A 69,854-nucleotide genomic window follows, 5' to 3' on the forward strand; every position below is an offset into this window, starting at 1 on the left:
CCCCCCAACAGCCACTGCTCTTATGTCCACTGCCGGCCGGGCCCGTGGCAGGTGGGAGATGTGTTGTCTCAATGAAACGCTGGCACGCAGAGAGGGGGAGGGTCCAGCCCAAGGGGTCGCTGGCAGGGCTGAGGCAGCACTGGGGCGCCCTCGACCTGAGAGGAGACCAGCTTGTGGGTCGGTCGCAAGGGTGGGGTCTTCCTCCCCAGGCCCCTGCCAGCCCCGCTCTGCACAGCTGGGTGCAACACCGGGCACGGAGTTGGGCACTGGGCACGGGGCCCCGCTGCTGTGGGGGGGGGGGCGCGGGCAGGCCTGTCCTCCTGAGGGGCTGGCAAGGGCAGCAGGACCTGCTGGCCTCAAGAGACCCTGGTCTTGGGAGCAGAGCAGCGCCTGCGGCTCCCGGGGCCGCCCTCTCTTTCCTGAAGCCTTTTTTGGTGGCTGAAACCCTAGACTGATCCCGGAGCCAGACAGGCGGGCGGACAAGCGCATTCTTTTCAGGGGAGGCCTCCTCCTCTTCGCTCCGGGAGCGGCGGGGCGGGGGGGATAGGGCAGGGCCTGCCCAGGCCTGACCCCAGACTGGGTTTCAGGCCGCGCAGCCGGGAGGGCTGGCTCCCCGGGGACCTGCAGGGGCGGGGGGAGGGGCTGGCCCAAGGAGCCCCAAGGCCCCTGGGTGTCCCGCTCCAGCACCGGCGGCAGGCACTTCTGCCGTCTCCGGGCAAATCCCCGCGTGTCCAGCCTCAGTTTCCCCAGTGACTGTCACCAGCACTGGAACCAGGATGAGAAAAAGGCTGCTTTTAGTTTTCAAACTCCATCAAAGGCCGTGTGCCTGAGGCGCGTCCCCCTGTGAGACTGGAGGGGGGGGGGATGCGGGGTGACACCCTACAACCGGCTTCTGTGGCCAGTCCACTCTCTTTTTAAAAAAAATTTTATTTATTGGTTTTAGAAAGTGAGGGAGAGGGAGAGAAATGTCACTTTGTTGTTCCGTTCATTTATGCATCATTGGTTTCTTCTTGTGTGTGCCCTGGCTGGGCTCGAACCGGCTGCCTTGGTGGGCCGGGACCACGCCCTAAGCGACTGAGCCACCCAGTCAGGCCCCCACCTTCTCTTTTTGAAAACGTGCTTGTGCCCCACCCCCTCACCCCAGGAACAGGGCTGGACGTGGGTCCCTGGACTGTGTGGGAAGGCGGGGGGCGGGAGGCAGCTTTCTCCCCTCGCTTCCCTCTGACCAGCAGGCTGACACCCTCCACCGGTTGTGGGTGGGGCAGGGGATCCTCTCAGGCACCATCCTGCCTGCCAAGTCACCTCGGAGGCAGCGTGCCTCTTGGGAAGGTGGCGCGGCCTTTGGAAGTCAACACCCGGGCCCCGGACACCCGGCTGTGTGAGCGCAGCCTCTGAGGGACGCCCACGGCGCCAGTGCCCCGGGCTCTCCCCTCGGGGACCTCGGGGGCGTGCCGAGGACCAGCCTCCCTGCGCACACACCGCCCTCTCCTGCCTGGCCCTCCCCACCCCCTCGAGGCTCCTGGGGGGCCGGCAGGGGCAGAGGGCCACGTCCAGAACCCGGCTGAGCATTTGGGGAGGGGCCAGGAGGGACGTGGGAGGGCCGGTGGCCGGTGACAGTGTGTCAGGGCTGCCGACTGCGGCCGCCGTGCCCGGACCCCGATGGGGGCCGTCAGGAGCCGCGCTGGGGCTTCCCGCAGGACACACCTGTGCCCCGCCACCCCCTGGGGCGGGGAGTGCTGCTCCCTCTGGCCCGCCTCTCGGGCCAGGACACCGAAGGGCCGGGAAGGGCTGTGCGCACACGCACAGGCCTGGAGTCGCCCAGCAAGGAACTGACCCAAGGGAGCCTCAGACACAACCTGGAGCGCAAGCAGGTTGCAGGGGGCGAGAGGCGTGGCAGGGGACAGCCGGCTGGGGGTGCTGGGGCGCCCCGGGAGGAAGGAGGTTCGCCCCTGAGGGGCTGCGGGTCCCACACCGTTCCCTGTCTGGGGCGAACGTCCCAAGTCCTGTCTGCACACGGCCCGGGGACTTTCTACATACACCACGAGCCGCCCGCCTTCCCCTGCCAAGCCGAGGGCAGGGATACAGGGCTGACTGACTCTGATTTCCAGGGATGTACACCCAAAGGGAGCCAGGGCGGAGGAGGAAGGGAAGTGTGCTGGACTGAGGCGCTGGACAGCCCAGCCAGGCCATGGTGCACCAGGTTTCCATGACAACTGGGACCTGGGCCTCTCGACCACAGGCCACCTCCCTTGTGGTGGGAGATGGCCTCTAACAGACCTGGGCGTGACAGCCTCCGGCCCCCGCTGAAGGAGCCACCTTGCCGGGTCCTCCCTGGCCAGCCCGTGTGCCCACCCCAGGCCTCCAGACGTGCGTCGGAGCCTCGGAGGAGGGAGGAGGGAAGCAGGCAGGACCGCCCGCCGCAGCTGCCACCAGCACGGTCCTTGGGGTCAGTCCCCGGGCTCGCCAGACGCCACACTCAAGAAGGCACTGTTCCCCAGGTGAACTGAGCAGATGTTTATTGAGCACCTAAGTGCAAGGCACTGTGCTAGGTGCCGTGGGAATACAAAGAATGAACACAGACGGTCCCTGCCCGCGAGGAGCTCACAGTCTAGAAAGGGAGGTGAGAGGCAGTACAATCGGCTGCAGTGACGCCACAGAGCGGCGTTCGCCAGGAGCGGGACACGGCGCGGCGGGTCCCCGCACGCTGCGGGCTGCGTCTGGCCCGGAGCTTCAGGCTAGCAAGGGTTGCCAGCGGGCCCTGGGCCTGGGGAAGGGGTGTCGCTAGCAGAGCAAAGGGGAGTACAGGGGTGGGGGACAGGAGCCGCAGGAGCCGAGCACGTGTGTGGCCGCGATGAGCGGGCAGGGCGCTGTACAAAGCGGGCAGATGAGCGTGGCTCCCCCGCGGGCAGCGAGGAGATCAGGCTCAGGGGCGTCTGAACGGGGGTACTCTGGTCTCAAGCCACTGAAGGCCGTGGACTGCAAAGAGGGCATTTCTGGAATGGACTGAGCAGTGCTGTGGTGTCCGGGAGGCCGCGAGAGCAGGGCGGACAGGCGGGCAAGAGCAGCCAGGCAGATGCAGGCCGAGGGCCTGGAGGCGAGTCTAGGGTGTCCCAGGGCTCCAGGGAGAGCTCGGAACGTGCTCCGAAGGGCCAAGAGGGACAGTCGGAATTAGGGAGACGTGTTGGTTCCTACAGGCAGCACTGGTTTCTCAGAACACGGTCTGTGGACTGCCTGCAGGGCACCGGACTTGGGCCTCCCTCCGGAGCTGCCGAGCAAAGACCTCTGCGATGCCCAGGAGCCCGCGCTTTTCGTGGGAGCCGCCCCCACCCCACGAGCCCCGTGGCTGGTCCCGAGAGCGAGGACACCTGTCAAGAAAGAGGAAGGTGCTGCGGACTGGCCTCCAGCTCAGAGGAAAAGGAAGAGCGGCCAGCAGGAAACCTCAGGTCACAGCGAAAGAAGGTGAGTGGTGTCAAGTGCATGGTCACCGCAGGTGGACACTGAGGATGGGCAGAGGGTGCCCTCTGTGAAGACTGGGCACCGACGGCCGCCCCCACGCAGTGGGCGGGGCTGACCTTGCAGGCAGAGGCGCGAGGCACGGGGTGAGGGCCAGTGGCAGTGAACAGAGACGGTTCCTAGAGGGAATCAGGTTATTTGGTTTTAACCTAAAAGGTCTGAAACGCACAGGGAATAGCGAGGCGGCAGACAATGAAGAAGTGGCAAGAGTCAGAGGAACTGAACAGAGTGGGCAGGAGATACAGGAGCAGAGGCCGGGTGGCGAGACCACGGAAGGGCCGCGGGGGCGGGGGCGGGCGCCTGGAGCGCCCAGGTTTCCAGACGCAGACCAGACTGCCCTGTGGCTGCGGCCTGAGCAAGACAGACCCCTTCTCCTCTCGCGGACACCAAGGGCTGCAAGGGCTGGGACCCCGGCGGCACAGCCAGGACACGGGCGAGCCTGCCAGGCCCGGCTCCGTGGTCACTCAGGAAGGCCAAGATGCCCCCTTATGGCTCTTCTGGCCGACAGCCCCTGGGGTCTCAAACCCAGGCTAACAAGGGCCAGATGCTCTCCTCCCAGAGGGAGAGGCCTGGGCCTGGGGAGAAGGCGGGCCCAGATTCGGCTGGCGGACAGCGGCCCAACCCTGCACCTGCCTCCCGGGACGGCCACGAGCTACGGGGCACAGAGCCACCATGCACGAGAGCCTGAAGGGGCGCAGCCCAGGACGAACCCGCGGTAGGTGCACCACGGAGAAATAATCCTGGAGCCCAACAAGGGTCGAGGAGAGGCTAAGCGCAAAACCATTTGAAAATGGAGGTTTTAAGTACGAAATTCAACTAAACTTGATGAACTGCAGAAAAACCCGTGAGTCACGCTTCCTGTTATAATTTATCAAGGTCAGCAGGTGAAGCTTTTCGGTGCCCCTCTCACTTGGCCGTGGTGCTCTCCTCCCCCCGTGGGGCGGGCAGAGCTCCCGTGGACGGTTCTTGACTCCAAGGTCACGGGTCTGAGCCGGTCTGGCCCCACGGGCTCCAGAGGAGGCCCAGCCCTGCAGGCGGACCTGTGGCTGTGCCAGGGTGCCTGGGGCGTCCGCCGGGGTCCTTCTCTGACGCAGAAGAGAAGTTCTGCACTGGCACCTGGACCCTGAAGGTCACGGTCACAACAAGACAGCCCCAGACCTCACAGGTGGCTGTGCCGGGCTTGGGTCCCTTCCTCACCCTCCTCAAGCCTCCCCCGCACCCCGCCATCCCACGGCTGGGCCACCTGGGCAGCGGCCCTGAAGCAACAGCCGACAACCAGTCCCACGCAGCACGCGCCCTGAAGGCCTATGAGAAGGAACGATGGGAGAGAGAATCCAGCCCCCTGGAGGGAGAGCCCCGGGGGTGGGGGGCAAAGAGGTCTGCAGAGCAGGGTTCTGGGGCGGGGGAGACAGGCCCACAGGGCGGGCAGGACACAGACTGCGAGAGGCCTGGCGAGAGGGGGGTAGAAAATACAAAGCCCTTTGAAAGTCCAGGGATCAGTGAGGATGCTCAGAACTACCTGCCCAGGAGGACTTCACAGCATAGAGCCCGGGCAACACGGAGAGCACAGCACTAAGGTACCACCCCCCGGAGGCGCACAGGGGCAGCGCGGGGGGCACCGGAGAGACAGACGCGGGGAGAATCAAGACAGGGGCTCTGGGTCCACGGAAGCTGCGAACACTACTGTTGGCTGGGGTGACTTTGGAAATAGCCGTTTTTTGGCAAAGCTGCACAACGTTCCCGTCGGTCGCCCCCCCATGGCTGTGGACACAGGTGACCACAGTAAGGGGCTGTCTCCGCGATGTCCTCACTTCCCACGTTATCTTCGGAGGCTGCGAGGTGACTTCTAGAGTCAGGTGGGGGGGGTGCGGCTCGGCCCCTCCTGCAGGGGTGGGGCCGGGAGAAGGGCTGTGCTTCTCCAGCTCCCAAAGGCCCCACGTCAGCCCCACTGTGCCCTGTCATTAACAACGCTGGGCACGAGGTGCCCTCTAGTGGCTCCCCGGAGGCCACACTCAGCAACGGCTCCGATGGAGACCCACGGGAGCACAGGCGGCTCCAAGGGAGGCCAGTCCCGGGAGGGCGGAGGCGGCGGGGGCAGGGGCGCACACACTTCCTGCTAGTGGATGGGATGTAGTCATCGCAAGAAAATATACTTTAAGAGGTCCTGCTTTCCCTAAGGAAAGCAGCTCTTATTATTATTTTTTTTATTTAGAAAGGCTAATCATATCCATTTGTCAATATCTTCAGCTTTAAGGAAAATAGTTTAAAAAACATAAAAATGTCAATACACTCAAGAGTAACTGCTATTAAACAGTTCTGAACAGGCAGAAAATGTAGACTTTCCTTTTACAGAAAATGTTAAGTCTGTAATAGCAGCATAATTTATATATAGAAAAAGCTGGCTTTGAAAACCCAGATTTTTTATACACAAAACACCTGTTTTTCTTCTGTACAAGACAACAGCGACCCCACCGGGAGATGGGTTTCTTCACATTGTGGCGCCCCCGCCGCCCCGCGGACCCCGCCGGCGCCCTCAGTCCAGCACCATGGCCGAGAGCGCGTTCAGGTCCTTCATGTAGGGGTGGGCCGCCAGGATCTGGTCGATCTTCAGCCGCTGCTCCGAGTCCGGGAAGATCCTGAGCAGGGCCTCGCGCAGCTCGCCGGTCTCGGCGGTGGACCGCTGGGCCGGGCCGGGCACGCCTTGCGGGAGGCCGGGCCCCGGGGAGAAGCGGGGCTGTGGAGGCAGCCAGTGGCCCGGTGGGGGGCCCTGCGCCCGTGCCGGGGGCTGGTGGCCGGCGCCGGCTGCCTGGGCGCCCGGGCCCCTGAAGTTGGGGTCGAACAGGCCCATGCTCGGCAAGGCGGTGAGCAGGGGCTGCATGTCTCTGTGAAAGGAAGCGAGGCCGGGTGAGTGGGGCGGTAAGGCCAGCGGGGACCTGGGCACTGCCCAGGCAGCATCTCCAGACGAGCGGGGACAGGGAATGGCAGCTCCTCACCTGCCCGCCCGCCCGCCCGCCGCCGGGACACCCCGGCGCCCCTGCATCACCTGGGCACCCCCAACAGGCAGGGGGGCAGCGCCCTGCTCTCCCAGAGGTCTGATTCTGTGGGGGGCTCTGTGGGGGGCCCTGCAGGCAGCCGGAGGCCCCCGCCGATTCAGGTGCTGCCCCTTGGGGCGGGGGCGGGGGGCTGCGCTCCCTCACCAGTGCCGAGCGCCCCGTCAGGAGCCGCTGGGCGAGTGGCAAGGCAGGGCGCTCAGGTCTGACCCACGGGCCTGAGGCTCCTCCGCAGGCCTCGGGTCTCAAGGCCCAGCAGCGGATTTCAAGGTAGGACGTCTGGAGGAGGAACAAGGCAGGGCCTTGTGGGGCACTAGGGCCTCATCCATGTAACAACCCGAAGGCTCCAAAGGGAGATGATTCACGAGACCAGGGAGGGGAAACTGCACTGGTGTCTTCCGCGTGACGCCTCCCAACCCCAGTCCAAGCCTGGAGCCCAGAAAGGCTCTCCCCTTGTGCCTGGGAACGACCCACTGAACTGTCCTCCTGCCCCAGAAGGCTGGGGGGGCGGCCGTCCCCCTCGCGCCCCGCCCCGCGCTGCGGCAGACACTCTGAAGTGCCGCCCCTGTTAGTTTAAAGGAGAGACCAGGCCTGTGGCTGGGTCACAGGGCCCGCCGCCCAGGCACACACCTGAGGATTCTGGGAACAGGAACAACACTGGCAATGAGTCAAAAACAAAACAAAAACCCAAACAACAAACCTAAACCACAACAAAGAAAACCGAAAGTTTCAAGTCAACGTCAGGCACTGGCAGACATTAGCCTCTCCCGTCGGTGGTGGGAGACCCAGGCGGCCCCGCGCACCGCGCGCCTCGGGGGCGCCGACACGAGCGTGGAAAGACGCCCAGGCACACACAGCGGCCTAAGCGGCCCGGCTGCTCGGGGCTGGCAGGGCCTGCTCTGTCCTCTCAGACCCGCGGGAAAGGCCTGGCCCCGCCCAGTCCTGGATCAGAGCTGAAGGAGCAAAACCGGAAGGGCCACGCGGGAGGGTCTTGGGCTCTGGCGTGCCTGCCTGACTCGTTTCCACAGACACAGCACCAGCACTAGGACTAAGGCTATTTTTTTAAAAAATAAAATGCCATTTTGAGTCTCCAGAGACAGCGCTTGCACACAAGCACGGAGAAGGGAAAGAAAGGCGCCGACACACGACCACCGGCAAGGGCGCTACCTGAGGGGGGCTTCCTTCCGGAGAAACTCTTCCAGCCGCGGCCCGCTTCTCCCCAGGGGGTCGTCGGGCACCATGAAGATGTCCCCCACGAAGGTGTACTGGAGCAGCCTGCGGAGAGAGGGGCGACAGGGCTGCAGCTGACGCTGGGCGCGGGGTGCGGCCCCCGGGCGGCAGCCGCTCCCGCCGCCATCCACCTGTAAAATCTCAGGGCTGCTTAAAGGCCCCCAGGGCCGAAGTGCACCCGACTAATCCCTTCACAGGCGCAAACACAGGAGGGGAAAGAGCGCCGGCTGGTTCCCACGCCCCGCGGCACAGCTTTCCGGCCGTTCTTCTGGGCCTGGGGAGCAGGCAGCTCCTTTCGACAGGACTTTCAGTGTCGCTCTGGAAAGCGAGCCCTACCGACTCAGCTGAGGACACGGCAGGTGTGCAACAAAGGCTTCGGTTCTCAGTTCTGAGAAGACGCGCCTCACAAGAAAACCCTGAGGTGGCCCGCGTTAAATTACAGGGGCGGGGGCGGGTGACAGCGGGACGGGCAGTCCACCCGGAGCTGTGGGCCAGCCGCAGGCTGGCTCCGCCTCACTGTGGGGGCTCCGGGCACCGTGCGGAGCGCCCAGATGCCACCGACGAAAGCAGTCGCCGTCCCTCCCGCGTGGGCTCTGCCCCGCCCGTCCCCCCGCATGTGTTCTTTTCCAGCAGCTTCCGTCTCTCTCCCCCAAACATGGTGTGTGCAAGCGCCGGACCCCAGGGCTGCGGGACCGCTGTCCCCACCCACCAGCCCTATGGCTGGCAGCGCAGGCTCGGCGTCCCTGGCCCTGGTCCTTTCCTGGGGAGCGGAAGCTCAATAAACCCTCTCCTTCAGCAGAGCTTTCGGCCATCACGACATGTCCACGGGCGAAGCCATGGAAGGCGGCCTTTAAAAAAGGACAACAGTACGATACGCGCAGAGGTGACATCTCAGGTCAGCAAGTCCGGGAAAAATGGGAGAAAATGCAAGTCCAAGTGCATGTCTGCTGCCCCGATCTGGGCCTCCGCCTTCTGCTGGTGGACCCTAGAAGCAGTGGCTCGCTGTGCAGACTTGTCCTAATGCATTAAACCTGCAGGTGCGCACAGACATGTGTCCAGTAAACGCCGACAAGGAGCCCAGGGCAAAGACCCAACAGAAACAACGCCTGGAAGACCGGAGGCTGGCTAGCTGTGCCCAGAGGTCGGCGGCCGAGTCTCGGCTCAGCTACTAACAACACGTGGGTCAAAACACGATAGTAATTAACTCTTACCCGGGCACTTTGAGCAAAATGTCATTTTTGTATAACCCCCTAATGCTTAGCAAGATAGAAATACCAGACATGGGGCAGCAGTGGAGCCCACCAGAGGTGCTGGCCTGCAAACCGAAAGGTCACTGGTTTGATTCTTGGTCAGGGCACGTGCCTGGGTTGCGTGCGGGTCGTGTTCCCCGAGGGGCGCCAGTCCGCACCCAGCCACCAGCACGCTCGCTGGCACTCTTAGGCACCCCCCCCGCCACGGCTGCGTTCGCCTGTCAGTCACCGGTCACCTGGTGCTTTGTCTTGGAGGCCTGCGCCCCCGGACCCTGAGGGCGCCATCGCCTACCACAGACCGAGAGCCATGCATGCTCAACTCCTGCCTTTATTTTAGATGATGTTCAAACCTGTTTTCAATACAGATGGTTAAACTATGATGGTCAAAGGCTCAAGCAAAAGCATCGCCGTTAAAAAGCAGGAATGCCCCCCTCCTCCTGTGAGGTGAAGCGCGGTCGCACACGGACTTCGGCCACGTCCTTTTCCTGCAGTCACGGTTGCTATTAAACCCAGCTGCAGTAATACTGTGGTTTATATGAAACATGTACCTGGTCACGCAGACGTCCAAAACACAGCTCTCATGTGGATTTGGTCTTCACCCACAACTCCTGGCTCACAGCTTTGGAAGCCCTCAGAGCATCCCAGGCATGGTGAGCAGGAGGTGTGTTTTGTAGGGGTGACAGGTAACTTTCGGAAGCACCCAGGGGTGGACGCTGGTTGTCAGGACACCCGCCCACCCAATCTGGACATTGGCCCTATGAGCCCTACACACCTCCACCTCCCAGAGGGAGGGGTCGGGGTTTAATCCATCAGCCTGCTCATGATGCCCCCACAGGCCCCACGGCACGGGGTCCCCTGAGCTTCTGGACCGGGGGCCATGGGATGGTGCCTTGAGTTTGGGGCTCCCCGGAGGGGCACGGAGCCCCGCCCCTTCCCGCACGCTGCCCTGCGCCTCTCGTCCTCCTGGCTGTTCCCGAGCCCTGTGCTTTTACAACACATGGTGAGCTAACGCCCTGGCTGGGGTGGCTCAGTGGACTGGGTGCTGGCCTGCAAACCGAAAGGTCACTGGTTTGATTCTTGGTCAGGGCACGTGCCTGGGTTGCGTGCGGGTCGTGTTCCCAGGAGGGGGCACACAAGAGGCAACCAGTCAATGTGTCTCTCCCTCCCTCCCTCCTCCGCCTCTAAAGATAAAATCCGAGTTTTGTGGGCCCCCCCAAGGAGGGCTGTGGGCACCTCCAGGCTCTCACTCGTGGGCCAGCAGCACCGGGGACGACGCAAACATGTGACAGGTGCTGATTCTGAGCTGGGGGGAGGGGGGGCCCTGTGGGGGGCTTGGCTGGCAAGAAGCCGGGCTGGTGCCTGGGGTCTGGGTGTGTGTTTGGGGGAGAGTGGGGGGCCTTAGCTGTGGGACCCGATGCTCCCTCTGGGCAGAAGGCGCCCTGACGGGACTGCGCCCTGGACACCGTGCTGCTGGCGGAGAACTGAGTGCTGCTGCGCGGCCCACCTCACGCGGCCACCGGGGAGCCGGACCGGGAGCCCACGTAGCTCCCAGCTGGGCGAATCGCGGGAGCCCGGCGACCTGCTGAGGCCCCCTCAGCGCCAGGAGGCCGCTTCTGCTGCGCTGGCAGCCGGCAGGGTCGCCGGCGCCACGAAGGCACGACCCTCCTGACAGGGGCGCCGGCCTCTGGGCGGGCGGCCGGCGGCACCGCGGCGCCCACCCCACGCCCACGGACTGGCACACTCTGGTTTCCATCTTGCTTTCTGCAGGGCCAAGGCGGACCCAAAACAAACGAGACGCAGGCACAACCCGACAGCGAACAGTGAAATAGTTCTACCAAGGACAAAGAGGAAAACATTACCTTTTTGTAATAATCTCTCTCCAGGAGACTGACTCAGTCACAAACTCTCTGAAGTTATCGTTGGTCACAATGATGCCGCCTGTTTTGTCCGCTAAGTGCAGCAGAAACCTGCGGAAACAGAGCAGAGCTTAAAGCGGGCAGGCGGACGGCCCGGCTCAGCTCAGGGGGCTGCACTGGGAGGGAACGCAGCGCATCCCCCCGCCCCCTGGAAACCGGGCAACTCAACCAGGCCGGGAGGCGGGCATGTCCAGCCCTGTCGACTGCAGACCAGCCGGAAATGCCGATACTCTGAAATGGCTAGCATGGTTATAATGAAGATCTGGTTCTCATACCACGTTTATACATTTTTCTAGAAAAAGCATCTCATCAGTCAACAGTGGTGGTGAGATGGCACACAAGGGCCTGAGCGTGGGGGGTGGGGGAGCCGGAGCCGGTGCTGTTCTCGGCTGTCAGGCCCTGTGCTCCGGCGCGGAGACCAGCTGCCGGGCCCAGCCAGTCCTGCAGGTCCCTTTCCCGCAGGCTCACCTCTCCTGCTCTGACTTAAGAAGAGACTCCCGTTCTGTCTGGCCCATGTTACACATTTACTCAAATCCAAGTTATGGGATGATACGTGCCCTGCCGGGCATGGCTCAGTGGACTGAGCGCCGGCCTACGAACTGAATGGTCGTTGCCTAAGGGGTTGCTGGTTCGATTCCCAGTCAGGGCACAGGCCTGGTCCCCAGTAGGGGGCGCGTGAAAGGCAACCACACATTGATGTTTCTCTCCCTTTCTTCCTCCCTCACTTCTCTCTAAAAATAAAAACAAAACCTTTAAAAAAAAAAAAGATACATGGTGATAAAAAAAACAAAAACGGTAAGAATTAAACAGTGCAAAGGGTTCTGTTTCAGTGCTGGAGATTATCCATGTTCAAACCCTCTGAGAGATTTGGGAGGATAATGTGATGTTTTGTTTTTGTTTTTGTTTTAATCCTCACGTGAGGATATGTCTATTGATTTTAGTGAGAGGAAGTGGGGGCAGCGGGGGCAGCGGGGGGCGGGTGGTGGTGAGGGAGACAGATGGATGTCAGAAACAGCGACTGGTTGCCGCTCATACACGCCCCGACTGAGAATTGAACCCACAACCTTCTGGTGTACCAAACGACGCTCCAACCAGCTGGGCCACCCAGCCAGGGCAACAGTGGGAGTTTTGTCCCTTAGGATGATGGCACTTATCTACGGCAATGCAGACAAGATGATGAAACAATAAACTAAGTGACTCGCTAGAATTAAAGGCACAAACAACTACTAGCTTACTAGTAGCACTGCGTATTTAAAGGAGATTACAAAACAAAACAAGCTTCCTCAGTTTCATAGATCTTAGGAAGCCTCGGGAAGTAAACATGACTTAGCATTTCGGATTTGTCAATGACTATTTTACAAACTATTTCTAACTGGCACGAGTTGGTAAGCGGCGACGTTCCCCCAGGGGAGTTGGGAGGACAGGCCGGGAGGCCTCTGCACGCACGGGCCGTGGATCCGGACGGGCACCCCGTCCGCTGCAAGCCCGGGGCCACAGGACTCGAGAACTCTGGCCGAGGGCTGGCACCCACCGCCGGATCTGCGGACGGTGGGGGCGCGAGCTGCAGCACAGAAGGGTCTGGGCCGAGAGCCCGCCCCGCCCCGCCCCCGAGCCTCCAGGGGTCCTCCCCAGGGTGGCAGGGTGCCCGCCGCCCGCCCCCCACCCCGGCCCTGGCTGGACGAATGTGGGCTGCCCTCCCCAGGCCCCCAACCCCTGCCAGGCCCTCTTCTCACAGGTCACCCATTTGCCTGCCATCCACTGGCTTGGGTCCCAAGCTCAGCGCAGTCTCCTGTGCGGGGCGCATTTTGGAGGGGGGGGGCACCGAGGCAAGCCCACTAGGGCTGTACATGGCCCAGCCAAGGGCAAACAAAGGGGTGACTGCAGGAGAGGAAAGGCCAGGCAGCCCCCACTTCAGTTCCTGCTGACGCAGCCCCAGAGGGAGCGCAGAACCGGCTTTCACGCCACTGGTTGTGCCTGGGCCCCGGGGGGGCGGGGAGGGGCGCGGGGGGGCGCTCAGGATGAGAAGTGTGTCTGCACTGTGCATCCCAGGGGCCCTGCCCTGCCTGCTGGACCTGCCTGGTGCTCAGCATAGCTCTGAGAAAGAAGCAAAGGGGACGGGCTCTGCCCTGGCACCTGCCGCAGTGCAGAGGGGACGTTGGGGCGTGGGCGCTGCCACAGCCATGAGCCAGGGGCGCCTGGGAGCCAAGGACATTGGGCCGGGGGACGTCACTTTCAGCATGTGCTGGGAAGGACTGTCATTTGATACCTGCTTTTACTTACGGATTCCCAGTTGTGTTTTACTTAAAAAGACCAAGAAATTCTAACTGAACAACTTACGTAAACTGCTCCCACGCCTGCACCGCAAAGGTCACTAAGCATACAGCCCTAATGACCGTGCACATGAAAGTTCTCACCCCCCCAATAAAGCGAGCCTTTCAGAGCGTGGGTCTAGATGCACGACGACTCGCCCCATGGAGCAGGCGCCTGGCCCCCCCACCCCACGCCCGCCTTAGGAAGGAAAACGGCCTTCATACCTGTCGTCATGAGAAGCAATTCTTTCTCCAAAGACCATCCGAGCAGGAGTTAAAGATAATATTCCAAGCTCCTGGAGCTGGGTTAAGAAGTGCTGTTCTGTTTGCGGAATAAGTTAAATACACATTCAGAAAAAGACTATTGGCTCCGCTGTTTTAAGTAAAAGAACGTTCCCCCAAACACGTCACTGGGAGAGTGGGGGCGGGGGGACACCCTCGTTCCCCTGACTCAGGGAGACTCACTGTGACTAACTCACTGGGGAAACAAAAATCAATCAAAGCATATACTAAGGCAAATGCAATGTAAAAACTGACTGGCCATTTTTGAACTTAAATAGGTTCAGCTCATTTGCTTCTTAACAAAAGTGAACCACAAACCTGTTTGTAATGAGTCCTACTATCTAGGACTTTTTGACGGCCACAGGGCAAGGAGTAGAGGACTAAGAGCGAGGGCCAAACGCCCTCGGGGCCCGGAAGGGTGCCGGAGAGGCAGAGGGAGGCCCTGGAAGGCCTGCTGGGTCCCCGCCAAGAGCCCGTCACAGCCTCCCTTTGGTGGATGCTGCGGCAGCTCAGCCAGCTTGCCAGCATATGCTGGTCTCCCAGGGCTGCGCCGTGATGGAGGAGAAAGGAGGGCCAGAGCCACATTTCAGAAACCCAGTCACGGGCAGAAGAGCAATGAAGTGCTCAGGGTCGGAGACCCCCACCTGCGTCCGCCACGAGGGCGCTCAGCCCCGATTTAAGCTCGACCGCCCAGCGCAGTGCTCTACTGCCCAGACACGCACCGCACAGCTGGCCCACCAGACTCTTCCAGGGGCTGTGCTGCGAAAAACAGCCACGACAGGACACGCAGGGTCTGCCTGGCCCCCCAGCACCTGCTGAGGGAAGCGCCCCCTGGGGGGCAGGGGCCAAGGCTGACCTCCCCTTCAGCGGGGGTGAACCCTGCTCTCCCCTCCCACCTCCCGGCTTACTGCTGCTGCTTCCGGTTCCCTCTGGGCACGGGGACTCTGCGGGGGGCCGCCGAAACAGCCCTTCGCTGGGCCTTCCCATTGCAGCCCGAGCGACAAGCCACATCGGGCTTCTCTGGGATGTTTCAGGGCTCCTAGTGAGGGGGCGCCTGTGTGTGCGGCCTGCAGGGCGGCCGTGCAGAGCAGTGTGACGCGCTAAAGTGAGTTGTATTAGCTATTGAGCAGACCGTTAAAATGACATTCTGTTTGAGGGTTCCAAACTTATCACGTGACCATTTTCAAAAATAATACTGGAGAAGCATGATGGGAAAAAATAAAATAAAATTTTTACAAAGAGAAAGAGGCAGACTGACTTGGGGTGGTGAACACGAAACCATGCACAGGTGATGTAGTATAGAATCATACCCCTGAACCCTGTGTAATTTTACCAACCCACGTTACCGCAGGAAACACAATTAAAAAAAAAAAAGGCAGAAACCCAGCTTAATGGAGAGAGAAAAGGTCCAAGGCTTTAAGAAAACGCTGTGCCACAGAGCGCGCCCTCCCGGCGCCCCCACTCAGGAGGGCGGGGCGGCCCTCCCTGCGCCCGGCGCTCTCCACGCTGCCCTGCGCTGTGGCGGCCGTCTGCCGGGAGCTCCCCGCCCGTGGCTGTGTGTTTAGAGCTGCCGCCCAGGCCGCGGGAAGGGGCGTGCTGCGATGACTAGCCAACTCCTTCCACGCCCCGTCAGAAACCCAGGGAACCAGAGAGCCTCACCTGTGACGTTGGGATCGCGCCGCGTCCTCCACTGCGGGACGAACACGGTGATGTTTCTGTTCCCGAGCTTCCAGAAGTACTCGACCGCGATGGCGATGCCCCGGCAGGAGAAGAACTTCTTCAGGCCGTGGCTGTAAGGAAGCGGTAGGGCCCGTTCAGGCGGGAGCGGGACGTGTCCCTGTGCCAACCGCCTGCCAGGGGCACGCTGCACTCCGGGTGCCACCTGTCTTCGGCACTTTTTATTTCTGCCTTTTAGAGGGAGAGCCCATCCTAGAGCTCCCTGCCTGGGCCTCTGAGAACATTCCGCGAACTCCGCTAGGAGACCTGCTGCTGAAGCCCAGGTGGCTGCGAGCTCCGCGGGCCAGCCCTGCCCGCTGCGGAGGGCTCCCTGCCCTTTGGGGCACCGCACGGCACAAGGGCTGCAGCGTCAGGGCGAGGCTGAGCGGACAGACTGAAGCCCTGGCAGGCCCCCCGTGGGGCAGGACGCAGGAGGTGGGGAGCAGACGCCGGCACAGGCGTCCTCTGCCTGGCTGTGGGCCCCCCCCCGAGCCGCGGTTCGCACCAACGGGTGGTGACCGGCCGTGGCAGAGGGGATAAAAATGCCCTCTGCCCCCAAGTCTGGTGACATGTTCCAAAAGAAACTAGGAAAAAATATTTAAATTTTATTCTCTGACAGTTAAGTAAAAGTGAAAGTTGAAGAAATGTTTCTGACAAGATTGAAGTTTTGCAAGTGGTAATCCGTTTGCTGACCCATGAGATGGGAAAGCAATCAGCCCTGGCACTCTGATGCTCCCATCGCAGACGGGCACAGCGTGCCCTCCCTGCTTCCACGGTCCCCTGTGCTCCGGGGACATGAACTCCTGCACCTCCAGATCTCTCCCCCTCCCAGCGCCTGAGGTCTCCCTGTCAGAACCGCTTGGTGGCGCTGTCCCTTGCTCTTGGAAGTCCTGCCCCTCGGGCTCGTGCGGCCCCAGCCACCCCCAGCTCCCGCAGGGCTGACCCTGAAACGCAGCCCCAGGCCTCAGACATACCCAGTGTCTGGCTTTGCGCCCCCTCCACGCCTGACCCACACCCCAGGTCATCATGCTCCCGACCTGGCCTGGGGGTCCAGCTTTCTTCTGGCGCGCAGGTACAGACACCTGCCCTGCTCCGCCCTCTGCAGCGCTCAGGCCCGCAGCCTCCCTCTGCGCACCAACCCCCCCAACTGCTACCCTGCGCCAGGCGCCTGAGGCACAGAACTCGGGGATGCACTGGACTGAGAGGCCCGCCAGGCAAGCAGGACAGCTCAGGAGAGACGGGGCAACTCGCCCAGGCTGCACTGCCAGAGGGCGAGGGAGCGGGCCTCGGACTCGGGCTTCCGCCCCCTGGGCCTGGGCCCTTCCGAGGATCCGAGGACCCCACGGGGTGCCGTCCCCAGTGATCTGTGTGCTCATGGAGGAGGATGGCATTGGACATGCAGCCAACATCTCGCATCCGGAAGAGCGACTCAGGAATGCCTCTAGAGGCTGGAGCCCACTGTGTCCTCAGTGAGCCACAAATGAGACTGCACAGGCGTGGGCGCGCCCCGGTTAACACGCAGCACACCCATTCCTGATGAAATAATTCAGTGGTTTGTTCATCCAGAAGCATTCAAACTATGGCAAGAACATAGCAATGCGCCCCCGCTGGTGTGGCTCACCGGCCTGCGAACCAGAAGTCACAGGTTTGATTCCCAGTCAGGGCGCATGCCTGGGTTGCAAGCCAGGTCCCCAGCTGGGGACACAGGAGAGGCGACCTATCGATGTATCTCTTGTTCACTGATGTTTCTCTCCCTCCTTCTCCCTCCCTTCCCCTCACTCTAAAAATAAATAAAATCTTTAAAAAAAGAAGAACGTAACAACTGACATTTGTTACAGTAAAATAGATCGGACATAGTTTTTGTAGATGGAAGGGGGTATTTTTTTTTTTTTTTTTAATCTTTAAAAACAATCATTCTAATGGCTTCGCAGCCAGGACAGACCTAGAGCTGATGTCAACCCCAAACGCCAGGCCCGGGGGACACAGAGCCGCCTTGGAAAGGACACGAAGCCCGGAAGAGAAGGGTGCTGCGCGGGCTGGCGAGGCACCTCCTCAGCCCCTTCCGCCAGCTCCCAGCGTGCACGCACCCTCTCTGCTGCTTAGCGCTTCCGTGATGCTGGGGCGGGGGGCCCGGGGTGCGGAGGGCCCAGGCCCATGCCGCCGGATGCCCAGGCAGAGGACGGAGGTGCAGGCAGAGAAGACTCTGCTGCCCCGGACCCTCACCCGCTTACAGGGGAAGCTCAGAGCTAGTTTCTAGAAACACTAGCTCTAAACTAATTTCCAAAAATGTTACCTTCAGTGGTAAGATCCAAAGACTTGTGCTACCCTGCAAAAATCTCTAGGGAAGAACATATTCATTCACCCAGAAAATACAGCCACAGAAGGAAATCAAGTGGAGCCAAACTGTCACCCTCAAAACATTCCAGAGGGTCCATCCTGCCGCAGCCCCGCCTCCTGCCCCAGCAGGGACGCACTCAGTGCCCACTGTCTCGGGGCCCCTGCGGCCCCACCGCTCGCTCTGATGCGGAGACGAAGCTCACCCTCACAGTGACTCCTCTCTAGACGCCTCTCTAACCTCCGAGGAGGCCCACACGGGTGCTCCTGGCCCCAAATGCAGAACGGACAGGCATCGGGCCCACGAGGGGCACCCATCTCCCGCCGTCCCGCAGCTGGACGCGAGCCCCGCAGCTGGACGCGAGCCCCGCGGCGGCAGGCTGTGTCCTGGATGACCGCGGGCAGCCGCCCAGAAGGAAGAGTGTCCGAGGCAGAAGGAAGGTGGCTGACAGATGACAGAGAGCGGGTAAAAGGTGATGACAATCACAGAGCTAGAAAGGGCAGTGTGGGGAAATAGCGAAAAACCCTTCTGAATGACCCAGGGAGAGGAATTTCCTCCTGTAGCTTCCACTTTAATAAGAATAGTCCTGGAACTCTGATACAGAAAGACTAGCATGAAAACTGGTTAAAACACACAGTTCTGGTAAAGTGAAGGGGCAAACCCCAACTCCACACAAGATCACCTACCCCGATCGGCCGGTGCTCGCGGGTTGCAGCTTCGGACCGACAGGGCTGAGGGCCGGCCGGCCACCCGCTGCAACGCCTAGCTACACACCGCCAACAATTTCCAGTTACTCATCATCTGACTCACTCTCGGTGACAACGGGGAAAAACCAAGCAGAGATATGTCCAGTCAGCAGTACTCTGCAGGGCATTCTGGAATTTCTCAAGGTGTGTGTCAGAACTGCAGATGCCGACACCAGCTGGCAAAGAAACAAAAGGCTTCGCAGAAACCCGGGATGGGTGGGCCCAAGCCGCCTTGCCTGGGGTGGGGTTCTGAGCCCTTGTTGCTTAAAGACCCAGATTTCCATGTTCACGACTTTCCCCGTGGGCGGGGGTAAGTGAGTAAGGCTCACCCATCAGGGCTCCTGCGGCTCCCTGGGGGTGTGCGGCCCCAGGGCCCAGCCTCGTGGTTGGGGGGCCCGGGGGGGTACAGGGGGAGGGAGAGCAGAAGCCCAGGTCTCACGCCTGTAATCCGGGGCGAGGTTTCTATGCCATTTTATGTTACATAAATTACAGATAATTTTTACCTCCCAAAATTGTTGCGAAGGTTATTATTGAAAAGACAAAGTACAGTACCTGACACATAAAGAGTTTCGGCTTTAAGATTCCAAATATTAGTTGAATTAAATATATGGCCCCAGTTGAAGTTTAACCTAAAATGACCATTGAAGTAGCCGTTGGAATTGCAAATCATACATGGAGGGTGAAATCATCTAAACCTGAAATCACCTAAAAAAGCTTGGTCTCCCACCACCTCCTCTTTACGGCCCTCATTCAACAGAGAGCCACTGGGTGCCGACCGCGGGCAGGCTCGGGGGCCCCAGGGGCGGTCCCGGGGGCAGGTCGGGGGCAGTCGCTCCTCGGGGGGCAGCCTGTCAGTCTCATTCCACATGGAAACAAGCAGTTTAGAGTGAGGATTAATTTTTTCCAACTTTAAAAAAATTTTGAGGTGTACTGAACATAACGAAAACCATCGTTTTTAAAGTGAACGATTCAGTGGCATTTAGTACATTCACTGGGTTGTACAACCGCCACTTGCATCTCGTTCCAAAACACTTCCTCAGTACAGAATAAAACCCTATGCCCATTAAGCAGTTTCTTTCCAGAGTAAGTTAATTTTAATGACTGATATTCTCAAATCAATCTATATCAAACTGTAAATCTGTCTTCTTTGTAAAAGTGGTGTTTTTAAACTTATACATCTGTGAAGTCAAAGAAAATTGACACCCTCTCAAAAGAATCAGTTTTCAAAACCACAAGGCCAGTCCGCATGTGGTCGTCCGGGCGCACCGATTCAGGTTTGCAGGACTCAGCACTGTGCCCGAGGGCGTGAGTTCACACACGGGCACACACGCGCGTGGGGCTGGGCGGAGGGCAGCTGGGGGAGGCGTCCGTCACGGACGGAGAGACCCCTCCAAACCCAAGCAGCCACCCAGCTGCGAAATACAGGTCCACTCCAGAAAGGCTTTTAAAACTGCGTCATTACCACCCTGACTCTACGTTAATTTGCATTTCTTATTCTGCGAACACCAATGTGGGAAATCTTCCCACATACAAAAAAATGAAAAAAGGACGGCGATTACTCACAATCACGGCCTGCACTTGACACCACCAGGCTCGGGCTGTGGCGGCTGCGCCGCATGCTGCAACGGGCTCGGATGCTGCGGGCCTTCCCCGAAGGGCTGCCTGGGCACAAGGGCGGCAAGCAGTGCTGCTGCTTGGAAATGAGGACAAGTGTCCACGTTTTTACTGCCACTCTTCAAACACCAACATATGAAATGCTGGCTCTTTCAGCAAAGGACAGCATGAATAATTCATTCAAAAAATAAAACTCAAAAAAATCCTTTCAAAAACAGGTACTAAAATAGTTGTGGGTGAAGCGGTGTGTCTGAGGTTGCCTTCACGGAGACACGGTGGATGGCGGCAGGTGGGGCGTGGAGGAAAACGGCCGCCGCACCGTCATGGGCAGACAGGCCGTGGGCGAGGAGGACCGAGGCTGGGCGGCTGGACGTGGGGTTCCCTGTGCTACTCTACCTTCTGGTGCAGCTATTTGAAAACACTAATAAAAAACTTAACAAAACAAAAAACAACAACTATATAAACACATGTATTTCAACAATAAAGCTTATTTTCAATCTCATCAAGCATCCCTATGAAATGAAGACGTTCACCGATCCGTTAGCGCCCCCAGCAAAGGCGCCACACACACGTTAGCAATCCAGGGAACCTTTCAGCTTCTCTCCTGCATCCCACGCTCAGGGGCCCTGCTTCCCGAAATTCAGGTCTTCTTCCAAGTCAATGGAATGACTGCCTCTGAAAACTGGGAGGGAGCCTTCACCTGGCAGTTGCTGGTATGATGAAGACATCCTTCAGGACAGGGCGAACGGCAACAGACAGCAGCAAGTGAGCAAGTGAGCTCAGCAGGCAGGCAGCTGCCCCAGGTCAGCGGCTGGTGCCCGGTGGGGTGGAGAGTCCGGCCGCCCTCCCACTCCTCTGAGCCGTGATGTCACACTGCTCCTCACAGAGGAAACCCAAGCTCCTAGCAGGGGCCTGACATCGGAACCCGGGTTCCGATGCTAAGGAAGGCCACGCAGAAATGGTCACTTAGCTGTTCTTACTAAAAACCAACATAGGAGCTTTTAGTAAGAGGAGAGGCCCACAAGGGAGCTCCAACGGGCGAGAGCCTCAGGAAGCAGCCCCCAGCGCCGCAGCGTGAGAGGCACAGTGCAGCCTTGGCCTGCGCACTCTGCTGGGCGCCCGCGCGCTGCAGCCAATGAGGCAGGAAGGTCGTCTTGCCCTCAGCTCCACCCTCACATCCCGAACCCAAGGGCATTCACGGTACTAGGAGCCTAATGATTTTCAAGTCTCTATACTGCTTATTACTAGGCAAAGCAACATGGGAGGACAAACTTCCTATCAGCTCCTGCCCCCAGAACGGAAGGTTCCCCAGGGAGGACCAAATGTACAACTCTTGAAGGTAGAACAACAAAGCTTTTCTAATCAACTGTTCCCTGCACCCCCCCCCCACCCCACCCCGTAAGCCTACAGATCAACTAAGCAGAGGCACAGGAAGTTCCTACAAACTCAGGCAATCCTGGGCGACCCTGGGACCAGGCCTAGGGCACCGTGCAAGACAGTACAATAGCGGGCAGAGTGGACTTACGTGATGGCCACATTGCTCCCGTCTATAACTATGTGCTTCAAATCCGTCCTTCCCGGTTCATTCTTTAACTCCAGCTTGTAGGGCACTTTCAGAGTATCTCGGAACCTTTGCACACCCGTGACCGAGGAGTCGATGTGATCGCAGGGCCCCACCAACCTCGCGTCAGCAGCCGAGGGGGACAGCGGGGGCCGCGGGACTGGTGGAGAAAGGGGCCGACAATTTGGCTTAGACTGGGGAGAGCCGCAGCACCCGGAACGGTTCTCACAGGCAGCCCTGAGAGCGTTTGGGAGCAAGGGCTCTCCTTGCTGCTGCACGCCATTTTCAGGAAAAATAGGGATCCTGGGCTGGTGACCCGCTGCTCCTCTAGAAACGAAGCTGACTTCTTTGGGACTTGAAGAGGAGACAGAGGGGGCGAGCCCATCCGTTTCAAGGTCCACGTTCCCCAGGTAGCTCTGGTGTGGGCCCCAGGGGTCTTGTTTCAGCTCCACGGGTGCTGCTCTGAAAGCGCTGATTTTGCAATTTGAGGTACATGGTTTTGATTCTACTTTGAATGGTAACTGAGGAGATTTTTTTACCATATTTTGCTGTGCGTGAGTTTGTGTTTTCTTTGGAGTAGAGTCCACTGCAAGCTCATTTATGCTGCTACAAACACCTTTATTTTTTGTTTTGTTGGTCTCTGGATACACAGTACCAGGTGAATACGCTCTGTCTTCTTGGAATCGTTTGTTTTCTTTTTCAATTTCCTCTAAGAGCAATAATGGCTCAGTAGATGGCCCATACTCCCAAATGACCTTTTCAACGATTTCTTGGGAATAGCCCATGGTTTTAAAGAAGTTGACCAGGATGTTGTGTTCCATCTCCTCAGTAGCGTCCTTTACATCCGGACTTGGAATGTCGGCCTCGGGAGACGAGTCAGACGGGTCGACGGCTCCGCTCCCAGCCGACGTCTTGTTACCGCGCAAGAGCGCCCCGTCTGGAACGTTTTCCAGAGAAAACTGCTTCTTGCTATGCCTTTCTTCAGAGTCAGAAGATCGCCTTTTGTGACAAACCCGGCCTTTGCAAAGTGCCTCTGCATCTGGGGTCAGGCCGTTGATTGGAACAAAAAGCACATCTTGCGCGCTAGAAAAGACGGTGTCCATTTGTTTTGCAAGCTCAGAAACAGGGGTCCCAGCTTTGTTCCTCGCCTCCTCCTGCAGGACTGTCCCGTCGGCAGCGGCGCCTGGCCCCAGGGCAGCGCCCCGTGGAGACTCTGCCTGCTCTGGGTCTCTGACGTCACCCGCATCCTCGTCACCCCCGGTGTCAAATAGGTCCCCCTCCCCCTGTGTGAGTGTCAGCAGTTCTTTCTTCAAGGAAGTGGGCAGAATCAACAAGTCCATTGTATAATTGTCTGCGTGGGCTTCAACAAACTGTTTAAATTCCCTTTTCACCTCCGATTCTTTCTGACTGTTGGGCAGGTTCTCGTTACTCTCGAAGAGCTTTACAAACTGCTGAACATGACTCCGGGCCATGACCACGGCTTCCGCGCTCCCTCGGATGCCGAGAAGACCGGTGTCCAGGATGCAGAGATCGGCACAGGTGTCCTGGATCAAGCTCTTCAGAAACAGGCTCTGCGCCCCAACGAAAATGCAGTGCATGGCCTTGGGGTAACATTCTCTTTCTTCCAGTTCAGGTTCACAGATTCCTTTAATATATTCCTGTAAGAAGAGGACATCAGATCAGTTCACAAAAGCTCTTTATAACACAGATTACTTTACACATTTAAGTACAAATGTCAAGCCCTACAACAGTCAAAAACAGGGGTGTCTGACCCGCGGCCCAGGATGGCTGTGAATACGGCCTAACACAAAATTGTACATTCACTTAAAACATGAGATTTTTTTGTGATTACGTGCCACAATGTATTTTACATGGGACCCAAGACGACAACTCTTCTTCCAGTGTGTCCTGGCGTGGAGACAGCAGAAGGTTGGACACCCTGGTCAATTACATGCTAATAACTGTGGGGAAAAGGCCATGATTTAAATAAAGGACTTAAAGGAACAGATGTAAGTTGCTAATTGTTTTTACAGAAACTGGAAACACAGAATCTAAGTCTCAGAGGCAGGTAACACGTTCAGTAGCGTATGCTGCCACGTGACCGCAGGGCCAGCCGTGCCCAGCTGTGCCCAGTCGCGCAGTAGAGAATTATAAGGCCGGGTCCACTCCCACTTCTGAAGAACAAACACCTTTGCCAGCTACTTGTCATTTATTACTAGTGGGACATACTTAAGAGATAAGATAATCAAGTCAAACAAATTACTCCAGAATAAACCTAGACTTTGCTTCGCTACTATCGTCCTTAGTTTCCAAATAAAACATATTGATTTGTTCAAGACATTAAAAAAAAAAAAAAAAAAAGGATTAATTTAGCAGAAATTTCTTCCAGCTGGCTGGAACCATGCATAACCTACGTAACTTGATATCTGTTTTCTAAGAAAGAGCAGACTGTTGAAATACGGACCTGCGGGCAGAGAGGCAGAGACTCCTGGACGGCCCTGCCGTCCTCAGACACACGGCCGGGGGTTCCGGTGAGCTGTGGTGCCGAGGGGCCTGGCTACCCTACGACACGGACCCGGGCTCTCAAGAACAGGCTGCCGCGCGAGGCAGGAGCGTGAACTCAGCCAACACGCTTGGTTAGTAACTCGGGCACCGCAGCCAGCGCCCAGGCTCCAGTCCCAGCCATACAACTGAGGACCTGGCTCAGGTCACCTCGCCTTCTCCCGCCCCAGCCCCTGCATGTGTGGAAGAGACAGAAGGTCAGTGCTGTCGTCTATTTGAGGGAATTCCATGAAGCACTGAAGGCAAAGTTTTGGCAACAGTGTCTTGCGCACTGTCACTGCTTACTAAATAGTAACACCACATTTAAATCACCAGTGAACATTTTCTGAACAGGAATTTGTAAGAAATGAGCCTGGGCACCTGATCTATTCTTTAAAATTAGAATAACACTACCCAAAATGGTGCCATGGAAAAGCTCAGCCCGTGCTGCCCCAGTTACAACGAGGCTCTGCTACTGTGATTGCCATGCCCCTTCGGTTGGAACAGACACAAGTGTGCACACTCCTTGTCTACACACCCACAGCCACAAAAGCCCCACGAGTGGATGAAGCACCAGAAACTCGAGGGAAATGTCCCAGAGACAAAGCCCAACCTAGACAGTAAGATGCTCAGTCATGACTCCTTTGCTTCCGTGTGTCCTTCTGGATAATCCTGGGATGTTTGTAGACTTGGTAAAGAATGAAAATAATGGGTGTAGAACAGAGATAGGAGCCTTTTTTGTTGTTGTTGTTGTTTTTAAATTAGAGCAGTTTGCTATGTCCTAACAGCCAAAGCAGTAAACGAAAAGCACCGTAGCCACCACCCATTTATCCTGGATGTGCCGCAGCGTTCAGTACTGATGTCAGCATCCCCGAAAACCCCCGAACGGACATTCCGCTGCCTGCCGCCTGTCCGAACCTATGCAGCATTTGGGCTGTGGTTTGCAAGTTGTTTTTTTAAAACATTTTATTTTGAAAACATCACAGGTTCACAGGAAGTTGCAAAGTTAGTACATAAAAATTCTGCGTACTCTTCACTTTTTCCTCCAATCACTGCATCTTATTTAACTACAGTCCGGTATCAAAACCAGAACGACTACACGCACAGTGCGTGCCGCTAGTTCTGCGCCCTCTTACCCCACGTACACTCGTTCACTCACGAAATGCCACTTTGATCAAGATGCGGAGTCAGCCCGCCCCCACAGCGCTCCCTTCAAGTGACCCCTTTGCAGCCACGTTTGCCCCACCCCACCTACCATCCCCGCCGGCCGGCAACCACCGATGTTTTCATCGCTACAATTTTGTGACTTTAAGAATGTAACATAAATAGGTTGTACAGCAGGCGACTGTTGCGATCGGCTCCTCGGCGCCACGCACCGCTCCTGCAATCCAGCCCCCTGTCGCACACACCCGCAACCCGCTCGGGTGACTGCCGGGCGCGGCTCTGGCGTGCGGACGAACTACGGTGCCTGCCTGCCGCCTGCCTGAGGGATGTGTGGCCGTCGCGGTTTGGGCCTTTGACACAGAGCTGAAGTGAGCAGCCAGGGACAGGGCCTGACGTGGACTCGTTGTCCCTTGGCTGAGGTAACCGCCCCGAGCGCCACTGCCGGGTTCCGGGTTGCACGGCACATGCGTGCTAGGTTTTCCGTTCCGGGGCGGCCGTTCCGCTTCGCACTCCCTCCAGCGCCACGGGAGAGACCCAGTTTCTCCGCTTCCTGGCCAGCGCCTGACAGTGTCCTAACAGCAGCCCCCCTTGTCCGCGGCTCGCCTGCAGCTCCAGCCACCTCGACGGCACAGGACCCCGCTCGCGAGGCACGACAGGGCAGGGCAGGGCAGGCCAGGGCCCCCCAGCACTGAGTCCCAACGCCCCAACGCCCGCGCGTTCTCCGCCTCACCACGCAGGCGCGCGGCGCCGCGCCTCCTCACAGGGAGGGGGAGGGAGGCGTTTCCGGAGGGACGCTGCTCTTACTACAGCAGGCTCCTCCCACCATTTCTTTTTATTAGTTATTGCTGTTCGTCTTGTTCAGTGCCTGACTTATATATGTTAAGCTTTACCGCAGGCATGTATGTATTATATGTACAGGAGAAAACAGCACACCGCGTCCGAGAGTTAACTCATCCCATGCCGCGTCACTTTGTAGTAGTGTCGATGAGACGCCATAGGAACTTAACTCTTACTTAAATTAATTAGCCTGTGGTAAAATTAGTTTGCCCTTTAAATTGTTTCACTTACAGTTGCGGTTGTTTTCAGCTATTTCAGTTCCTTTGCCCCTCCATAGAAATCTTACAAATAATCTCGCCGAGCCATCGTGTAGAACTCGTCCGCGATTCCAGGATGGCCGACCTCTGCCGCGCCCTGGAGGCGCGACCGAGGCTCCCCGCTCCGGCCCTCCGGCCCTCCGGCCCTCCGCTCGCTCTCATCCGCGTTCTACAGTTTTAAGCATACACGTCCTGCACACATCTGTTCGTTCTACACCCCGGCATTTCATTTTTGGAGTGACTGCACACGGCACTGTATTCTGATTTTAGTTTCTGTGCGTTCACTGTTAATAAACAAATACAATGGACTTTTGTATACTGATCATGTATCTTGCGACCTTGCTGAACCTACTTTCAGTTCTAGCATTTCTTCCTGTAGATCCCTTGGGATTTTCTATGCAGATAATTGTGTCACTCACAATCTTTTTTCTGCTCTCCATACCTTTTATCTCCCTGCCTTCTTATACCAGCTCGCTTTTTAACACTGTGTGGACAAGCAGCGGTGACGGCTCACCTGCTCGCCTTGCTGCTCACCGCCTAAGGGAGACAGCATCCAGTCCAGTGCCGTTAAGTATGTCATATTTTTTAAATAGATGTTCTTTACCATGTTGGAGAAACTGTCCGGTATCACCACTTTTATAGGAACATGGACATGAATAGGTACTGAAACTTGCTAAACACTGTACTGTCTCAGTGGATATAATCATGTGATTTTACTTCTTCAGTCTGTTCCTATAGGTTATGCTGACCGGTATGTGAATACTGAACCAGCCTTGTATTCCTGGAATAATCGCCACATGGTCACGGTGTGTGATTCTTTTATATACTGGTGAATTACATTTGCAAACATCTTGTTATGAATTTCCACATCTCTTCCATCTCTAGTCATGAGAAACTGTGGTTTGTAGTTTTCCTTTATTTTGCATCATCTGTCTGGTTTCAGCATCAGGGTTATACTGATAACAAATAAGTGAAGAAGGAAGAAGTGCTCTCCCTTCTCCTGTCCCCCTTCAATGGCACTGGCATCTCCGTGCCATCCCCCACCCCCCTGTGACTCAGTCCAGTGGGCTCAAGTTGTAGGGCACCGCCATTTCGTGGGCTCCTCTAGTCTCGGTCCCTTTCCTGCCCTTCCCTTCCCATTACAGGGACCTCATACATTACATGTGTGCACATCTGAAATCCCATCAGACAGTGTTATAAAATTCACTTTCAACCATTAACTCATTTTAAAGAACTCAAGAGAGGAAAGCAGTCTATTATATTCAGCCAGATTTTTATCACTTCTGTCTGAAGAACTTCCTTTAGCAATTCTTTTGGAGCAGGCCACTGGCAGTGATTTCTCCCCGGCGTCCCTTCAGTGGGGTGCTTTATCATGCTTTAGTTCATTTTCATTCTCAAAGGATAACCTCACTGGCTAGAGGATTCTTGGTGAACAGTTCTTTTTTCCCCAGCACTTAAAAAATATTATGCTACTTCTCTGGCCTGCGTGGTTTCTGATGGGAAACCCGCACTCCTTCTCGTTGCTGTTCCCTCCATGCGGCTTTTCTCCAGATGCTTGCTTTCATGGTTTTTAACTGTCTTCGGTTTTCAGCAGTGTGGTTATGATGCGTCTGGCTGTGAAGTTCTTCAAGTTTGTTCTGTGTGTGTTCACTGAGCTTCTTGAATCATGATGCTTACATCTTCTGCCAAATTTGGGAAGTCTTCAGCCACTACTTCTGCAAACATTTTCACACACTCTACCCCCAACCCTCTGCTCAGAGTAGACGGCTTCCATCGTTCTCTCTCTGAGTTCACGGGCTCTCTCTTCTGTCATCTCTATTTTAAAGTTGAGGGTTTTTTAAAAATCTATTTCGGTTATTGTATTTTTCAGTTTTAGCCTTTCTGTTTGGTTATTCTCTTTCTTTGCTGAAACTTTTTTATCAGTTTCAGGGATTGCCTGTTGGAGAATTTTTATAACAGATGCTTTAAAGTCTTAGATAAATCAACATCGCTGTCCTCTTGGCGAGGGTGTCCACTGTCTTTTCTCACAAGAATTAACATTTTCCTGGTTCTTCCGATGCCAGGTAATTTTGTATCACAGCCATTTGGAATACGATGAGACTCTGGTCTTGATCAAGTCCTACACGTGATGAATGTTGAGAGCGTGGTTCTCACAGGTAGCTGGCCTACATGCCGGCTCCAAGCTGCAGCCCTGTCTTCCGTGAGCAGAGATTCCAACGCCAGTTCGGTTTTTAAAGGGCCCGCAATGCTATCTGTATCTGTCCCACGCGTGCTAGAAATTCTCAACAGCAACGCTGGATGATCCTGGAGAAAAAGGGGGCAATGCATTCCAAATTCTAAGGAAAAATGATTTTCAATCTGTAATTCTATACCCTCCACAATGCATATCAAATATAAGAACAAAGACATCTCTAGGTGTGCCACAGCCTGAGAAAACTAGTCCCACGGACTCGTTTCTGGAGAAACTACTTTAAATACAAAGGCCATCAAAAACATGGGAGCTGAATTAGTAAATTTGATCCAAGAGTGGCACACAGAAGCCCAAAGGTGACAGCTGTGCAGTGAACAAGCCAGCAACCGGCCGCCGGAGGAGGGGAAGGGTTGGAGAGGCCTTCAGCCAGGCAGGGGCTCCGTGAGTGGAGGACATAAAGGGACCTTCCTGAAACATGGGTGTGCTCAAGCCAAATCCCATAAGGAGATGAAAATACCAGGAAAAAGCTGTACCAGGAGGAAAACACAATGTAATACAGGATTGGGCTTTGTCATATTTATGTAAGTCATTTATAAAGAAACCCTGTTTCTTGCTTAAAAAAAACAAAACAAAACCAAAACTGAACAAAAAAGAAACAAAAAGAAAAAAAATACTATATTGGTCTTAGTCCACTCAGGCTGTTAGAACAAATATCATGGACTGGGTGGCTTTTTTTCCCAACAGAATACAACAGAAATTTACTTCTCCCAGTTTTGGAGGTGGGAAGCCCCAGATCAGGGGCCGGGATTAGGAGAGGCCCCTCCTCCGGGCCTCCGACTCCTTGCTGTGTCCTCACCAGGTGGAGGGGCAAAGGCGCCCCAGGCCTCTTTGCAGGGCACTGCTCTCATTCACGGGGGCTCTGCCTCCATGACCCAGTCACCCCCCAAAGGCTCCATCTCCCAACGCCATTACACTGGGCACTAGGTTTCCATATGTGAATTCTGAGGGGATGCAAAATTTCAGACCACAGCAATTGGGAACATGGGGGTAGTTTCTGCGTGCCATCTAACTGAAGTGAATTATGCCCTAAACTCGGTAAGAAATAGCAGTATGTTATTTATTTTTGTAACCGTTAGAACAAACAGCTAAAAAGAGCCCTGGCTGGTGTGGATTGAGAGCCAGCCTGCAAACCAAAAGGTTGCCAGTTTGATTCCCAGTCAGGGCACATGCCTGGATTGCAGATCAGGTCCCTAAGCTGGGGGTGCGAGGGGCAACCAGCTGATGTCTCTCTCTCACATGGATGTTTTTCTCCCTCTCCTTCCCCGCCTTCCCCCGCCCCCCAAAAAACAGTGAAAAGTAGTTGCTTGTGGGAAGCTGGGGAGCAGCAGCAAGGGACTGCTATTCTCAACTCCAGAAAACGTCAGAGCCACCTGAAGCTTTGTTTAACCATGTGCATATATTCTTTTGACATCCTCTCGACTTCCTAATTCTATTAAGAACTAGGAAAGTGGACGCATACCCTGCTGCGCGCTGCATCGCTGGCCCTCAGTTTCAGTTCTGCGCAATTCTAAGATAAGGAAGCCTAGCAGTTATGAAATACTGAGTGATTCACCTTTGAAACAATTACTTTCTATTATTTTGGTTACTTTTCCAGATTAGTTTAGTCAAATAATATTTTGTAAGAAGAGCTGTCCAGACACTATTACATCTGTAACTAATTAATTGTATGATTTTGGATGTTCTCAGGCCTATGCAACCGAAAGAAAATGTGAAATTAAATTAAAAAATGTAAAAACTGGGTGCTGAGACAGATAAGTAACTGCAAAAATTAGTGAAAAGCCTTCAGTGTGATTGTTTAAGGTAGACTTTATTTTTTTAAAGCAGTTTTAGGTTCACGGCAAAGTTGAATAGAAAGTATAGGTAATTTTTAAAATGATAATCACAAAAGTCCCTATGTTTTTATCAAGTTAAGTCAATTTTATACACTTGAACCTATAGAAAATACACACTCTAAGACCGTTGACCAGATCTGTTATTCACAAACAAATCAATTTACTTTTCCTAGTTTACACAACCCTTTCGCAGCAAGCGATGGCCCCTGGGACTACTGAGGCACTTTAGGCCATCGCCTTGCAGAGAAGAGCAAGGCAGCGCTGGTCCCTGAGAGGAGACTGCGTGGCTCTGGCTGTGCCCACGCCAAGAAGGCTGGCAGAGCGGCGCCCGGGACACGCAGAGCTGCCTGGCCGGAAGCCCGGGTCTCGAGGACGACGCCCGCAAAGGGAACTGCAGCGCTGGGGAGCATGGTGCTAACGGCCACTTACAGCTTTGCATGCCCGGAACTGTGTGTGCATGTGCCCGCGCCCCAAGGGCAATGAGTAATCGTCCCCCGAGAGTTATGAAGGAGCAGCACTTGATTTTTATCCTCGAGTTCAGAGGTGAACAATAAAGTACATAGTATCATTGCATTCCAGGAGAGGTCTGGCCATCAGCTGTACTGATAAGATTCCATGGATCCAAATAGCCATTATTTGCATTTGGCTCTATTTGGTATCTGAACATTTGAATGCTAGTCAAAAACTGTTTCCCCACCCTGCAATGTTCACACTGTTTTATGATACTCGGAGTTTTAAGAAAAAAAGGGGGGCATATAATACTTGCAGTACTTCCCTTTCACATACATGGCAGAATGAACTACTACCAGTCTACCTTGTTCCACATCTTCTCCCCTTTCACATCACCTCAGGAATCCAGAGAGGAAACAGCTAAAGCCAGGAAGGGTCAAAGTGACCATTCAAGAGCCTGCCGGTGCGACCTGCGGCAGGTCCCTGGGCACCCGTTCACCACCTACCATCCCTCACGGGCCCACAGCTGAGGGGCTTTGGCGGCCTGCCTCCCAGATCACACGGGGTTTGAAGCAGCTGGCTGAGTGCAGGGGAGAAAGCACAGGGTGCTACCTGCAACGTCCCCAGCAGCAAGTGACAACCGACGGCACTGGTGCAAAACGAGTTTCAATAAGACATAAAGGTTAAAAACCGGAGCGCCTGGACAGCAGCTGTTCCGGGTGCAGACCTAGCACACCGGGCAGCTCCGGGCCGGACGCACGCCCTGGCACAGCGCTGCCCAGGGCCCGCGGCCAAGCGCTGGCCGCCGGGGAGCCGTCAACCCACTGCGGAGGGGTTTCAAACGGCCCCGCGGCACACTGGCAGCTCGCCTCGGGGCCAAGGGTGCTGGGCGTGATCTCTAAGAGGAAAGAGAGTTGGAAGGTTAACAGGATTTTCAGACACTGACACAAAATATATATATATATTAGAAGCATGAGAGAAGCCTTAGAAAAATCAAACTTCCAAACATCATTCATCTACAAGTCTGTGATGGGTTCATTTTCGGCGTCTACCGGCCATCCATGCTACTAACATTGCTGCAGGTCTGTAACGGTCACGTCAGCCGTACTCCTGCCGTAGGCCTAACACTTGCTCTCTTTTCTCTTCCTTCTCAACGTCCTCTCTCAAACGCTGGCAAGTGCTTCCCACGGTGGGCGTGTCTTAACTGCTCCACCGGGAAGGCCCCGCATGGTCACCGGTCGGCCACCCTCGGCGTCCTCCTGGTCCACTCGCCAATCTCTGCAGTCCCCCAGCTTCCACAACGCTCAGCGTCCCTAATTACTTTCCTCTCTGCTCTCACCCTAATACTGTCTTCGGGTCCCCAACCTCGTTTCTGTCACTCTTCTCACGTAGTCAGAGAGTATGACGGAGCCCAGAGGCCAACAGGTGTGCATCCTTCCAGCTGGCTCGCCTTCTGCATCTAAAAACCCGAGCCTTCGGGAACTCCTTCTCCTGCTGGCGTCTGTCTCGCAGCCACATGCCCTGTCCCCGCCTGACTCAGCACCCGCCGCCCGGCCCTGCCCCTCTGCCACCAACAGGCGTGGGCCTGCCCTGGGGAACACTTCCTCCTGCCCGCTGCCTGTGCCTGGCTCCACTCCGCCCGTCCCTTTACCTTCAACCTTTTTGAAAAAGTATCCTAAACTTGGCTCCCCTGTCAACCCTTTTTGAAATCTGGGTCCTGGTCTTGTTCCAACGGCAACCACTGTCCTGAGTGCCGACAGCGACACCCCACGGCAAGCCCGAGGCGCCTACTCCGCACTCTCCTCCCGCACCCAGCCCTCCAGGCGAGCCCTCCCCTCGCACTGCTGGCACACCACACCGCCCTTCACTGCCCGCCGTTCTGACCGCTCCCCTAAATCCCACGCTGCCCCTTCCTCCTGCTCCTTCAGTGTGGATGTTCCCCAAGGGCCTTCCTCGTTCTCTCCCTCAGTTACACCTGCCCAGACTCTTCAAACTGCAACCCCAACTTTCACTTCCCTCTGGTGACAGCACCCAATCTCTGCCTCTAGCCATGACTACTTAATCCTGTTTGGTTGCAGACTGTACCCCGGGCATTTCTACAAGTGCCTCAAACAGAAAAGGCCTGAATCGGAGCTCACGGCTTTCCTCCAGCCTGGACCGTGTCCTCGGCCCACGTTCCCTTTCGATGAAACACAGTCACCGGGACTCAAAGCTCTCTTCCTGTCTCAATACATGCCACCCTTCACAGAGCTCGCGCCGCACGAACACTGCGACCAGCGCTGTACTCTTCCTTCTGCTGGTAGTCCCGTCACGCTCCACGGCCTTCCCACGACAGTGTCACAGCTGCATATGAGCGCGCCGGTCCCACCTCCTCACTTGGAACTCTCCAACGCCCCTGGCTGCCTGAGGTTCACGCCCGCGATCTCAGAGCCACGGTCAAAGGCCTCTGCGGCTGGGAGTTCAGCGTGTTTCTTGTATTTGCAGCCTGATCTGACCTTTCCTCCCTCCCACTGTTATCCAGAAATACATCCCAAGGATGGAGGGGGGTGGGGGGTGATGTCGACCTGTCCTATGTACGACAGTGTCTCGTTTTTTAAACTATAGCATTCGCCACACAACTTCATTGCACGGTGTGGGGACTGGCCTTGGTTCTTTCACACTGCGGTTCTCAACTAGGGGTGACTCAGTTTTTCCTGGGGCACTGGCTACGTCAGGTGACATTTCTGGTTGTCACAGCTGAGGGGCAGGGGAAGAGGGTGGGCATCCTCTGACCAAAATGTCAACAGTACCATTGCTGGGAAGCCCTGGGTCCACCAATAAAGGTCTCACAAGATGATGTCCAAACAGGAACTAGAAGTCTGGGAACACCAGCTGACATCCAGTCCCTTATCAATGATGTGGGTGACACTGTTTAAGAGAGGAAGTGCCTCAAATGACCCAAAAAGGGTGTGCGTTCCATTTTATTAACCACACACCATTAAGAAAAACTACTCAATATTTCTAAGTAAGGCAAAAGGATGGCTTTTCGCTCAAGAAGCACTCCGTCCGGCCCGCCCAGAGGCGATTTAATTCTCTGGGAAGTTAACTTCTGTCTGGCTCGCCACCACCGCCCAGCGCCGGGACGGTGCCACTCCGAGTCCGAGGGCAGGCTTCTTCCAGCACAGATGCCCACGCTCCCAGTCGGGTGGAAAGGCTGCCCCCGAGGCTGCGCTCTCACTGTCTATAAGATACTAGCCCTTTGGTATCTAACTGAGCAATTTTATTCTATCGTTCTTTTTCTTTTTTAGTGCTGATAAAAATTCACACCCTCAAATGCTCTCTGAACCACCTTCACATTCCTGATGGTTCCTCACTCCTCAGCGACCTAACCGTGTGCGCGTGCGCTGTTACCTCCAGCACGGTTCGTCCACGGGGCCCTCCAGCAGCGGAGAGAGGACTTACTGGGCTCCCGCCCGGAGTTCTCTTCTCTTCTGAGTTTGTTCCTGCTTTATGGTTCTTGGTCACACGTCCCTTGCACTCTGGCTCAGGGACCAGCAGGTACAGATGGCCAGGTCAGTCTTGGCGGTAGCCTCCGCCTCCACGAACCCAGTCATCAGGGATCTGACTTTACGGTCTGCCTGGGCGGTGACCTGTCCAGCAGATAACAGGGACTTATTTCTCCTAGATGAGAGACTCTAAGAATGTGTGGTGTTGGTCTTTTCTGTTTGTGTGAGGACATCGCTCAGGACCACCCAAAGCAGCCTTTCGCAGCCTTGTGAAATCTGGACATGCTTTCTAGACAAATGTTCTTGGATTACTTTGGACTTGTGGCTAAGACCATGGGGAACAAAAGCTGAAACCTTTCTGCCAGTCTGTGAGAAAAGCTTTTATTTTTTATGGTGTGAGTGTGAAATATAGTCCCACCTCAAGGATATTAATAAATGACATTATAATGTTTCTTAAAGAACCTCTGTTCTAATTGGTTTACAGAGAATAACAAGATTTTATACAAATCCATATTCCTAGTATTCTGAGAAAATAAAGAAGCTAAACATCTGATACTTATAGTGTGTTAGTCCTTCAAGGACCCCTTCCCCCAAAGCCCCAAAAGTCACAGAAACTGATACTTTGAAAGCATTTTTGCTTAATAATCCAAATTCAGCCCTGGCTGGTGTGGGTCAATGGACTGAGTGCCGGCCTGAGAAAAAAAGGGTCACCGATTCGAGTCCCAGTCGGGGCACAGGCCTGGGTGGCGGCCAGGTCCCCAGTGGGGGGGCGTATGAGAGGCAGCCACACACTGTTGTTTCTCTCCCTCTCCTCCTTCCCTTCCCCCCTCTAAAAATAGATAAAAACAATCTTTTTTTAAAAATTAAAAAAAATCCAAATTCATACAGTAAAAATAATCCTTAGAATAAGCAATGCATTGATTTGATAATTTTAATGCTAATTTTAAAATATATGTCCTTTCCCTAATTTTATTAGCCTATGTGTTATAACAAAGTAAAACTTCATTGTCTTAGTTTATAAAATACCAAGGTTAACAATGAAACCTATTGCGAACTGAGTGTGCAGGCTCCAGAACAGACAGACCCACATGACCAGCGGACAGGGAGCGCCAACCCAAAGACACCGAGACCACAGCCGAGTCCCGGGCAGAGAGCCCAGAGGTGGGCTCGCGCGGCTCGGCCGCGGCTCGTGCACGCCGCGGACCCTGTCGGTGCCACGGCCGGCCAAGCCTTCTTGAGGCTGAAAGAAACCCCTTAGTGTAGCAACGAAAAGAAACAATTCACTGTCTTTAAACCAAAGCGTTTTCTGGTTTCCATATGATGTGAGGTTTTTTTATAAAAAAGTTCTTTAGTTAATTATATAAGGACCACCTCCCCCCATAATTTTGCTTTTGAAATGCAAGACTGCTAACTTTATACGTGAATTTAGTAAAAAGGCAGCACAGAACAAGCTGTCCTTGGTTTAATTAAAACCCCGCAGCATTAGCTGGTAAACAGGGAAGAGGAAACTAGTTAAGAGCGATCACTGCTACCCAGCATCATCAGTGTGAGGATCCCCTATTTTAATATCCTGGCATAACCCCAAAATATTACCCATAAAAAGAAACTGAACAAACCACTATTTCTTAAGAAGATGATTTTCACAACCACAGTGAGTTAAAAAAAAAAATCATTCCTGGAAATGCAAAAAGGTCACCAACGTCCTTTCTGGTAAAATCAAAACAAAAACTCCATGTCACCACCCAGTGTTACATCTACGAATTATTTCCTCTGTGAACAATCCTCCTGTTGAAGAAGTCATTCATGAAACCAGGTACCCCCCACCCCCCGCCAAAAAAAGGGGGAATAAAAAAAGACAAGAAAGAAAAAGGAAGGAAGGAAGGAAGACAGAAAGCAAGCAAGCAAGCAGGCAGGCAAACAAAAACACAAAGAGCAGGCAGGCGCCCTGGCTGGTGGGGCTCAGCGGACTGAGCGCCAACCTGAGAACCGCAAGGTCGCCGGCTGATTCCCAGTCGGGCTCATGCCTGGGTTGCAGGCCAGGTTCCCAGTTGAGGGCGTGCGAGAGGCAACCAATTCCTGTATCTCTTACACACGGATGTTTCTCTCCATCTCCTTCTCCTTCCCTTCCCCTCTCTCTAAAACTTAATAAATAAAATCTTTAAAAAAAGAAAAGGACAGAAAAGTACCGAGGTACCAGCTCTCCTACCTGAGAAGGAAAACAAAGGCCCTCAAGTCAGGGCAGTAGCGGGCTGCCTCTGCTGGGGCTGCAGTCCCTTCTTCCCCTTCTCTCTTGCTCTACAAGCACAGGAGTCGGAGCTCAAAGTGGGAAAAGGGAGACCAGCAGCCCTTCCTAAGACCCCCTCCCCCGTCTCTGCCTCACAGCAGAAAAGCACAGTTGTGCGCGGGCGTGCTGTGATTTCAAAGACCACGGAGGCTGCTGAGCCTTCTCCTCACAAGGTCTCCAGGCGCGAGCTGTTGGCAGGTCACTGGAACGCGCGGCCGCGGCGTGTGGTCACGCCCCAAACAGCAATGGTAGGCAGCCAAGGCCCAGAAATTCAGCGCCCTGAAGTTCACGGACAACCTGTGCATTGAGGAGCCAGGCCATTCACTTCCAGTTACTTCTGTTAGCCTCCCCGAAAGGATCCTGGCCCACCCCCTAACCAGCGCCCAGTTCCCTGCGGCGGTCCTGGGGGACAGCCGCTTCCGCCGTCCGTCCTCTCAGTGGTGGGAACCGCAGCCCTGCCACTGCCCCCAGCCGCCATGCGGCCCCGCCCCCTGGGGCTCAGAACTGCCGCACAATTCCTCCACAGCCACCAGCTCTAGAATTCTCTCTCCAGGGCGCCCGGAACTTGCCCTCTGGCTCTGTGACTCTTGGAGTTCAGAGGGGAGCCCAGTCTAAGGTCTGGTCCCCCAGCCACACTCAGTCACGGCCCTCCGGCCCTGACCTGCCTCCTGGGCAAGCTGCGCTCTCTGATGGGCAGTTCCCTGAGACCAGGAGGTAAGCCTCGGTGTTTCTGGACTGTCCTGGCTCTCGGCAGGCCAACTGCTCCGAATCAGGTCCTGGGCCCCTGGGCACCCTGCTCCAGGGCACCTCAGGCCCCTTCAGTCCTTGCATGTTGGCTCCACCAAGACCCAGAATGGGAGCAACTGTCACCCACCGGAGAGTTTCCGGGTCAGGTCACACCACGAATTCATGCGATCGACCCTCCCCGGCCCCTTCGTCAGTCCCCAGCCCCTGATGTCCTTTCCGAGCGCCCTCCCAGCAGTGCCTCTGCCATCCACCCTGACCCGTGCGCTCCCGCCCTCCGGCTCCGGGAGGGAATGGCACCCTCTCCCCCGGGACCGTCAGCACACAGGCCCGTGGGCCTGCAACCGCCCTCAGCCCTCACCCTGCCTCCTGCCGGCTGATGCGGAGGCCCCGCACAGGCCATCCAAACGCCAGGTCTGGTCCGCCTGACGCGCTCTGCTTAGCATGCGTGGTGAATTTGTTTGTTTTGTTTTGTTTCAGAATATGTATACTTTAAAAACATCATATGAATGCAAAACTTTTATAGAGATGTAATTCGTTCACAGCATGCATGGTTTTGAAAACACGAACTAGTGGCCTCTTGAAAAGATGGCACGGCGGGGCCCACACCGTGCACTGGCTGACACTAGGAACGGGCACCTGCTCTCTCCACAGGGCGCGTGCCCTAGCTCGCCGGCTCCTTCCCCCGACCAGCCACTGGCCTCCGCGGTCCGGCCCAGCCCCAGGGAGCACCTGGAGGGGTGGCTCCTAGACCTGAAGGAAGAGCTCTACTGCCTCAACCCCCAAGCTCCCTCCAGCCTCCTCCCACCCCAAAGGGTCCCACCCTGCTCTGTACTGTTCCTCCCTCTGCGGATGAGGCAGCATCTGGGAAGCAGCACTTAACTTCCTCTCTGAAATTCGCCCAAACTCCTTTGTTTCCCTGTCTGCCACTAGCCCCTCCCCCCGGGCCCAATGGGCGATGCCCTCTCCGGGCTCTCCTCTCACTTCCCGACACTGCGCCCCTGTCCCTTGCAGTCACGTGCTATGGCTACAATTGCGGCTGGACCTTTCCCTCCAGCTCGTGACCTCACAGCCTAGCCGTGGCCACTCAGCAGCCGGACCTGGGGCCAGGCGGCTCTGACGCCTCGCTCTTGCCCTACAGCCCCGCCTGGCCTCCCCCACCTCCGCCACCCCTCCGGTCCCTGTGTGCGAGGCGCTGCGGCTCCGCGGCCCTGATCTTGCACTGCCTGTCCCTCTGGAAGGTGCTCACTCGCCCGGGGGTGCCCGGCTGGGCCAAGCACCCTTCCTTCCGGGGCTCCTGAGGGTCCTCGCAAGCTGTCAGCAGCGCCCCCCCAACGCTGTTTGTTCCCAAGCTTCTCTCTGGCCCCACTAAGCTGTGGGTTCCTCGATGTCAAGAGGCAACAGTCAGTGCACTTCCTGGCACGTTTTCTTTCAATGTCAGTGCCCGGTCCCACCAAGCGACAGGCCACCAAGGTGTCCGCCATCCTTCCTGATGCCAGGGCTTGGCGCCTCTGGCTCGATTCCTACATCTGAGTCCCAGGGAAAATCCGGGCACCCCACGCCCGGGGAGCTCTAAACTAGAACAACGCCCACCTGTGGCTGGAACCGTCGGACAAGCTCTGAGCTCAGCAGAACCCTCGCAGCCCCCGCTGGGCACGGCCCCGGCCCTGCCGACCCCGTCCAGACTCTGCCACGGGCTTTTCGGCTTCTGGACCTGCACCTGGGAACCTTCCAGGCTCCTCAGCGACCAGCTCAAGTGCTGCTTCCTCCAACAAATGTCCCCTCTGACCACAGTGGCCACTCAGAGCGCCGGGGCCTCTGCCACCTCCCCGAACAGCATTGCTCCCTCCCCCCCAGGCCACGCAGCCCGCACGTCGGCTCCACTCGCTCCTCCAGCCGTTGGTAAAAGGTGGCGCGCTCACATTCTATGAGCAAGAGAACAGATTCAGCCACTTGAGGGGACCCAGAACAGCTGCCCTCACTCAACCGGCTGGTTTAACAAAGTCTTTCCTCTAACTCTTCCTTCCTCCAAACCTTCTCCTTCACAGTGTAACTCAATGTGTTGTACCTGCTGAATTTTGCTTTCTTGTTCTTAATTGTAAGAGGGAAGTCAATGGTGTTCTCTTCAAAAGAATGTAAAACACACTCCAAGACAAAATGACAAAAACAAAAAGTCCTTGAGTGTGGTATTCAACTCTTACCCATGAATTTCAAAGGGGAAAAAAGGAATTTCTCACAAGTGGGAGGGCTGGGTTATGAGTGACACACGACGCAGAGAGAGCTGGGCAGGGGACACCTGCTTCCAAGGCACTGCAAGGCACACCTTTTCCAATCAGCTGGTGCTCACCATGGGGCAGGGCAAAGCAGGGCAGGAGGATGGGGAGGGTCTGGCGAGACAGGCTGCACTGTCTTCTGTGCAGCAAAAGAAGCACTTGTGCAGGGTGAGTCCCAAGTGAGGGTGACCTGAGAGCAGGCGACGCACACAGACTGAGCGAGGCAGTAGGGCTCCTGTGAGGAGCTGGGGCAGAGGACTGGGAAAATAGGCTGCGGTAGGTCAGCAGGTTTTGCAAACCAGAGGCACACAGAGTGAAACAGACGACAGGAAACCCCAGGGCAGGGCAGTGACTTTTAGAGGATTAGTTTAACGCAAGTGGGTCCTGCAAGTGGTGCCAAGCGGTGCCGCGAGAGGGAGGGAGGGGAGGAGCAAAGGGAGGGGCGCACACCCAGAACGTGGGCCGTGCTCGCAACACAGGTGGTGGGAAGGGGAGCAGCGAATGCAGGGCAGAACGCGAGGAGCGATCGGACGCCGCCAGGCCAACACGTCAGCCCCGAGGATGGGAAAGAAGTCAGCGCAGCTGCCTGAACTCAGACACACGGTTTAGAATATTAAGGACAAGAAAGCGGACCTGACTCAACACCTGCACAGTGTGTAAGTGAAAACGGTGTGGGGAAGAGCCGCTCCGTTAAGTGTCCTATCTCCCGAGCACGCGCTGGAAGCGAGCCTCCAGCCAGCAGCTACAGCAGAGTCCCCCAGGGCAGCGCGACATTCCTGAAGCAAGACGCCACCCAAGGAAGACCCCCGCCCCCCACCCACCCACCCAGGGCTCATCCTTGGGGAGCTAGAGCTCTGCAAACACCTGGCCGCTGCACCTGCCCTCTTGGAAAACCTAGAGAAAAGTGCATACCTGGGAGTGGGGGTAGGAGGGGTGATTCTTGCTGTTTTCTGGTTTGTGGGGGGGAGGGGGAGGGCGTAGTTGAAGGTTTCCAGGATGTGTAAGGCTAAAACGCTGATCTAGAGAGGTGAGTCACCTCTTCAAAACTTTCAGTTTCCCCAGCTGTGAATGTAAAGAGAGAAAGAGGAGAGAACAAAATCTACCCCCACTACATTCTGAAGGTCTGCATTAGCTCCTCCTTAAGTATTGAGCGCAACGTCTGATACGCTACAACTACGAACTGGATGTGAACTGCACATAATATAAACACAAGAAATGACGCTCTTTTGAACACTATTATTAAACATCCCATCGCTTCTGGACAGTCCTGGAGTTGGATTCTCAAAGGGACTGAATCCCCCACAAAGGCTCGGCACCCCTGGAGCGGAGGCCTGGGCCCAGCCACCAGCCCTGCGCACCACCGCCAGGGCGAGGGGACGATAACGACAGGCGATGTTCGCGGCGCTCTACGCCGGATGCGCGCTTGCGCCAGCGCCCCTTTACAAACGGGGAAACTGAGGCGCCCCGGGATTAAACCGCTAACCCAAGGTCACGTGGCTTGAGCGGCGCACGCAGGTCCGCGGGCTCTGGGGGCTGCGCTTTCCCACCGCGCGCGCGGGGCGGGGCGGGGCGGGACGGGAACGGGTGGAGGAGCCCCGGGACCCCGCCGGTGCGGAGGCCGCGGGCCGGGGGGGCCGGGCGCGCGGGGGCGGCGGCCGGACTCACCTTGGCGCTGTGCACCGCCTCCTGCGCCCCGCGGAGCTGCAGCCAGATGCGCGCGGGCAGCGGCTCCTCGGTCCCAAGCGCGCCCAGCACTGCCAGGCTCACGCCGAACAGGCCCTCGATGCGGCCGCGGCTCTGCACCAGCAGCGCCGCCTTCTCGGCGGGCGCCGTGAACTCATCCAGCACCAGCCGGGCCGCCATGGCGGGCGCGGCCTCCCGCGGCGGCGCCGGGGGCCGGCGGCGGCGACGCCCCCTCAGCGTGCGGCCGCTGGCCCCGAGCCCGTCAGGAGGCGTCCGCCTCGCCCCCGCCCGCAGGCCCGGCTACACCATCCCGCCTCGGCCGCCGCGGCTCGGCAACTGCGGGCAGGGAACCCCTCCGCCCCTTCGTCGCCGTCGCCGCGGGCCGGGCCCCGCCGCCGCGCATGCGTCCCGCCCGCTGCCGTCATTGGGCCTCATCATTCACCCGGGGCGGGGAGGGGGCGGAGGCGACGGAAGGTGACGTCACGCGCCGCTGCCATGTTTGTTGAGGGCAAAGCGTCGGCTGTGGAGAGGGGCTTGGGCGGCCTTCTCTGGGGAGACACAGCGCTTCCGGGTGGCCTGTTGGCTGACGAATTAGTGGTGTTTCGGATGGGAAGCTGGGGCTTCGAGCAGGAGGTGCGACCGACCCAATGTCACCCAAGGGATTTGGCTTGTCTTCTGGCGTCTTGAAATCGCCACTAGGGCTCCCGGGCTGAGCTATCTGGGGCTGAGTTATCCAGCTTCTCATTCATTGATAGGCGGATGGTTCTGACAGAGGAGGCAGGCAGGCGTGAGCAGAGCAGGAATGACTGGCCAGGAACGGAATGTCACCAGGGCGGAAAGTCCCTGGTGTCTAGCAATGGGCAAAACTGGGAAAACAAGTGTGAGAGGCTAGGACCTTACCCGCAGGGTGACTTTTCCTCCCGTAGCAGGTCGCTAGCCATGCGGCTTAGACCCCCTCCGCAGAGGGACACGGGGTCGCCAAACAGCCACACAGGACTCCCGTGCGAGCCCTTGCAGGGCCCCTCCCTTTCAGCCCTAAGCCTTCAGGACAGTAGCTTCTGATCATCATACAATCTTAGGAACAAAGCTTCCCATTTGCTGACCACAGAGACGGAGTTCTGGTGGCACCAGAGATAATGGCACCAGAGATAACATCTAGGTCTCCGCTGTGTTTCAGCTTCAGGCGCAGAAAAGCTGCAAAACCAGACAAAACGACGCTGTCGCTGACGTCAGTTCCAGCTGCGATGACTAATAACCCTGCCCTGGCGCCGACCAATCAGTGGAGACCAGGACCCTGGGAGTGCGCTCCTGGAGAGCTGATGCGTATTCTATGGAGATTCTCCCCTAAAATCCCCGCCTTTAACGTGCAGGTTAAAAACCCTTAAGACAAGGGACATGGTTCTCTCTCTCTGTCTCTCATGCCCCCACCTCTACCCCCCCATCCCCTCCTTTTCGTGCCTATCCTTTGCTTTCTTTCTCCTAGGCTGCAAGAGCCCTCTTTTTGCCTCTGTAACTTGTTTCCTGAGCCCACGCAGCCCACCTGGCTCACTTTTTCACCTCTGTGACTTTCTAAATAAACTCCTTGTACTAGACTTCTTGGCTCTGAATTTTCTCTTAGCCAAACTCAAGGACTGAGGTCTAACACATCACCATTAACAGTTCCCTCCATCCCAGCCTCTCTGTCTCCTTTCTCTCTTCCTCTCTCTCACCCTGCCTATCTCCTCTTTCTCTCTTTCTTTAAAGATTATTATTATTTTTTTATTTAGAGAGAGGGGAGGGGGAGGGAGAAAGAGAGGGAGAGAAACATCAATATGAGAAAGAAACATTTCACATGACCTTAGCCCTGCAACCCAGGCATGTGTCCTGACTGGGAATCGAACCAGCAGCCTTTCAGTTCACAAGCTGGCATTCAATCCACTGAACCACACCAGCCAGGACATGCTTTCTCTCTTTCTTCTTTCCTTTCCCTTTCCTCTTTTTTCACTAAAAATGTTAACAGAAGGGAAAAAATGGGAATGATCAGTATGGAGAACTGAAAAACAAACAAATGCTTAGGAAAAATTCAGGAAAGCTATCTCTTCTGGGAGGGAAGGTGGGGGGTGCGCTATAGGAGAGGTACAAAAAGTGAGACTAGGGACTCATCCATGATTTTAACGTGGGACCAGGGCAAATACACCCTAACCCCTCTCCAGGTCTGTTTTCCTATCCGTAAAATCAAGAGTGTACTCTGTTATCTCTAAAGTCTTTCCAGGATCTTAACATTCTTTGAGTCTATGAAAACAGATTGTGGAAGATAAAGCATTGGTTTCCTTTCTCTGGGCTAAATGTTGTAGATGTAGTAGACAGGTAGGGACCATGGGAATTTACTTCAGTTCTCTGTATCTTAATTTCTTATCTATATAATGTGATTAACAAAAAATACTTCCTATTGTTGTGAAAAATAATATAGCACTGAGTAACAGAATGAAGAAATAAAGTAGAGTCACTATAGTCAAGCAGTTAAATTACAAAAATCAAGTAGGTTGAGGAAACAATTCTATTCTTTGTTTTAACTAGCTCTGAAACTTAAAAGTCTGAACCTTCTGGTCCTATGTCAATGCCTGGATATGGATCAGACCTCCAGATAATCCTCTGATTACCCCGGAAGGACTTGGAGAAGTGTTCATGAATGTTTAGACCACCGATCAGCTAGAGGATTACCACCTCAGACCGACCCAGAAGCTGAAGTGCAGGACTGGTTTTTCTCAAGAATGTACTTTTTATTGTAAGAACCCTCAGCTTTTCCCTCTTCTTCAGAACACTCTGGGTATTGCCTAGTTGTGTTTCCAGTTTGCAAACTATAAGACCCTTGAACAAATCTTTTTTTTTTCTTAAATATTTTATTTATTTCTTTTTAGAGAGAGGACAAGGGAGGTAGAAAGAGAGGGAGAGAAACATCAGTATGCAAGAGGTATCTGTTGCCTTGCTGGGGACCTGGACTGCAACCCAGGCCTGTGTGCTGACTGGGAATCGAACCAGCGACCTTTCAGGGCACAGGATGGCACTCGGTCCACTGAGCCACACCAGCCAGGGCCCTCCTTGAACAAATCTTGATCACGTTTCTAGCTGAAGACTCCTAATTGACTTATGCTCAGTCAACAATGCCTGGACACAGTGAGTGATTACTAAATATTAGCTATTATTATTGCTAAATTGGCACTGTACTTAAGACTGCATTATCATGGAAAAGCTTTGTGTGGATTACGCAGCTGCGCTGAAATGGGGGGCCCTCCGTGTGTGTAGATTCCCCCACGAGGAGAAAGAGGGGATCGAAAAGCGTTGCAGCTGGAAATGCCACGGGGGACTAGTGAGAGGGATTACCCAAGGTCAACCGTCTCCGGGATCCTGGCTGCTGGGGTTTTCCATAGGCCTCAGAAATTCAGGCAGGTGTGATCCCCCGGTGCCCCACTGAGAGATGACTCAGCACAGGGGAGAGAGCCACTGGCCTTGAGGACCAAAAACTTCCTGCTCCCCTGGGCTTTTCCCTTGGTGTCCACACGACCGGCAGCCTTCCCCCACCAGGTAGGTGACGTGAGATGGACGGAGACAGTTCTGGGGGAGTGTGGCCTCACTGATAGATGGCACCCAGAACTGGAGTCCATGCCGCGTGTTATTTCCTGTCTTCCCGTTGCACTCACCTTAAATGGAGTTGCTATTGTTGCGTGATTGGACAGGGCTTTCCCCAGGGCGGTTCCTGTTTGCTTCCGGTGACTTCCCTGCCCAGGGATTCTTAATTGCTTAATTATAAGGGGTGAGGAGAGGCTGCCTTGAAAAGCACACAAAGTGCCCCCCCAACCCCACCCTAAAACAACAGAATAGTGCCTACGCACATCCAAAAAGAAAGCGGGACCGGGTACTGTATTCATAGAGCTACAGCTCTGGGGGTTTTTTTTCCCCCTCTGCTTAGAAGACTTGCCAGTTCATATCTGATCAGCGTTTCCCTTTAGGAAACTCTCAAGATTTCCTGAGTATAGGGAACAAGGAAAGAAGGGGAAATAGAGAAATCCCCTTTTAAGAAACTCCCTTGCTTCATGCAGTTTCTCAACCACAGCTTCCCTCAGTGGCGTAGCCTTGCAGCCCAGGGCAGCCAAGCCCGGGGATGAGTCTGCTATTGGAAGCACTGGCTCTTTCCCCGACGCGGTAGGGAATTATAGATCAGGGAGATGAAAGTGCACGAGGAAGAGTTTCATTTGCCCATGGGGGCGGGGGGGGGGGCGGGGGGGCGGGGAGAGAGAGAGAGACACACACATACACACACGACTGGCCTGCCATGAGCCGTGAGAAAAGACTGAGCAGAGGCAGAGCCACAGGAGAGCCTAGGCCAGGCTGCCTTCGCCTGCCGAGAAGTCAGAGAAAAGGGACCTTAGGGACGGGCTGGCCTGGGACCAGCAGCCCTGCCCTTTGCCTTAGAGCTTAGGAGACCCTGCCTGTGAAGAAAGAGGTGGGGGGAGGAGAAAGAAAAGGAAAACGGGAAATGGCTCAGGCTGCTCCCCGGAAGGGAGCGCGCACGTCCCTGGGCCCTTTGACTCGAGGCTTTCATCTGTCTCTTGCCCGTGGGAGCGGGAGCGGGAGCGCAGGGCAGGTGTGGGGGAGGGTTTCAGTGGAACGCCCACCAGTACTCCAGGTGCGCCCTGCCGGGCCCGGGTCTCCACGGACCGATCCGCCACTGGGCAGGGGTCCTTCGTCATCGCAGCGGGTCCTGGAGCTGCCCACCTGGTTTTGCTGCTTTTCAGGGCAGGGAGCGGCAACACAGCCGAGGCCTGGGTGTTGTCTTGGGGGCGGAAAGGCCGGGGCAGGAGAGGTTCCCTGGCGGTGAGGCCCTTCTTTTCCCAGTCATGCCCCTGCCGGGTGCCACCCCTGCCCCTGGTGACTGACTGCACGCGGGGCCACCGTGTTCCCCTGTCTGCCTCAGTTTCCCTTTTCCGCGTGCTTCTCACTATCCTGCCCCAAGACCTCTGCAGAGTGTGCGCTGTAGAGGCCCCAGACGCTGCCCCTGTTTGCTCTCTGCTCTGCATGGCAGCCCCGTGGGAAAGGCGCTGAGGGAGTCACTTCCTTCCTCTTCTCACATTTTCATGGGGGACAGGGCTTTCCTATTGTGTTCCGTGTGTGTGGCGAGCTGCAAGAGCTCACTCAGTGGCTCCAGTCCCCCGAGGCCCCAGGGCAGGGGGGAGGCTTGTGACCCAGCACCCCTCCCCCGCACTTTCTGGGAAGGCTCATCTGGGGGCCGGACCCCCGCGGAGCAGGGTGTGTTGCTCTCTGCCGCGTGTGGTTTTTCACGGTGTCAGGCCTGCGCAGAGCGTTTGCACCTCAGCCACATCCTTTGGTCTGGCTTTGTCAGTCGTCAACATGACGTTTTGATCTTTACCTGTCTGGCGCCTGGTCTTCTCTCTCAGCTCCGAGAGCAGGAAGGGCAGAAGGAGTGCTTGTCTGGCCCCTGGACTCCAGTGGTGGTTGCTATTATCACTCCCCTGTTAAAGATGAGGCCATAGAAGCATAAAGAAGAATAGTCATTTGAATCCAGGAGCCTGCAGTGCCATGATAATAACCCTTTTTTTATGCACCCAGCTGTCTTTTCTGCCCTTTTGCGAAAGTAAGCAAGAGGAGATGAGATGATAGTTCTCCTGAGCAGATCCCTAAGGCTTGGACCCTCCTTGCCTGGGGACGCTGTCAAAGCAGACAGGCTTGCACACAGAACGTTGCTGAGTGCACCCAAGCCGCCGGATGAACAGACTCCAGACGCCCTCCGCCAGCAGGCCGTGGGGTGGCGTGTCTTCCTGGATTCTTTGTAAAGGACACCCAGGACTCTGGGGGAAGGAACAGAAGTGCAGCTGTGCTTGGGCCACACGCAAGTTTTAATACATTTGAAAACTTCAGTTTCTCTCACGTCCCTTGTCCCTACTCCAAGCCACCGTCATCTCTCCCTTAGACAACTGTGGGGTCTCCCCCACATCCGTGCTGGCCCCTGTCTACGTTTCACGAGCTGCAACTGCTGTCAGATCGGGGAAAGTATTTACAGTTTCAGTGCTGCATGCCGCCGCCGGAGCAGCCTTCTCCGGTTGCAAACCTCACCAGCCGGTCTCCTGCCTAAGACCCTCTGGGAGCTTCTCCTGCTCAGAATAGAATCCAAACTCCTTCGCTTGGGCCGCAGCCCTTGCTTGACCTGCCCCCTGCTGACTCCGCCCTCCTCCCTCCACCAGGCACAGCTTCCACCGCCTCAGGGGGTTTGCACAGGCTGTTCCTCCCTCCTGCTGTCCTTTCAGTCAGTTAACTCCTGCTCACCTATCAGATCCCTGTTCAAAGGTGACTGCTTCCTGCACTGGCCTTTCTGATGAGTCAAATCCCCTTATCACTGGCCTATGGGGCCCTGTGGCCCTCTGCTTGTGTGATGTGATTGATCCAAGCCCATCCCAAATGTCACCAGACCGTCAGCCCCGTCTGAGGCTGGACTGAGCCCGGAGTATCCCAGGAAGGGAGAGCAGGCCAGCGGGCAGCCTCTGGTGGCTGCAGGGTGCCAAGGGAGGGGAGCGCCCGCGGGCAGGACGAGCCATTTAAACTTCAGGGGAAGTAAACCTTCCCTCCCCAGGGAAGCCTCCCCAGGTTTTGAAGCAGCAAGTGCACCATTTAATTTGTGCTCTGAGAGCCAGGGCATCCAAGATTAATTCTTAAGAAAACTGTCAGCTTCTGCCTCCTCCCTCTTGGAACATTTGTTTGTGTTCCAAGCAAATAAGAGCAGTTTTATTTGGAACCTACTCACCAAGCTAAGAGGAAGCACAGACAAATAAGGTGGAGGGGAGCCAAGGGCCCCACGCCCCAAGCCGACAGCCCCAGATAAGCTCCCAGCCAGCAGCCAGCTCCAAATACCAACCCTGTGAATAAAGCCCTTTCGGGATCTGCAGCGAGCCCAGCATTCAGGCCGACCACCTGCGGAGCAAAACGAAGCATCTGGTCAACCCACAGACTCCTGAGAAACAGCAAATTGTCAATTTAAGCTATTGAGTTTTGGGTGGTTTGTTTTGCATAAACAGAAAAAAAGAAACACATCTAAATTCATAACCAATTGACAGAGCAACATGGGAGCCAGACAGATATTTACATTTATACCCGGTAATGTTGAAGGGAGCGTGTAGCTAGTTAATGCTTTACTCGTGAACAAGACAGTGCCAACAGCTCTGCCCCCTCAGGCCTTCTCTCCCCCGCTTCCCGGGGTGGGGGCGGGAAGGCCCCTTTCTATGGGCCAAGAAGGCGAAAGCAAGCGCTGTGCAGATGCCCTGGCTCCCCGAGGGGAGGGGGCTGAGCTGAGTCTGCTCAGTGTCTTCCCCCAAACTCATCAGTCAGACATTCAGTCCCCTGAGAGGACAGAGAGAGCGACGGGTAGGTAGACTGGCCAGGAGCGAGCGTTGGGCCGGTCCCCCTCCACGTGGACATGCGAAGAATGGAGGAGAGGTGGGTTCCAGCAGTGCCGAGGATTCTGAAGGGGGTGTCGGTGCGGCCTCGGGCAGCCTGGGCCAGGAAGGCCCCACGGAGAAGGCTGGGAGGGGAGGCCGCTGCCCGGACCTGAGGCTCCAGGGTCTCGGCTGTGTGCACGGCCGCCGTCGGGCCTAACGCTTGGTTGGTTAGACACTTTCACGACAAAACGGCCAAACAAGCCATCTGCTTCATGGGGCTGACCTCCGGCCTGAGCCCGTGGAGCTCCAGACGGCAGATTTGGCATGAGTGTCATCGGCTGGGTGTCCTGAGGCCTCTGGTGAGGGTGGAAGGGCGATGATGGCTGCGGTGGCCTCTGCTTCTCTGTCTGAAGGTGGAGGTGAGGGGAGGTTGTGGCTCCGAGAGGAAGACAGGGTGCGGTCACCAGCCCCAGGAGCAGCCGCCAAGGTCTGAGGGCGGTTGGAAGATGCGGAGACCCCGGGAGAGGAGGGGGACTGGGCAGAAGCGCTGCGGTGCAGAAGACACCGCGTCCAAACCTGCGTTCCCATTCTGTACACGGCTTTCCCAAGTGCCCGTGCGTGCTTAACCCAGAGGAGGAACTGGACGGTGCCCCAGGCGCCCACCGCACCAAGCGTTCTGCACGTCGTTGATTCGCTGCCTCTGCACGACGATCTTCTTTCACCCCACCAGCCAGGCTCTGGAGTTGCAGCCACGCCCAATCTCCACCCGAGGAAACTGAAACTGGGGGAAGGCGAGTGACTCATCTGAAGCCCCCGCCACGAGGAAGGGAGAGGCCGGGCCTGACACAGCAGGCCTGCGGCGCCGAAGGCTTCCCCGCAGACCAGAAGGCTGAGCTTGAACTCTCCTGTACCCAAACACCTGCCAGGCTGGTCCAGTGGGAAGCCGAGGGTCCCTGTGACTTCGATTACACGCAGTTTTAAATCCTACTCTAGAAATCGTTGCTGTGTCTGTCTATACCTCTCGAGACCCAGCCTTTCCCCCGGATGATCTGCAACCCCTGGGGCCGCAGGCGGCGAGAGCCTGGGCCTGAGTAATAGTCACGCGGTCCACCCTCTACAGATAACTTTCGATGCCAGTTATGTTTCATCTCCAGAGCCCTCAGGAGGAAAGACCCCCGGCTCCTTTCCTGTGTGACCCAACAGGGAGATGCCAGAAAAGACCTCAGAATTGTCCTCAAGACCTGAAGAAGAAATGATTCATTATCCTTATCTGGCCTCCAAGCAACCAGTTCCCAGCATGACCCGGAACCCCAAACCCATGGTGCCTTGTGATTTTTCCCGATATAATCTGTAACCCACACCCCATTGGGAGTCAGGTTATTCTAGAGCCTGATAAGTTCTCCAACTCCATAGTGGCCCATTCGATGTACGACTACTTTTTCCTTTCCATTCTGCAAACTCCTGCTTGTGTCTGTCTCTGGGCCAGTGGGCGCAGGCAGGTGGACTCAAGGACAAGACATTGGAGTTCTGGTGGCAGGCGACTTCCCAGGACCAAGGGCCGATCATTGGATCTTCTCGATCTACAGACCTGTAGGGCAAGAGGGCATCAGCGACCCCACCATGGTCCAGGATTGCAGGACACAGACAGCGAAGAGGGTCTTCCTCCTCCTTGACCATGGTCTCCTGGGTGTTCTCTGGAGGCAGGAGGGGGGGGCGGGGCTCCTGTTCGAAGACCAGCCCTGCTCTGGAAGGCTGCATTGGCCAGGGGGCGTCTTCTCCCCCCACAGCCCTGGGGCGCGGCCTGGAGGGGCTCTGTTGCACGCCCAGCGTAACCCTCCCTCTTTATTCCACAGATGGGAAGCCAAGACTGAGCATGGACGAACCTCTGCAACAGCCTCTCTGAAGAGGGGCCGCCTCACCTCCTGGGCCCGTCCCCAGGCCCCACTCTGCCGACCTGGCCCCTGCGCCCCGCCCCCCCCCCCCCCGCAGCTGCCTCCACAGCAGGCAATACCCTGGGGGCGGAGGCCAGAAGGCTCCCGGGTGGGAGAGGCCGGTCTGCAGCTGCCGGGCAGCAGCGCCCACCCTGAGAGGCTGTGGGGCTTTCCTGAGGGGCTCACAGGAAGCCCGGTCTCTGCCCTCCCCCTCCAGCTTCCAGGGTGAGGGAGCGCGCACCCCTCCGGAGTGCGATTGCGCTGCAGCGAGGCCGTGGGCCGGGAGTCACGGAGTCCCCGGGCTCCGCTGGGGTGGAAGTGCAGCCGCTGGCCCGGCGTGCGGGGGACCCCCTTCCCTCCCATCACTGCCTGGCCCCCCTTCAGAATTCCTGTGTGTGTTTGGTGGGGGGTGTTGCACTGGAATCCCAGTTTTGCCTAAAGCGTGGGAAACACACCGCCATGGTAGGGCAGGTGATTTTCCTTGGGAAATAGCCAGCCCTCTAAGAAATCGTAATTGTTATATATTTTTACAGTCCTGTTTTTTTTTTTAATTTAAAAACAAAAACAAACGGGGTCTCCAGTTATTTTTAATTTGAAAAAAGGTGGTACAAACAAAGCCGACTTGAGCTAACCTGAGGAGCTACTCGACCTTATTAAGAAGGTTGTGAACCGACCGGCATTCCCCCCTCCCCCGCCCCCAGCAGCGCGGTGGCGGGCGGGGCGGGGCGGGGCGGGGGGGGGGCGCTCCCGGGCGGAAGGGTGGGCAGAGGAGGCTGCCCCTAAGCGGGCAGGACTGCTTCCCGCCAGCGCAGTTCCGTGGGAGGGGACGGATCCCCTCGCCGGTGCTGAGGAGGGCTGAAGGGAGAGGCTGAAGTCTCAGTGGGTCTTGGCTTGCTGTCCTGGAAGCAAATGACTCCATTTTGGGGTTTCTTTTCCTCCCTCCCTTTTCTCTTTTTCTTTCTTTCTGTTCAACAAAGCCGCGTTGCTTTTAAGAACAATATTAACCGAATAATAGCCCGAGGAGCAGGCTGCTGTCTGCAGACCCTCGAGGACGGGTGTGAGAAACTCCAATGTGGGGGAGCCCTGGGCACCCGGGGCCCTGTCCCTTGGCCAGGCAGGCGCACCTCTTGGACGAGCCACGTCCATGGGCCCAAGGCTGGCCCTCGGCGTGGGGGAGACCCTGCAGGACGAGAGTCGGGGCCCTGCCCTCCTGCGTGGGTGCCTGGGCACGTGTCCCCGCTCCTGTCGCGAGGAGGTTCCAGCCTCTCCCCCTGACACGTTCTCAAATTCCCCTTCGGCCCTCTGCCAGCATTGGAGCCCGGGCCAGGAGACAGAGCGCACCGGGAAACGACTGCACGTGCCACACGCACACTCGCTCGGGTGTTCACTGTCCACGCCTCGCACCCCTGTGCACCGGACACCTCTCTCGAGGAAAGCCTCGGTGACGCTGGGTCTCGGCCGCCGGCGCTCGGGGCGCCACCTGCTGCCCGCGGGCGTCAGTGCAGGCCCCGCCGCAGGCTGGACCGAGGGGGCGCGAACCCCCGCCAAATACGGGGACGCGGAGCCACCGGGAGCAGGCAGGCGGCCAGGCCGGAGGGGGATGCAAAAGCAAGGGTGCTGTGTGGTCGTCAGGAGCATCCCACGGATGAAGGGCTCTCAGAGGGAACCGAAAGGAAGTGGGCAAGCGGCTGCAGCTACATTTAGCTGCGCTTTTCTCGGAACTAAAGGCTTCCGACGGGCGCCTCCAGGCTACGGGCGCCTCGCTGGGTGTGCAGGGGCCGCAGCGAAGCCACGCAGAAGCTCAATACACGTAATGAGTTCATTGCCTCGGACACTGCACCCACTTTCAGCTGCTGTAGGTGTAGGAACGGGAGGCTCAATGCCAGCGCAGAAGAGCGGTGCCCTCCCATCCCACGCGGGGGTGCTGGAGGGGGTGGGGGTCGCTCCCCAGAGCTCCCTTTCCTAGCGGTCTCCGAGAGGACGCTGCAACCCCTCTGCGCCTGCGGGCCTGCGTCCGGCCACCCGCGCCCCGACTCCGCCACCTACTGGAACTGTGAGCACATAGCTCCACAGCCGCTGAGGCTTTGCAGCTGGGGGCAAGGAGGTGGGTTGCGACAGCGCGAGTCCTCTCTGCCTTGGCTGTTCTCTAGCTTCAGTCTCTCTGAGCTCAAACCAGGGCGGCGCAGCTACTGTAAGAGTGCTCTGGTCCCGCCCTTAGTAGGTTCTGGGGCATGGGTTCGGGGTGGCCCTGCGCGGGTATACTTTTAACAAGGCACCCCGGGGATCCTGGGCCTCCGACAGCTGCAAACCACTGCACCGCCATAGAAGGTACTCCCTTGTCTAACCCTCTTCCTAGTGAGATGAAAAAAAAAAAAAAAAAAAAAAGGTCCCTGTAAACTGAATATTGGGCTAGGTACTGGGAGGGGCGCCATTGGCACCCTATTTCTGTGCATTTTAAGACGGGCCATTTTGGGGGGATGCAGACAGATGAAGTAACAAGTTACGTTGGGGGTGTCTCCTGCTGGGCGGCACGGCGGTGCTCTGCTGGCCCCTCTGGTTGCCCTGTCTTCCACGCTCCTTCAGTCCATGGGGAGGTCCTGAAAGCCCAGAGCAGAGTGTCATCTGTTCCTGCGGCTCTCACAGCCCCGGAGGTGCCACCTGGGCACAGGCAACACCTGACCACGTATCCTGCGCCAGGTGCCTGCCTCGCACCTTATTCAAGCACCTCCCCCAGTCCTCGTGAGCTTAGGCCCAGAGCTAGATGGTGTTGTTAGTCCCCATTTTGAGATGAAGGAAATAGGCACAGAGAGACCGAGCCACCCATCAAAGTCACCCAGCCCCGCAGGGACAGAGCCAGATCCACCCTCTTCACCACCTGGCTGTGCTGCCCACGTGCCCTCCCCTCTGTCCCGAGAAGCGAGGGAGAAATGCTGGATCACGTTTCATTCAATGTAGAACAAGAACATTCGATTCAGCAAAAGTGCCATTGTGGTTCCGGCTCCGCAGCTCGTCGGCGGTGACAAGCGCGGGACACCGGGACACGTTTGTTTCTCGTCCAGAGAGCGGGGCGGGAGTACTGGCTGCGTTCCCCCGCCCCCACCCCCGCCACGCAGTCAGCAACCCGCCAGGGCACTCGCAGCGGGTGCGGCTCTCCCACGCCGGGCAGCGGGCTGGTGCATCAGGCTCTTAGCACTTGAAGCGTGGTGGCCGGGCCAGCAGCGTGAGCATCACGGGAGAGCTTGTTAGGAATGCACACTCCCGGGCCCCACCCCGGACCCGCTGCATTGGAGCCTGCGGAGCAGCGACGTCCCTGGTGACCTGCATGTGCATTCAAGTCCGAGAAAGCCCTGCTCTCTGGCGGTGGCTCCCAACCACCCTCCACCATCGGGCCCTCAGGCCCAACTCACCCCCCGACCATGGAGGGTGGGGCCCGACAGCCCGAGGTCACCAGCCCCTTAGACTCCTGTGAGGCTTGGGGGCCGCCTGGGCTTGGAGACAGTTCTAACAGGCAGCAGCGATGAATGAACGAGGCGGTTTCTGTGCTTTCGATGTGACAGGGAGTACGTGTTGTTTTTTCTTTTTCCCCCTTGGGGCCCCGGCCTTTGTCATCTTTTCCTGGGTCCACCTTCCATCCTCGAGCAGCCAGGCATTTTGAGAAACGAAAGCTTCAGTGCCTCCGGAAGGAAGGTGACCAGATGTGAGAGTGCCACCCTGTGGCGCGGGCCTGGAATCACTGTCCAGAGAGCGGCTGGTAAGGACGAAAGGATGGGGAGGGCTTCTGTCTGCGACGACGGAAGAGCTAGGTCTTGACAGAGACTTTGTTACAGGCCAGACGCCGCGCCAGGCTCTCCTCATCGATGGGTTTACTCAAAACCCACCACAAGAGCACGGAGTAGCTACTGTTACCCTCCCATCGTGGGTGGGGGGAGCGAGCGAAAAGCAGTGAGGTCCCTGGGCAGGGCGGCCCCGGAGCCCCCGCTCTGACTGTTTTGTTACACTTCTTCCGCAGCAAGAGGAGGAGCCCTTTCGGGGGCACAGCCCCCAATTTTAGACTGTTTTTAGGCCCGCGTTACGTTATTTACTGGAGCTGGGCAGTGAGCCCGGGGCCCGCAGCCGAGCTCTCCTCTGTCCCACCTGGCGTGTCTCAGAGGCGGCCATTGGGTAATTTTCTGAGCTTGTAGGAGACGGGACAATGTCATCTGAGCCGCTCCTCTTACAGCATCTTTGCACGAATCCCGGGAAGCCCCTGGGAAACGTAAAATTGGACTGAAAATTGCAGCTGTGGGAAAGGCGAGGTGTTAGCTGATGTTCTCGGGGAATAAAAGGATAAGAACGAGTGTTTTCCCGGAACCTCAGACCGGCTGTCTGGGTCAGAATGGACATGATTACGCTGCGTTGAGCAGGCGCCCAAGAGCTCGGCCATTTAGAAGGACAGAGTGTCCCGCGCATCAACGCTGCGAGTCCACTTTGGGTGCCGGGCCTCTGCTCGTCACGCCCACGCGGGGCCCCGGCCGACAGCGGCTCCATCTCCACGTGTGCTTCTGTGACCCCGAAGGCAGCAAGAAAGCCTGGAGACCACAGACCGGCCCTTCGCGTCTGCCCAGCAGTGACATGGGAGTGGCGCTCACATCTCACGGGCCACACAGCAGGTCGCGTGGTCGTGCGTGAGCTCAGGGGGGTGGGGAGGTGCAGCCCCGTCACGTGTAGCCCCACCTCATGTTCAGGGGACAGCTGCACCTTTGTGACCCAAGGGTTTTCTTCCTTTCTCTCTTCCTCCCCTTTCTTCTGCCTTTTCTCCCTTCTCATTCACTTATTGCCTGCTCTGTGGAGGTGCTGTTTCTGACGCTGGTTACAGGGTAACACAAATCTTCCATCCTCAAGGCACGCACGGTCTCACGGTGAAGTCAGAAAGCTGACAGACAAGCTCCTCCGGCTCTGTGAGCACAGAGTGGGGCAGCTCACACAGCCTGAGGAGCAGTTAGGGAAGGTTCCCTGGAGGAGGTGGTACACAAGTCCCCAAGGATAAGCTCCCCTGCCTCTTTCACCTGCGGCAGGGGAGAGCATCTCCAACCGGAGGGGCAGCAGGTATAAAGGTGTACAGGAGAGCCTTCTGGCCAGCAGGGAGAAGTTCCGCAGGCCCGGGCTGTGCGGGAAGTGGGTGCGCAGGGGAGGAGGCATGGTGGGGGCTGGGCCAGACGGCACAGTCTGGGCTTTGGTGTGAGGGCAACGACAGAGGGCTTAAGGCAGAGCAGCAATACCGGGGTCGTTAGCCCGTAGGGCGGACGGGAGCCCAGAGGGATTTAGGGTGCTGTCAGGGTAACGAGGCGGAGATGGTGGAGACTCGCCCTCAGGGAGTGAGCGGGGTGGAGGGAGGGTGCACAGATAGATCCAGGGCGACACTCAGAGGCCGACTGCCGGACGTGGTGACACAAAGGCGAAGGGACCGTCTGAACAGCTGCCTTTCAAATCGCATGGAATGGGTGAGGTGTAGTCATTCATTCACGACATTTGTTCACATCCGTCACAGGCCTGTCCTGGGGGCTTGGGATGCACAGTGTGAAAAAAAAAAAATCACAATTTTCTGACCTTGTGAGGCTTACAGTCGAATGGGAGAGCAGGCAATAAATACTAAATATAAATGTATTCGTTCTATAGCGCAGTCCGTAGTAACGCCGTGGGGAAGGGTTAAGGTCGGCGTGACCAGCGGTGTTGGGGGGTGGCGGGGAGTCCCTGTGTTACACTGGCCGTTAACGACCACTGAGGGCGTCTCAAGAAGCACAGGCGTACCAGGCAAGACGGCAGGGGAAGCTGTCACAGGTTGTCACGGAGGGAAGCTCAGTCGCCTAGACAGGAGGGGCTGCTGCTGCTTTGTAGAAGGGGCCCAGGAAGACCCAGGGTCCGGTCTTCCTGCATCCGTCCAGGGGTCCTCACTTGCACCTGCATCCACCCAGATATCCTGATTTTAAGCGCAGAGTCCCACTCCTTCCCCTCAGTGCCTCCGCTGCGACATTTGAGGCCGGGCGAATCCGAGAATTCAGCTCATGTTATCATTCTGTAACTTGTCCAGTTACATTTTGGGTGTGTTGTTTGTTGAGGTCTACCAACTGGTGGCCCTTGGCGCCAATTCTATGGCAACAGGAATCCCCAATTTGGGGTGAGGAAAAAACTTTAGCAGAAAACAGTTCAAGTGTGATGCAGCATTGCTGTGAGCACAGCACAGTTACAATGTGTCCCTGGGGCCAGGCCCCTCTTTGGCCGGACAGGTTCCCCAAGCCCTGCCCTGCCCTGCCCTGCCCTGCCCTGCCCTGGTGAGACAGTGTCAGCGGTTCAGCTCAGCCAGCAGGACCCAAACTCCAGTCCTGGGCAGAAAGGCCAAGTGCTCTGCCCCAACAGGGGTGGAGCTGGCTTTTATGCACCCAAGGCCCACTCCTGGTCCCTGATTGGCTCATCTTCATGCAAATTAGGACTCCAAATCCTCATAGTTTGATTGGTCCAAAAGGCACTATCTTGATTGGTCAGAATACAGCCACTTGGATTGGTTGGAGGTAGGAAGATCTGATTGGGTGGGGAAAGTCTCAGTCGTATTGGTTGAAATGAGACTCCAGGACAGCTTTATAAGTGCTGGCTCAGAGGGCTGACCACAGAGCAGGGGGTTAGTTGAGTGTGGGGTTGGGGTGCTCTGCACAGCCTTCCCTCCTTCCCCAGTGTGGTGTAGCTTGCAGGAGAGGCCCGTGTGTAGACGTGGCTGCCGGAGTGTTTTAGATTTGAACCCAGTTAGCCACCAGGAGCCCTTCTTAGTTGGTGTTGGTGCTGCTTGGTTGGGTGCTGTCCTGCAAAGCGCAGGGTTGCTGGTTCGATTTCCAGTCGGGGCCCATGGCCTGGGTTGTGCGCAGGCTTGGGCTGTGGGTTTGGTCTCCAGTGGGGACACAGGTAAGAGGCGACTGATTGATATTTCCCTCCGCTTCTTTCTCCCTCTTTCCTCCCTCTAAAAATAAATAAATAAAATCTTGCTTAGAAAAGAATTTCTTTCAGGGCTGCCACCGGGGCGCCCTGGTTCTCTGGCCGTGACCGAAGCTGAGTATTGAAAGCCCTGACTCTGCCTTCATTTTCTTCCTTCATCTCTTCGGCTGTGCTTAGAAGCAACCGCCCCTCTGTGGTCCCTGGTATGACTGTCCCTCCTTCAACAATTAGGGCAGCCGCGTCAGCAGGCAGGCTGTCCTGATCTGTGACAGGCGATAGTCGGATCGATCGTGGCGTCCCCACCCACCCAGCTAACTGTTATGAACCTCCCGATTCTCAGGGCCCTCAGCCCGGCCATCAGGTCCAAGGACGGGACCCAGGCAGTCGCAGGATCTCGTCTGTGAGGAGCCATCCCCCAAGATCACGCCTGGTATCACATGTTGGGTCCGTCAGGGTCAAGTCAGGGGAAAAAAAAGTCACTAGCTTTCTCTATGTTAAGGTACCTCTTTTAAAGGGACTTAAGAGACACACAGGGAACATGGAGGTGCGGAGGGTAGTAGCTGCAGAAGGCAGCGGGCGCCCTTGGGGCTTGAGACACGGAGTTAGGGAGACAGGGCCGCTGGGACCTGGGCTCCTGGAAGAGGACCCCCGGGACTGGGGAAGGCCAGCTGTTGCTGGTTTCTCTGGGCGCGCGGGTTATTTCTGGCGGTGCCGGAGGAAGCAGGAAATGGGACCCGTTGTGGCCGCTGGGGTGAAGCCAACAGGTAACAGCCAAACAGGTAAGAGCGAGTCCTGCTCTGCTCCAGCTTCTGGTCTTCCTTCTGCACCGGCCGTCGGCACCTACAGGAAGCCACTCGTGGGCCCGCAGCATGGAGGACAGTGTGCAGCGTGGCTTTGCGGCTGAGAACAACAGCTTACTAATCCGAATGCCGGAGGTCGTGGCCCTGAAAGCCGTGATCAGGTGCTGAAGGGGAGCCCCACCACTAAGGGGATTTTCCTTACAGCTAGGGGTCCCCTAACCCATTGCCTGGAACCCGAGGACGAGGCGTAGGTGGGACCCCACGCTATTTTGCTTCCTCCCTCGGTGCTCCTATGATCTTCTTCACGGTTCCCCTGCTCTCAGCACTGGCTGCAGGCGTGGGAGTTCGGCTAAGCCGGGGGACCCACTCCATGGTGGCTGCCTCTGCGCACCCCAATTAAGGCTCAGGCTTCCTTCCTTTTTTTAGCCCCCAAACTTCCTTTCCTCATTAGCACAGTCTTCTGGGGGGAGAGAAGCGGGCGATAGCTAATTAGTGAAGCTGGGTGACTGCCTCACACCCCCAAACCTTGCCCAAACATCTGCCCCCACGTCCTTCCCCCACCAGAGGAAGCTGGCGCCCGCTGCTAGCAGACTTTCTCTTTTGAGAAACTATCAAGGAACATTTGCAAATAACTGTGATCGTCCTAATGCAGGGGAAAAAAAGGGTGCATTTTCCAATTACAGCCTGGGTGATCGGTCTGGCTTGCTTAATTAGCGGCCTGTGCATCTGCTTGCCGAGACCCTTTGAATGCACTTTCTGGGGTTCCTTAATTAGTTACAAAAAGCTGCAGGTGCACACCCGGGGGGCGGGGGAGCCCATGGAGCTGGCATGTCTTTCAGAAGAGCAAAGAGAGAATCGTTTTTAGTGTAAACAGTCCGTCGTAGGATGATGAGGTTCATTTTAAAGCTCTCCCCCCGACTTCGTCCGTGTGCCGCGGTGTCGGAAGATCTATTCGGGCTCCGATTGGGTGGTTGACAAATTAAATTGAAACAGAAGAGGCCCATTTTCATGATGACAGACACTTACGTGCAGTTAGACTATTACCAGGATGACAAGTTATTGGCGCGCTGATGCTGTGAGGCTGTTGCCTGGTTTCCCAGGCCAACGTGCTTGCACTCAGAGCGGAGGTGGGGAGCCAGTTCTGTGTACGAGCAGAATCCAGCATCGATCCGCGTTATGGGGTGGGGCCGGGGCGGGTGGGGCCGGGCTTCAGTCCTCCTGGGAAGCGAAGATTGTGTCGGCGTCGCAGAAAGGCGTCGCAGAAAGGCCTACCGTCCGTCCTGCGAACAGGGCTACTCGCCTCCCATTGTGTATAAAACACTCGGGTGTCCTCTCTTAACGCAGTTAGTTACCACTTCTGGACCTGGGGGAGGACGCTGCCGTTGGACAGTGTTCAAGGCTGAGCTGGCGGAGCCTGGGACCCTCGCGTGCGTGTCGGAGGGTGCAGCCCGTTGCTGCGGCGGGCACAGGCCTCCTGCTGCGCACCGTGGTTGTCAAGCAGCTTCATGAGGACCCATCCACTGCTGTGCGTCTGCGGCTGCTTTCGTCCTGTGGGCAGAGTCGAGCAGCTGGCACTCTGTGGCCTGCACAGCCTGAAACATTTACATCAGGCTCATAACAGAAGCAGTTTGCTGACCACCGCCCCCCCCCCCCGGAGGATGGGCACAGTGTGGTCCACGGCTTAGGGTGAGGGGCGGGGCAGTGGCGACTTCTGCGTTCTTCTCTGTGGGCCTCCGTGTCCCGACCTCTCAACTGGGGCTAAAACTTCCCGCCCTTTGCCTCTGGGCACAAGGTGAGACAGACAGTTGGAGGGTTTTCTGCCCTGACCTGTGTGGCTCAGTGGGTTGGGCGTTGTCCTGCAACGCAAAAGGTGGCCTGTTTGATTCCTCGTCAGGGCACAGGCCTGGGTTGTGGGTCTGGTTCCTGGTCAGCGTTTCTCTCTCACTCCCTCCCTTACCCTCACTCTCTCTTAAAAAAAAAAAATAAAAAAATTTCCAATGGATTTTTTGCATTTTGTCACTAAGAAACACATACTCAGGAACTGAGACAATGGAGGCTGTTTTCATTCTTTCTTTGGTCTCCTGTGAGTCAAGGTCAAGGCAAGTGACTCATTGAAACAAAACGTGGCTCAAGGTTGGCCCTTCCGTTTCTCGCATCCGCTCCTCCCTCACATCTGCGTAGCATTTGAGGACAAAGACTCTTTTATTCTGGGACAAAGACGTGCACCCGTGACCGTCCCAAGCTGCGCAAGTTGCTCCTCTGTGCACCTGGGCTCCCTGCTCAGGGTCCGCTCTGTGTGGTTCCGGCCACCGCAAGTGGATGCGTCTCTGGGCAGCAAACCTTGACTGGTTAACGTTCAAAATAGCCCACAGCATTGTTCTTAAGATTTCATCAAGCAGGGCTTTGCTTCTAGGCCAGGATTAAAGTTTTCAGGCAAAATGGATGTTAGCAAGGTGCCTTGTGGGCGTTCGGGCACAGGCTGGTGAGCGGAGAGATACCCCGTGTGTGTGTGCTCCAGCCGCACGGCAGTGGCCGCCGAGACAGCCAGCTCAGCAGCCGAGACAGAGGGGCTTATGGGCGCTGCCACTAGCTAGCTCGGTCAGCTCCAACCAACCCGCCTCCCAGGGTTTCACCCGCCCAAGGCTTTGGGGTAGGTGCTCTCTAATACCCCTGTCTGTTAAAAACTCACTATGGGGAGACCGATTCCTATTTCTTGGGTAATAGTCTCACCCAACACTCTGCTTTCTAATTCCACACACCCCGTTCTGCCTGGCAAAGCTAGGTGGGATTGGCTGGCAAGAAGGGGTCAGGGATCTGCTGGACGGGCAACGGAGGTGCGAACAGCAGAAACGGACTCCTGCACACGTGAGCAGGCGAGTGGCACGTGGGGAGGACAATGGGATGCTCACAGGGCTGAAAGGAAGGCCAGGGAGCAGGGGCCAAGGGAGGCGGGTAGGGGAGAGAGCAGCCCTGGAAGAGACTGCGTAGATGGCTGTGGCGGGCGCCCCCCCCCGAAGTCCCCCGTTGGGGACCACCGCCAGTCATCAGCGTGGGTGAGAAAGAGGGGCTTGCTTCGTCACCGGACAAGGAGTGGGCCAGGCCCGGCCCCTCCCCACCGCCGCCAGACTCAGCTGCAGGACAGCTCTCTCCGCTGGTGCCCGCGGAGCTCAGGGCCAGCGCTCGGGGTCAGCTTACTGTGAGCCTGGCCCGGATCCGAGTCGTGGGAGAGAGGGGACACGCATCTCCTCTGCCTCCCATGATGGGATTTGGGGTCCCCGCCAATTAGAGAGCGATTTCCATGCCAGGTAGTCAAATGAAACACAACTGTCCAAGTGTGAACTGTGTCCCTTACAGATGAGCCGTTCGTTGACGGCAGAGCTCTAGGGACGCCTTCACCTGCGGACCCCCGTTCCCCTTGTCTTTGGAGAACACCCCATCAGATTCAGAGGTGCACACACATTCTGACACAGCCGGCAGTAGCAGGGGTTCATCGCGGGCTGCCCCCGTGACCGGGGTCGCAGGTGTGCCGCATGTCACTCCAATGTGTTCACAGAGACACAGTGACAAGCCAGTCATTCGCCCGCTTTCCCCATTTGCCTCGTTGGGTGATCTCTTCTAAAGCGGCACAAAATTCTTCCCCTGTGTTCAAAGGAATTTGCTCTGGAAACACCAGAGAGATATTATGAAATAAGTTAATATTTAAACTTGTGGTAGACAAGGTTATATTTAATGTTCAATTTTGGGTGCTAAAGGAGGGAGAGAGATCATTTTTTTAAAGTAGTTGTTCAAATACAATTGTCTCCATTTTCCCTGCACCGCCCTCCTCCACCCCACCCTCCCTCACCTCCGACCCGCGATCCTACCCCCCTTTGGCTTTGTCTGTCGGTCCTTTATACACGTTCCTTGATGACCCTTTCCCTTTCCTCCTGCTAATCCCTCTCCCGGGGGAGAGCTCTAGTGATTTCTATCAGCCAAGGTTCCCTAAACAGTTGTTAAGGGTTTTAAAATAGAGTTTAAGAGAAGCTGTTTATTTTTTTTCTCTGACTCCTCTACAAAAATCCTGCACTTTACTCTCTTTGGTTGAGCTGTTTATGTTCATTTTCCTGAGTAACAGAAAATTCTCCTTCTGTTACTTTTTCTAAAAGCCTCTATTTTGACACAAAACCAAGAAGCATTTTAGTTTTAGGCTCCTTACTTCTCAAAAAAAAAAAGTTCCGTTTCAATTCCATCAGGGGGCCCCTTCCAGGCAGGGACCGTTGGAAACTGCGCTGCCCCCGCAACGCCTAGAGAAGCGTGTTTATAGCAGCAGGGTGACTTTGTGGGTGCGCTTCCTGTGCAGAGGGAGGAAGCCCTCCCTCGCCTCTGAAGAACGAAGTCGCTCCATTCAGGGCCGGCCATGAGGATGCAGCCGGGCAGGGCCTCGCGTGTCCGAGACCCGTCAGGACGCATGCCTGAGACCCATCGCTTATGGGGCAGATTTTTTAAAAAAGAGTTTATTTATTTATTTTCAGAGAAGGGAAGGGAGGGAGTAAGAGGGGGAGAAACATCAATGTGTGGTTGCATTTCACGCGCCCCACTGGGGACCTGGCCCGTAACCCAGGCCTGTGCCCTGACTGGGAATCAAACTGGCGACCCTTTGGTTCGTAGGCTGGCACTCAACCCACTGAGCCACACCAGCCAGGGTTCTGTCCTCTCATTGACCTGACTAACTTACCTAACGTTCACCTAACATTGATCTGCTAATCCATTCACCCATCCCTCCAACCTACATCCCTCCTTTCCTCCCTCTCTCCCTCCCTCCATCCCTCCCTCTCTTCCTTCCTTCCTTCCTTCCTTCCTTCCTTCCTTCCTTCCTTCCTTCCTTCCTTCCTTCCTTCCTTCTTTCTTCCCACGCACCCAGCCATTTTCCCCATAAACATTTATTGAGCGCTCAGTGCACGGCACACCAAATGGCATGCATGACAATGATGCCGGAGAAACAGGTGCAGGGACGGAAAGGGGCGGAGACAGCCCCAGGAGGCGGAAGGGCAGCAGGGGCTGGGGCGGTGGGCGGGCTGCAGGAGGAGACGGGCCAAACCGCTCGTTACCTGATCATTTAAAGCTTTTCCGGCTCACCCTCCAATTGTCGGTGCATGGATTCTCTACTGTGCAGAATTGCCATGGCCAAGTGCATTCTCATGGGACGAATTCATTTAGTCATTCATTCAACAAATGAATTAATCTGTTCATTTATTTGTTCAACAAACATGTATTGGTACCAAGGGCTGGGCCAGGCCTTGGGAATTCAGTAGCAGACACCCACCCCCTCCCCCTAAAGAAGAAAGAAAAGAAAAAGAAGGAACGAACCTGTTCTCTGCACTTGCAGAGTTTATAGTCTAGTGGAAAACAAATACACATAAATAAATATCTATTTATAATTGTGCCATGGGCCACAAAGGAAAAGCAGAAAGCACAAGGATGATTCATCGAACATTTATTACAAGTGAGGCACTGTTTCAGGTGCTTCCTTGGGTTGCATCTCATTTACTGCTCAAAACAAGCCTTATTTTTATCCCATTTTTACACCTGAAGAAACATGCAAGACAATAAGGGCGTGGAGACTTTACTTGGATCAGGGCTCAGGGAAGGTGTTCTGGGCAGTGGACGTGTGAGAAGGGGTCAAGGAGGTGAAAGCTGAGTAGAGAATGTTTCAGGCGGAGCTGACAAACAGCCAGTGCAGGTCCCCAGGCAGCAAAGAGCTGCCTGAAGCAGGAGAAGGTCAGAGCTGGCCGGCGTGGGTGGGGCCAGGAGGGCGAGGTCGGTGATGTGGGCGGCAGGGCGGCCGTGGAGGGCCCGCGTGTGGGCGGGGAGCATTTGGCCGTCCTTCCGAGAAGGACAGGGTGGCCTGGAGGGGTTGAGGAAGGGGTGCCGTGAGGGCGCAGCGCCAGGTGGAAACCCTCACCTGGAAACACCCCTCCTCTTGGATATTTCTGTCCATCTGTGGCAGGTGAGTCTGTCGCAGCGCTGTCCCACCTGGCAGCGGGGGGCGGCCTATGTTTGCGTTTTGCAAATTGGAGTTTCGTCACTTTGGAGATACTTGCTATGAAAACATTGAGTTGAGCCAAGTCAAGGAACATGTCTGTAAAGGGCCCGTGGACAAGGACAACGGCGAGGGGAGGACTGAGTCGGGGGTGAAAAAAACACTCGCATCGTTGTATGAAACTTTAACCATCAAAGGAGCCATTAGATTCTTTGGGTATAACTTCAACACGTTTGGAATGGTCTTCAAGGTAATTTAGAAGTTTCATCACTACTTGTACATACAAGTTTTGTCGCGGGTGGCGACTATCAAGAATTGGGAGAGACAACCACCTATCTCTTCCAGCCTTTATCAGGAAGTGCGTGCGGCTACTTCAAGCCTAAAACGTAGTGCAGAAAAGCCACAGTCACCCCCGAAGCGAGCCCAAGTCTCTTAGTGAAAAAATTAAAAAGGTTTTTAAGTGGAGGGTTTGTCAAATACAAGAATCAATATGTTCCAAAACCTTTGTGTTTTATTTTGCATAATTATAATCCCATCATGAAAACAAATGAAGCTTTCGCCAGATCTGTAGAGATACCCCCGATTTCCCTTTCATTGACCCCTGGTGCCATACGCATCATAACATTTCCTGCACGTGCCGGTGTGAAGAAGCAGGGAAGGCCCCTGCTGGACCACCGGCATCGGCCTGTCTCGGGTCCCCTCCACTCAAGAAGCAGCTTGGCCAGGCTCACCTGACAGCCCCACGAGTCCTCTCAGGCTTGAACATCTGATGAGAGGGAGGGTTTCCACCTGGTGCTCTTGGCCGATGAGTCAGCCACGACGGATGAAGTTATGCTGCGTAACAACACCGCCCAGTTCTCAGGTTTTATTGTTCGGCTGGGTGGGGGCTGCAGGGATGGCTCCTCGTGGTGGAACAAGAACTCGAAAGGGTCTTGCCTTTGTGACTAAGTGCTCTGACTTCTGCTTGGAAAGCATTGCCTGGAAGTGCTCCCACGCCCCCCACCCCCGACAACGGGGCAGAAAGCACGACCCCCGGCATGCCCAGGCAGTGGAGACGCGGCACTACCTGGCAGATGGCACTGCGGGCGCCAGGCAGGCGTTCCTTTGAGTGGCCCTGGTGATGGCTACTGTCAGCTTGTCTGCTGTCCGTCCCAGCCGCCCTAAGTGTCCGGAGCCTGGCTCGCTGGGCCATGCGCCTTCCTTGCTGTGAGGAGCCACTTTAAGGGCTGATGGGTTCTTCTTCTCCATTGCTCATGAAGCAACTCATTACTGGGTGTTTGCACGTGGGGCCTCTAGGTGGAGAGCGAGCAATGGGCTTTGAGAGCAGAGAGGCTGGTTTGTAAGGGAAGGGGAAGGGGGCGCCTGCGCTCTCCACCATCTACCCCAGGCTTGGCAGACAGAGTTGGAGGTGGTGGGGGGTGGGGGGTGGGGGCGGTATCCATGTTCACAGGGAACCAGCCTTCGGGCTTCGCACCCAGGGCCAAAACAGTTCTTCCCGTTCAGTTTCTGTTTTGCAAATATGACTCCCTCACCCCCGATCCTACGTGAGGAAACCTAGTCCTTTGCTTCCCACAGAGCTCCCCCTGCTCACTGTGGGTCTCAGACTGAAAACACGCCCCTGTGGCACCTCCAGCCCCTTCCGCTCCCCAGGTTCCCCCGGCGGGCTGCTGTTCCAGTGCCTACCAGCAGGGGCCGTCCTTTCCCTTTTGTAATTCTTGGGAGACTGGATTCAGCAGGTACCTTCCCGGGCCTGCCAACATTTTTCCTTTTTGGTTTATGGCATTCATCCTGAGGTTGGGGTCGGCCTGCGCTGAGCAATAATAGGTTTAACCTTGGACTCTGGCACTAAGAGGTAATGGATCATTTGTGGTCTCCTTTCCAAGAACTGGGAACCTTGGTTCAGCCCAAGATCCGGGGAGACAGGCAGACCCTCAGCTGCAGTGATGTGCTGAAGAGCAAAGCGCAGATCCGACCGACTCACTTTATGAGCTCCTCTCTCTCAATCATCTTCGCTGAAAAGGAAAAAAAATTTTTTTCACTAAGTGATCTGTTTTATTTTTTTCTTCACATTTTACAACCACTGTTGGATCCTGGCGGGGGTCATTTCCCTCCGAATGCACATACGCGTCTAGTCGGTGAATCAACTTGAGGCATTTCTGCATTGGGCATGAAACAGATGAACGCTGCGTTCTGGGCCACACGGGAGGCGGCACGGAACTACAGGCTCCGCACAGGCGCGCCGCGTTGCTCTTCTGATGAGCATCTCGTTGCTGTAGGCCTGGGTAATGACATGGTTATTCAATGTGTTTTCATCCAAACCTAAAGACCCACTTTGGGCGAATTGGCAGGAGCTCTGACCGCTGATGGGAGGCCCACACTGTGGCAGGCACGCCCTTAACCGCCGACTGCCTCCTTTCTCTAACCTTCAAGACAAAGAAGGGCGGGGATTGCTGGATTTGACTCAGATACCTGAAGAGAGAGGTCAGCGACTGGACGGACAAAGGGCAGCAAGGAGAGATGAAGCACAAAAAGACAAGACGGCAAAACTCACAAGGACTAGAACCAGGGTTTGAACCCAATTTTGGGGTCTGGCCCATGGTACCACCTGGGACCTGAACGCTTGCGCGCAAGTGCCTTGCCTTTCCATCCTTCTCTCTGGTTTGCTGTTCTCATTTTCCAGTGTGAGGTTCTAAACACATGAACTTGACACGTCTCTAATGTGTGTCTGCACTCTAACTTGGCCCGAGACATAACATCCCCGGAGGGGTCTAGTTAGCGCATAAGAGGGAAACCATCTATGTCGGTGCATTTTTAATCTTCCGGCTGGACGCAGCGGCCCGTTGGGGTCGGCAGGCCCTCGGGTCCTTCCGTTCATGGGGCATTCTCCCCGCACCTTTGAATGACAGACATGGCTGTTGGAACATGAGCATGTTGGTCCAGCAGTGTCTGGGGAAGGAGAGAGCCCCAGGTGAGGAAGTCGGTCCCCGGAATGACCGGCCTGCCTCGGGCTGCCGGTGGGTCCCCAGTTAGGGCCCTTGCTTGGACCACCTCCTGCTGAAGAGTCTGTGGCAGCTTCTGCAGATTTCACAGGGCTCTCTTCAGGGTCCTTCCTGGCGTCCCAGGCAGATCCTGGTTTCTGGCCGGCCACGTGCCGCCTCTGTTAACTCTGGCTTTCCCGGTTAGTGGGGACGGGGGGTCAAAGGACTCCCATCCTTCCCCGGTCGAGGCGCTCCCATTGCAGAGCAGCCAGCCCAGCTGCCCTTCCTCCAATGCCCATCGCAGGCCCAGATGGCTAGGCCTCGGGTCCCGCTGTGCCCTAGGAGGGGTGCGAACGCCGTCTCTCCTGACCTCCTGCCCCCGGGCACGGGCGTCCCAGGGGCTTGCCCACGATTCGTGAAACTCCAGGACATGAGGCTCCACCATCTCCTGCAATACCATTTGATGATTTAAACTTGGTAAATATTTGCCTTTCCTGACGGCTAAGTTACACAGCGCATGCTGTACCGTCCACCCATCCCCATTCCTACCTCCCTGATGGAAACCTAAGGAAACTCTCAGCTGCTCCTTAGGGCGCGGCTCTACCTAACACTTTAATAACAATCAAATGTGCAAGGCGTGCCGCGGAGCCCCTTCATACATTGTCTCATGCCCTGCGGGCCCCTCCTACCCCCCCGACAATCTATGAACGAGGTGCCCATCCTGTGCCTGTTTTGCAGGGAAGGAAGCCGAAGTGCACAGTGTAGTCATTTGCTGGGCACTGTGTTAAAGTGTATCGTCTGGCAGCGATTTTGACACTGTGTGTGTGTGTCAGGGCGGGGGAGGGTGTTTTCAGGCGTAGTTAGGGGTGCAGGGCGCTCCTGGCCCCTAGTGAGTGGAGACCAGGGAGGGAGCAAGACATCCTACAGTGTGCGGGACAGTGCCCCGCCCCCCCCAAAGGATCAAGTAGCCTAAAATGTCACCAGCGCCCAGATTAAGAAACCCAGCTCTGTACAACTGACCCACGTTCATCCTCACACAGCCCTGGCGACGACGGCGTCGAGGCTCAGCGGGATGACGTCATCCTCCTGGGACACGCAGCTGTGAGTGGCTGCGCTGGGGCGGCCGCGCAGCTGGATGGCTCCAGAGGGGCTGGGCCACAGCGGCTGAGGGATGGAGAAGAGGCCCAGGCTCGGGGAGTCGGGTGCCGGGACCCTGCTCCCCACGTCAAGGCCCACGGGGAGAAGCTGGGATTGGGGGCCCGCCGTGGGAGCATGGAGGGGAACGGGGGACCGTGTCTCTGCTTGGTGCTGGGGAGAGCGCACGTGCACAGTGGGAAGCAAAGAGAGGGAGGAGCCAGGGATGACAACCTGACTTCCGGATCCCCCGTGTGGACGGCGGGAGCTGGGGCGTCCCAGCGCTGTGCCGAATATGAGCTGCAGGTATAGGTGGGCGCGGTCCCTGAGAGAAGGGGGAAACCACCGTCACAGCCACAGGGAGAAGCGTCGCCTCTCCTTCACCCTGCACGGGGCCTGGAACTTAACAGAGGAGAGAATGAAGTGTGAGACGGCTCCAGTGCCCGCGACGGCTGTTGACGAGCTCACAGGGAGAGGATGCCCGAGGTGGGACGCGAGAGGCAGGAGAGGTAGAGGGAGGACCACGACCTGAGCAGCCGCAGCCAGGGGCTGCCCGGGCACCCCCCTGCAAGCCGCAGACAGTCACCATCTGAGGGGCACGCGGATGCTTTCCGAGACCTGGCTGCTGAGGGCGGGAGTGGAGGCCTGGGCCGTGTCCCACCCAGAGTGTGGCCTTGCCTGGGCAGAACATCTGGAACAAGACACAGACCGATGCTACCCCCATTTCAACGAACAGACTGAGTCTCACCTGCCCCTGGGGAGGGTTTCTGTGGAAGGCCTCTTTGGAAGGCCCTGGGATTACGGGTTTTCACGGTTGCAGGTGCCCCCTGCCAGCGCCGCCTCCTCGAAGTGCGGTCGGCGTCGTCCCTGGGAGCCGTGAGCAGCGGCCTTTGAGAAGGGCTTCGCCAGGGACGGTCTGACTCCAGCCCTGGACTTCAGGCTGCCTTTGTGTTCCCAGGGGATGGCACTCAGGGACAGCCAGTTTCCATGGAGCCTTTGGCACCTGGCTTTAACTGCTGTTATGATATCTGGGTTTATACTTCTCTCTGTTCAGTAGACTGACACCCATTGATTTATCCTCTACGTATATGTCTATATATCCCTACGGATGTATGTGTGCATCTACCTACCTACCTACCTACCTACCTATCTATCATCTCTCTTTTGAGTGATGTTTGATCCTTGCCCAAAACAACATCTGTCTGCACCATAAAAGGGCATGGTGTGCGCCGGCGAACAGACACGAACACGTGCCGCCGAGTGAGATCGCTGGAGCTCAAATGCG

General features: G+C 56.5%; 1 protein-coding gene across 1 annotated transcript; it reads right to left on the minus strand.

Annotated features, from left to right (window-relative positions):
- Positions 1-5,600: 5,600 nt before the first annotated feature.
- Positions 5,601-41,701, minus strand: N4BP1 (NEDD4 binding protein 1). The gene is made up of 7 exons (XM_054570313.1): positions 41,306-41,701; positions 21,487-23,180; positions 15,210-15,340; positions 13,494-13,590; positions 10,903-11,010; positions 7,731-7,838; positions 5,601-6,395 (listed from the first exon to the last, which is right to left on the minus strand). The coding sequence occupies exons 1-7, from the start codon at positions 41,501-41,503 to the stop codon at positions 6,047-6,049; spliced, it is 2,685 nt and encodes an 894-aa protein (XP_054426288.1). The 5' UTR covers positions 41,504-41,701; the 3' UTR covers positions 5,601-6,046.
- Positions 41,702-69,854: the final 28,153 nt, after the last annotated feature.

Source organism: Pteronotus mesoamericanus, unplaced genomic scaffold, assembly GCF_021234165.1.
Source record: "Pteronotus mesoamericanus isolate MK-2021 breed Mesoamerican mustached bat unplaced genomic scaffold, CSHL_Meso_final contig_202, whole genome shotgun sequence".
Classification (NCBI taxonomy): Eukaryota; Metazoa; Chordata; class Mammalia; order Chiroptera; family Mormoopidae; genus Pteronotus; species Pteronotus mesoamericanus.

Coding starts and splice junctions, on each gene's coding strand:
- N4BP1 (XM_054570313.1), bottom strand. CDS start 41,503: ATGGCGGCCCGGCTGGTGCTGGATGAGTTCACGGCGCCCGCCGAGAAG. Junction 7,839..10,902: donor AGAGAGATTATTACAAAAAG/GTAATGTTTTCC, acceptor CTCTCTCCGCAG/GCTGCTCCAGTACACCTTCG. Junction 6,396..7,730: donor CGGAAGGAAGCCCCCCTCAG/GTAGCGCCCTTG, acceptor TTCCTTTCACAG/AGACATGCAGCCCCTGCTCA.